The sequence below is a fragment of the Oncorhynchus gorbuscha genome, linkage group LG25 (assembly GCF_021184085.1).
Source record: "Oncorhynchus gorbuscha isolate QuinsamMale2020 ecotype Even-year linkage group LG25, OgorEven_v1.0, whole genome shotgun sequence".
Taxonomy (NCBI): domain Eukaryota; kingdom Metazoa; phylum Chordata; class Actinopteri; order Salmoniformes; family Salmonidae; genus Oncorhynchus; species Oncorhynchus gorbuscha.
Window position 1 is genome coordinate 16,732,352 of NC_060197.1, and position 71,840 is coordinate 16,804,191.

The 71,840-nt window shown below is 42.8% G+C and overlaps 3 protein-coding genes and 1 pseudogene across 7 annotated transcripts in view; 2 read left to right on the plus strand and 2 right to left on the minus strand.

Annotated features, from left to right (window-relative positions):
• Positions 1 to 16,479: 16,479 nt before the first annotated feature.
• On the plus strand, positions 16,480 to 27,247 carry LOC124013705 (interferon regulatory factor 5-like). Of its 3 annotated transcripts, XM_046328143.1 has the most exons (10): positions 16,480 to 16,811; positions 20,195 to 20,428; positions 23,903 to 24,089; positions 24,294 to 24,319; positions 24,439 to 24,466; positions 24,612 to 25,073; positions 25,612 to 25,667; positions 25,791 to 26,001; positions 26,388 to 26,509; positions 26,589 to 27,247. In XM_046328143.1, the coding sequence occupies exons 2-10, from the start codon at positions 20,252 to 20,254 to the stop codon at positions 26,757 to 26,759; spliced, it is 1,440 nt and encodes a 479-aa protein (XP_046184099.1). In that variant the 5' UTR covers positions 16,480 to 16,811; positions 20,195 to 20,251; the 3' UTR covers positions 26,760 to 27,247. The 3 variants fall into 3 exon arrangements, with proteins under 3 accessions (XP_046184099.1, XP_046184098.1, XP_046184100.1); XM_046328142.1 differs by having other exon boundaries at positions 25,612 to 26,001; XM_046328144.1 differs by lacking the exon at positions 26,589 to 27,247 and having other exon boundaries at positions 25,612 to 26,001; positions 26,405 to 26,509.
• Positions 27,248 to 29,657: 2,410 nt separating this feature from the next.
• On the minus strand, positions 29,658 to 49,035 carry LOC124013704 (transportin-3). The gene is made up of 23 exons (XM_046328141.1): positions 48,770 to 49,035; positions 45,482 to 45,682; positions 45,045 to 45,118; positions 44,669 to 44,825; positions 43,978 to 44,121; positions 43,543 to 43,718; positions 43,192 to 43,330; positions 42,954 to 43,100; positions 42,654 to 42,761; positions 42,457 to 42,548; positions 42,136 to 42,275; positions 41,672 to 41,863; positions 37,454 to 37,545; positions 37,243 to 37,319; positions 37,026 to 37,086; positions 36,619 to 36,759; positions 32,782 to 32,898; positions 32,574 to 32,668; positions 32,215 to 32,371; positions 31,780 to 31,947; positions 31,368 to 31,480; positions 30,673 to 30,764; positions 29,658 to 30,503 (listed from the first exon to the last, which is right to left on the minus strand). Exons 1-22 carry the CDS (start codon positions 48,881 to 48,883, stop codon positions 30,704 to 30,706), a joined length of 2,766 nt encoding a protein of 921 aa, XP_046184097.1. The 5' UTR covers positions 48,884 to 49,035; the 3' UTR covers positions 29,658 to 30,503; positions 30,673 to 30,703.
• Positions 49,036 to 59,255: 10,220 nt separating this feature from the next.
• Positions 59,256 to 60,986, plus strand: LOC124013820 (annotated as a pseudogene).
• A 279-nt stretch (positions 60,987 to 61,265) lies between these two features.
• LOC124013819 (calumenin-A-like) overlaps positions 61,266 to 71,840 on the minus strand; it is a 10,804-nt gene continuing 229 nt past the window's right edge. For 2 of the 3 annotated variants that reach the window (XM_046328372.1, XM_046328373.1), the window contains exons 2-7: positions 70,902 to 71,123; positions 64,121 to 64,314; positions 63,741 to 63,907; positions 63,560 to 63,620; positions 62,601 to 62,800; positions 61,266 to 62,477 (exon numbers count right to left, since the gene is read on the minus strand). In XM_046328372.1, coding sequence (XP_046184328.1) covers positions 62,373 to 62,477; positions 62,601 to 62,800; positions 63,560 to 63,620; positions 63,741 to 63,907; positions 64,121 to 64,314; positions 70,902 to 71,122 — 948 coding nt within the window. In that variant the 5' untranslated portion in view covers position 71,123 and the 3' untranslated portion in view covers positions 61,266 to 62,372. The remainder of the gene's footprint in view (positions 62,478 to 62,600; positions 62,801 to 63,559; positions 63,621 to 63,740; positions 63,908 to 64,120; positions 64,315 to 70,901; positions 71,124 to 71,840) is intronic. The other variant, XM_046328375.1, reaches the window with a different exon arrangement.

Below are 71,840 nucleotides of genomic sequence, written 5' to 3' on the forward strand. Positions count from 1 at the left end.
TCCACAGTTTCTTTCAAACATTCAGCAGGGGGTCTACTACCTTGAAGAATTCAAAGAGTTCTGCTCGGAGGCAGACACAAGGTCCTCTCTTCCCGTTTTGAGCCACTCCCCATGAAATGATGCCTAGATATGGGAAAAGTGTTAGAGAAAGAAATTAAAAACAGCATGCTGGTGAATTCAATGGAATTCACATTTAAATTATTTTACTCACCATAGTCAGAATTCGGTCAACTCTAGTACACTATGGTATCACAGACTTGCATTCACTTCATTTACTGATGTTTAGAGGACAGAAAGAGCCCGTGCAGGTTATTCCACATATCCCTTCCAAAGGTCATGGCTGAGATAAGACATATGGACATTAGTGAGAGATGACAACCAAGAACACATAGAAAACCATTTTAAAGTAGACGCATGGATCTATGCACATTTCCGCAATTGTTAGTTCACAATGGGCAGTTGCCATGGGGACAGAATATCAAAACATTCAAGGTGAAATCAAAAACGTCAGACCTGAAAAGATTTGGGGGTACATAATGTTTCCTGCTATAATTATATGTGTATGGAACCACTTGTTGAAGTGGACGGATGAATAATGGCTACAATACCTCCTATCGACTAGATCATCGACCATTACCGTTCTCCTTGCAGCAGGATAATATGGATAATAAGGATAACACATTCCCACCACTAAAGTGTCAATACTATCTCACAATTTCTACTTATTATAGACATTTGTAGATACCTAAGTAAACATTTCTAGAGAATGTCGAAACATTTACAGACACTAAGGCGAGGTTTAGCATGTCTTTGCAGGGAGACTGAATGTGTTGCTAGCATAATAGCCTATGGAAGCCCATTCCCCCATCACTTTATTTTTAATATCAATACTATCTTATAGCATTTGTTTCTTCATTTGTAACATTTTGTGATTACATTGGGGGGTTCAACCTGTCAACTATCAGCTAATCATGAGTCTTGTCAGATAATCATCAAGCCCTTGTTTGGGTGAATCAGGTGAACTAATTCAGGGCTAAAACAAAATTGTGAAACGTCTGGCTGTCCCCGAGGAGGTGTTTTAGAAGCACTGGGCTAACATAATCAGGTTCAACTCCAGACCCTAGTTGGAGGGTATGACATGAAATGGTTTTATATGGGCTATGATGAGACCATATTTTTTCTAATTAGGTCATATGGTAAATAATAATAATAGACAACTGCAATTGGACAATAGAACCAACAGGGGCATGTTTGCTTTATGCAGGGTTGCATCATGTAGGCATTTGCATCTGTAATACATTTAAAAAAAGGTTACTCACACAGTATGTCAACACTATTGTGTTAATTGATTCATTCCAGTCAATAATTGTGGATTGAAGGTCTAGGTAGCCTAGCCACCAGAAGTTTGTATATGAACCAAATTTGATCACATTCACATTTTCTCTTTACACAAATAAATAGGCCCATTTTAGGCTATAAATACACAGCTTAGGCTACAAATACATGACGTTACTGATTATTTTCCCCTGGCCAGAGGGGATTAGCGCTTAATAGGCTTCTCTGCCTGCAGCTGTAGTTGTTATCAGTAGGCTACCGTTGATCAGACTGAAGCAAAGATAAATTGTGCACGAGGTTGACAAATCATGATGCAAATCAGTCTAAACAACTTTACTTTGTCCCTATTTCTTTTCTTTTTTTTGAATTTTACCCCTTTTTCTCCCCAATTTCGTGGTATCCAATTGATTTTAGTAGCTACTATCTTGTCTCATCGCTACAACTCCCATACAGGAACGGGAGAGACGAAGGTTGAAAGTCATGCGTCCTCCGATCCACAACCCAACCGTGCTTCTTAACACAGCACGCAACCAACCCGGAAGCCAGCTGCACCAATGTGTCGGAGGAAACACCTTGCACCTGGCAACCCTGGTTAGCTTGCACTGCGCCCGGCCCGCCACAGGAGTCGCTGGTGCACGATGAGACAAGGATTTCCCTACCGGCCGAACCCTCCCTAACCCGTGCTACGCAAGGCCAATTGTGCGTCGCCCCACGGACCTCCCGTTCGCGGCCGGTTACAACAGAGCCTGGGCGCAATAAGTCCCTATTTTCAATGCATTCCGTGTCTATATTTTTTATCAAACCAAATCAAAAGTGTTGGAGCATATGCCAACTCGCCACACGTTTGCCAGCGGCCCTGCTGATCTCTGTAACATGGTTAGATTGAGATCGCCACATCATTTTGAGATAGCATCTCAAACGTTTTAGATAGTATTGACACTTCTTTTTTCTTATTTTATAAATATTTGAGATGGCTTGGGAAATCGAGAATTACTCGCAGTTAAGATGGCGTTATGGGATACTTATTGGCTTGTAGAGAGAACTTTTCTACCTCTCTCAGCTAAAGTGGGATGGGAAATACTCAGTAGGGTCTATACTAACCAAATATGGTTCGTTTTGGAGGGAGACTGCGTTGTACATACAGTACTTCATTCTCCAACCCTTCCGTAGACCCCAATGTAATACACTGTAATACATTTTTACATGGGATACATACTGTTTTGTAAAAATAACTTTTCTACTTGTCTCAGCTAAAGTGGAGTTGGAAATACTCTGAAGGGTCTCTACCAAACAAATATGTGTAGTTTCGTACATATCCAGCAACAGAGCTTTAAATGACCTGGTAGCCTACTATCCATGGTCCTGAAATCAATACACAAGCATCAACAACAAAAAATCATCGCAAAAGCTAAACTTTAATTACGTGAGACAACAAGGCTACAAGGCTAAGAGTACACATATAATCAATCTTTGAGAACAACAATGGAGAACATTATTTAGGCCTCTATGTTGATTTCCTATCAATGTTAGCAGTATACTGCTGTAAAGGCCTATTAACCAAGTTTTCAAAACCAATAACTGAGACAAGACTGGAAAATAATGCAGATAATACACAGATGTGTTGATTATGTATCACAGTCAGCAAAGGCATTTTCTGTAGAGTTTAAAATGTATCTTGGATAACTGATATAAAACATACTCTGGCATGCCATTGTGACAAAGCATATTCACATTGCCCTCTAATAAGATTGCTTCAGAGAATAAGCACACAAACGCCATAACTAATTTAAAAAACATTACTTTTGTTGAAGCACCTTTGGTAGCGATTACAGCCTCGAGTCTTCTTGGCTATTTCACCACCTAGATTACAAGGGTTGGATTTGCACCCAAAACATGCCATGTCAGCACAAGGCAAGTACAAAATCTGGTATAATTAGCCTCATATACATTGTCTATTGGTATCGTTTTTAAATCGAGAACATATAGCTGAACAATATGTAAACAGTGTATGAGTTAACCCTTGTGTTGTCTTAAGGGTCCCGCCACTATGTTCAACAGCAGAGAAAACCCCCTAAATTATATTTTTTTAACTTGAAATGTGATGACTTTTCCTAGAGTGACCCCAACATTAGGAAAGTGAAACATCGCCTTTGTTCATATTTCCATGAAAACTGTACACCACCAGGGTGGTGATACAAAGATTGTCTTAGGGTCATTTTTGACCCGACAGTCCTAAAACAATTTACACACCACAAAACCACAAAGACATACACACACACAATAAGAAATTGAGATTATGTGTGTGTCACGCCCTGTTTCACCTGTCCTTGAGATTGTCTCCACCCCCTTCCAGGTGTCGCCCATCTTCCCCATTATCCCCTGTGTATGTGTACCTGTGTTCTCTGTTGCCAGTTCGTCTTGTCTGTCAAGTCAACCGGCGTTTTTGTCTCAACTCCTGCTTTTCCCCAGTCTCCCTTTTTCTCGCCCTCCTGGTTTTGACCCTTGCCTGTCCTGTCTCTGAGCCCGCCTGCCTGACCACTCTGCCTTCCCTGACCCTGCCTGCCGTCCTGTACCTTTGCCCCACCTCTGGATTATCGACCTCTGCCTGACCTGACCCTGAGCCTGCCTGCTGTCCTGTACCTTTGCCCCACCTCTGGATTATCGACCTCTGCCTGACCTGACCCTGAGCCTGCCTGCTGTCCTGTACCTTTGCCCCACCTCTGGATTATCGACCTCTGCCTGACCTGACCCTGAGCCTGCCTGCTGTCCTGTACCTTTGTACCCACTACTCTGGATTCTCAACCCCTTCCTGGCTTGACCTGTCGTTTGCCTGCCCCTGTTGCTGTAATAAACATTGTTACTTCAATACAGTCTGCACTTGGTTCTTACCTGAAGTACGAACTGATAGTACAAACTGGCCATGACTGACCCAGCAGACTTGGACCATCTCCGCAACGCCATCTCCTCCCAAGGAGCCACCATTGGTAGGCACGAGGAGTTGCTTCGCGGTCTGATGGAAGGGTTCCAGGATGTGGCCGAATGTCATGGCCTAGCATTAGACGCATTGCGGGAGCAATTCCGTGGGGTGCCTACTAGGCAGCCGACCATGACGGTAACATCCCAGCCCCTCAGTAACCCTGCTGGTTGCAGTGCCATCATCCCGGTTTCCCTGGAACCCTGCTTACCTCCCCAGGAGCTCTACGATGGAGATTCCAGAATCTGCCAGACCTTTCTCTCCCAGTGCTCCCTTGTTTTCGAGCTGCATCTGTTTTCATTCCCCTCGGACCGCTCGAGGATAGCGCACATCATTAAGCTGACGTCCGGGGGGCACTCGCCTGAGCCACGGTGGTGTGGGAGCAACAATCCGCTGTCTGCCTCAGTCTGGAGGTATTCATTGTAGAGGTGAGAAAGGTTTGAGGCTCCGGTGTCAGGGAGAGAGGCTGCCCGGAGTTTACTCCAGCTTCGGCAGGACTCCCTCCGTGTGGCAGACTATGCGGTGGATTTCTACACGCTACCAGAGGAGGGTGCCTGGAACCCGGAAGCGCTGTTCGACACGTCCCTGCATGGATTATCGGAGGGAGTAAAGGACAAGCTTGCTGCCTGGGAACTTCCGATGGATCTCGACTCACTCATCGCTTTGACCATCCGGATCGATGGACGGCAACGGGAACGTAGGAGGGAGACGAGGTTTGATCCTAATCGCAATCGCTCACTCTAGGATCACAACTTGCATACCTGTACACAGACTTAACACCCAGCGTTGTCTGTATTGCAGTACTGCCAGTCATTGTGTGTCTACCTGTCCCTTCAAGAGACCTAGCTCATTTATAGGAATGAGTACTCTGGTGGGTCTTCAGGACAATGTAGCTTCTCCCCCTACTCACCCTCCTCTCCATGCCACCCTGTTGTGGGGTGACCAGTCCAAGTCTCTCCAGATACTCATCGACTCGGGTGCTGATATGAGTCTTATGGACATTACCCTGGCGTCCGAGCTGGGCATCCCCACTCAACCCCTCTCCATTCCCATGAATGTTAGAGCAGCAAGATGATCCAATTCCTGCTAATTGAGTCTCCGCAGGTTCTCTCTTTGCTGAAGCCATGAGTGCACATTTCAGTGGCCAACAGATTGTAGATCTGATTTATTTCAGATGTCCAGGAGGAACAAGAGAACAATGACTTTGAAGAGGAGGTATCTGAAGAAGAAGATGGGGAACAACCCAGAGCACGATCAACCCAGAGCACGATCCATCATCCTCAGATGAAGAAGAAAATCCCCAAGCTGAAAGAGAGACATTTTGTCAAAGAACAGCAAAACAACATAGTCCTTGTCACCACATGACACCCAGGGCAGGATGGCAGCACAACATGTCATAAGGATGACCCCAGGGACTACAAGACATGCAGTTGCCCATGTCCAGGTCATCGCCTCAACATTGTACATGTTCATCACACCAGCCATCAAAAAAATTCATCCTGGAGATGACAAATTTGGAGGGTTTCCGTAAATATGGAGACAACTGGAAAAGTATGGATGAGATTGACCTGCGTGCCTACATAGGGCTGCTAGACGAGGCTACATGGAGTCTTTTGGATGCAATTTTCCGTACCTCGATGCCACTGAAAGTCTTTCACACTTTCTCAAGAATGCTACGATTTGATAACAGTGAGTCAAGACTCTCTTATGGTCGCCAGTGAGAGACACTGGCGGCCATAAGAGAGGACTGGGAAAAGTGGGTGGAGCGTCTGCCATACCTCTACAACCCTGGGCCTGAAGTACTAGTGGATGAGCAACTGGTTCCATTCAGAGGTACATTTTTATTTTCATATCTGTAATGTAAGTGATTTTCACTGTTCATTTTATAATGTATTTCTGTAATATCATTGATTTATGTGATTGTTTTATGTGACACTGATACTAATTAGTGATAGTAATCTCTATTGTCAAAAGGTCTCTATCCTTTCCGGCAGTATATGCCCAGCAAGCCAGCAAAGTATGGCATCAAGATATGAGTGGCCTGTGACGCACAATCCAGCTACGCTTGGAAGATGCCAGTCTACACAGGGAAGCCGACCAGTGGTGGCCAGAGAAGAATCAGGGGTTGTGGGTTGTGCTTGATGTGAGGGGACACAATGATGTGAGGGGACACAATGTCATGTATGACAATTTCTTCACTTCTTATGAACTCAGTCAGCAGCTCCTGAAGAGGAAGATCAGCATGGTCGGCACAGTTAGAAAGAACAAGTCTGAGCTCCCCCCAGCACTCCTTGCAACAAGGGGGAGAAAAGCCTTCTCATCAAAGTTTGCCTTCACCCCCACCACAATTATAGTTACCTCCCTAAGAGGCAGGAAGCTTGGCCCCGGTGATGTACTGGGCCATACGCACTACCCTATGTAGTGCCTTGCGGTCGGAGGCCGAGCAGTTGCCATACCAGGCAGTGATGCAACCCGTCAGGATGCTCTCGATGGTGCAGCTGTAAAACCTTTTGAGGACCTGATGACCCATGCCAAAACTTTTCAGGGGAATAGGTTTTGTCATGCACTCTTCACAACTGTCTTGGTGTACTTGGACCATGTTAGTTTGTTGGTGATGTGGACACCAAGGAACTTGAAGCTCTCAACCTGCTCCACTACAGCCCCGACGATGAGAATGGGGGGGTGCTCTGTCCTCCTTTTCATGTAGCCCACAATATTGTCTAGATCACATTGAGGGAGAGGTTGTTGTTCTTGCACCACACAGTCAGGTCTCTGACTTCCTTCCTATAGGCTGTCTCGTTGTTGTCGGTGATCAGGCCTACCACTGTTGTGTCATCGGCAAACTTAATGATGGTGTTGGAGTTTTTTACATTTTTAATTTTACCTTTATTTAACCAGGCAAGTCAGTTAAGAACATATTCTTATTTTCAATGACGGCCTGGGAACAGTGGGAACAGTGGGTTGAACTGCCTTGTTCAGGGGCAGAACGACATAACGACCTTGTCAGCTCGGGGGTTTGAACTCGCAACCTTCCGGTTACTAGTCCAACGCTCTAACCACTAGGCTAAGCTGCCGCCCCTTGAGTTGTGCCTGCCTGTACAGTCATGAGTGAACAGGGGGTACAGGAGGGGACTGAGCACGTACCCCTGAGGGGCTCCCATGTTGAGGATCAGCGTGGCGGATGTGTTGTTACCACCTGGGGACAGCCCGTCAAGTGGTACCGCCCTGGGGGGAGTCCCTCATTTTAAGTTCAATCCTGTTCCATGAACTGAACTCTCATTTTAATATGGTGAAACTTATTTTTTTTTCAAAAGAAACATTGAACATACTCAAATCATAGTGTAAAAGCAGGTGAGCTGATTCTACTCTTTTTGGCCATATGCAGGTGTTTTGTGGTGGAAAACTGAGCGGATCGAGTATAACACGTCAGCCCTGTTACTCATAAAACATTTTATGTGTGAAGCTTGCATTCAATTGCCACTCTCAGTTGCTCACAAATAGCTTCCTTTCCCCATGTCACAAGGGAATCTATGGATGATGTAGTCAACTGGTCAACCATGTTACTTTATTTGGCACTACAGCGGATGGTTCTAATCCTGAATGGTAACTGTTTAAAACCGCATTCCAGCCAGAGTCTATTCCACAAGTTACAACCAGATAAATCTATGACGTTAAAATGCTATCTGTTCCATCAGACTGCACAATCCACTGTCTCATCAGCCCAGCTAGGCACTATATAAACTTGATCTCCACTATAAAGATCTAGACATTATTTCACATTTCTTTTAGACTAACATTTTGTTTTGAACGGAGGAGATTTGTATAAACCTTGCTGTCTGTCTCAACGACATTTGCAACATTGTTTCAATATTCAAATTAGACCTCCAGCTGTCCCATAGTAGTCTAGTGGGAGGCTTCTCTCGGGCCTAACACCCATGCTGATATATCCTCCAAACACGGGCTTTATCACTTAATTATAGGCACTTACTATAGTCTTTAAAAAATTGTACTTCTTGAGATGTGAAAGAGTATTTATTTTTTTTATTCAAAGATTTAAGTTTTGTTTTTCAGTCAACAAAGAAAACACAATACACATTCACAAATGTGGCAGACATAATAGAATAAAAAATCAAATTAAACAAACAAATTTGCAGCAGCACTATTAGCGATCATGTTAGGTATTGATTAATGATGAGAACATCATTAGTTTTATAGCCCCTTACACATCATGTATACAGACACATTTCCTTAAATCACCACATTCACTCTGTCCAGTTTGAAATATAGTTGAGTAGTGGAGACCGACCTTGGGTGGGTAGTCTCTTATTGAAGGTCATAATTGAGCTTTACAAGAGGAAGAAAGTCAACAATCTGGTCAATCCACATTTTAAACGTAGGAGAGGAATCAGAAGCCTGCATTAGAAGAATACATTTGAAATCATGTTTTTTTACAAAGTTGAACATGTGCTCTTTTATGACAGAATGTTAAAATTAGTTGAACCCCCCCCCCCCAATTGACCAAGTTACACTTCTCAAAAGCACAGAATTGGTAGAACAACCTGTTTGTATTTGAACGTGACTTGTCTGAATGAATGGGGGTGTTGATGAACACTTCTTAATTTGAACCTCTCTTTCTTAGGGATGGAGTGAGAGACCCTAACTTCAGTCAAATTCTCTTCAGAATGGAGGACAGCTTAACGGGGTGGGGCAGAAGAATGTTGTGTCTGTAAGTGGAGGGTGTGCGGCGCCATCACCTGGCCCAGTTCAGACATCACACACCCCCGGGAGAGACTGGAGACAGACCAATTACATCCTCAGGAAGTTCAACTCTGACAGGTGATTGGTCCGGACATGGAACTGTTTGTTTTGACCTTTATTCTTAATTCGTCAGGTCCTTATGGATCTTCGGTAGCCCAAGCCCAAATTCCCTATGGACTGACATGATTTGATAGGCATCTGCAATATGGTTAAACTTCCACCTAGCCTTTCAGTGAGCAAGTGGAGCTATTATAATATTGCTCACTTTTTTCAAATCCTCTCCGATCTCGACAAGTGCATAGGGTCTAGGGGTCCATTTGGGATTGGGATAACCTAACCCCTGACCTCGTCAGAGCTAAATTGATGTCAGACCTTGGCGGTGTAAGCATCACTTCTAACCACCTTGTTGTTGACGGCCTGATCAAGAGGTAAGACCAGAACTTTAACCCTGACTCTGTCTGACCCTAATGCTGCGTTCATAACGTCTCGTAAATTCTGAAATACCAGCATACGACTGGTAATTACTAGTGGGAAACTCGTCTATCATTTCTGAACTCTTGACTTCTCCTACATGTTTAAGTCTGAAGTCACATACTAAGTAAATTACCTCGATAACAGCATTTTCTGCAGTTAAATGCAACAAAACCTTGTGTTTTTTTAACACTAATTGGTTTGCCTGCATAATATCTGTCCTTTTAGTTTGTTTGTCTCAGCAGCCAATTGGTGTTCTCGACGAGTTCAAAGCACGTGAATGCACAGAACGCAGACAACTCGTTCCTCCCAGTTTACAAGTAATATTTTACGAGTTTTCCACTTACTGTGAACGCAGCATTACCCTAGCATTGTTTAAATTGGGGACACACAGGGGAATGCCTAGCACCCAACATCAGAGTACTTTTTTTATTTTCCACCATAATTTGCAAATAAATTCATAAAAAATCCTACAATGTGATTTTCTGGATTTTTTCTCTCATTTTGTCTGTCATAGTTGAAGTGTACCTATGATGAAAATTACAGGCCTCTCTCATCTTTTTAAGTCAGAGAACTTGCACAATTGGTGGCTGACTCTCCTTCCAGTTCTCTGCTGGCAATGACTGGAACGAACTACAGAAATCTCTGAAACTGGGTACACTTATCTCCCTCACCAGCTGTCAGAGCAGCTCACAGATTACTGCACCTGTACATAGCCCATGTATAATTTTGCCCAAACTACCTCTTCCCCTACTGTATATATTTATTTATTTTGCTCCTTTGCACCCCATTATTTCAATTTCTACTTTGCACATTCTTCCACTGCAAATCTACCATTCCAGTGTTTTACTTGCTATATTGTATTTACTTTGCCACCATGGCCTTTACCTCCCTTATCTCACCTCATTTGCTCACATCGTATATAGACTTGTTTCTACTGTATTATTGACTGTACGTTTGTTTTACTCCATGTGTAACTCTGTTGTATGTGTCGAACTGCTTTGCTTTATCTTGGCTAGGTGGCAATTGTAAATGCCTACCTGGTTAAATAAACTTGCCTACCGGGTTAAATAAAGGTGAAATAAATCAAATAATTGTATTTTTAAATGATATGGTAAAATGACGAGACAGAGAAACGTTCGTTTTCAGAACTAGTCATTCTCCATAATGACGCCATAATGTTAAATATCTCACTAACTCACTTCCTTGACGTCACAGCTCCCCTCGAGGCAGTAATTATAAACAGACATTAAATGCAAATACCTGGGAGGCAAAATAAACCAAATAAAACATAAAAAATTAGACCATACATATGTGTCACATACACATGGCATATGCTTGAGTACAACCTTGACGTCTCTGATCTGCTTGCCTCAATAAATGAATGCTAGAACACTGGTAGCCAGGAATAGCTATTTCAAATCAAATCAAACTTTGTCAGATGCGTTGAATAAAACAAGTGTAGACCTTACTGTGAAATGCTTACTTACATGCCCTTAACCAACAGTGCAGCTCAAGAAGAGTTAGAAAATATCTACCAAATAAACTAAAGTAAAAAATGTAATTAATATAAATAACACATAACAATAACTAGTCTATATACAGGGGGGTACTGGTACGGAGTCAGTGTGCAGGGGTACAGGTTAGTTGAGGTAATTTGTACATGTAGGTAGGGGTGAAGTGACTATGAATAGATAATAAACCGTGAGTAGCATTGTACAAAACAAATGGAAGGGGATCAATGTAGCAGCAGTAGATCTAGTCTCCTAATAATTGCATAACGGTGAAAGTTAGACACGTCATATTTTGTTTGCATGTTTTTTATTTATTGAACCTTTATTTAACTAGGCAAGTCAGCTAAGAACAAACTCTTATTTACAATGACGACCTACCCCGGCCAAACCCTAACCCGGACGACGCTGGGCCAATTGTGCGCTGCCCGATGGGACTCCCAATCATGGTCGGTTGTGATACAGCCTGGAAACGAACCAAGGTCTGTAGTGATGCCTCTAGCACTGAGATGCAGGGCCTTAGACCGCTGCGCCTCTCAGGAGTTCCAAGTATTTTTGTTGGTCTTGTATATGTTGAGTGATCACACGTCTTAGCACACATAGGTTACTTTGCCTGCTTGCAAACGTGTGCTAAAAGTGGGGATGTTTAATAGTATTTCTGATTAACTTACCACCACCAATTAATTTTTTTTTCCAGATATCCACGGAACCACGACTGCAATATAGGACTACACACATATAAAAAGCTGCTATCTACAAACTCACAGGATTCTTCCACTGTCCCCATAGAATAACCCTTTGTTTCCAGGTAGAACCCCTTCTGTGTCTAGTTAGAACCCTTTGGGGTTCCATTCCACAGAAGGTTCTACATGGAACCAAAAATACTTCTACCTGGAACCAAAAAGTTATCTCCTTTGGTGACAGCCAAAGAATCCTGTTGGAACCCCTTTCTCAAAGAGTGTACTCAACCAGTTTAGATTGTTAAGTTTACACCATTTGATTCTGTACTCAAACATCTGCCTGGTATTCAACATAATAAGCAACATAGCACTACCACCTTTGAAGGTTTTTGTCAACGTCTGCTCAGACTTAAATCACAGTGTTCCAAGAACCTCCACTAGGGGTGACTAGTATCCTCAAACAGACAAAAAGGAGACAAGAGGCACCCCACACTAATTTTAGATCCCAATGGGTCTTTATTTTCATACTGTATAATCTCACTCTCATCACTATCTCCTTTGCCATCTTATCAAGTCTTTACTTGGAACTCCATCCATACACACACACACATACTATAGCATCTTGCTTACATTTCTCACATTTTAGGCATTCAGCTGATGTCTTGTATGGATCATGTTACACAGATGGGCACAGGGATATATGTACAGTCATTTTTAGAGTGGTGGCAAAGTAGTTGAACAGGAGAAGAGGATGTGGTTACTTGTGGAGGGAGAACAGTGAGGGTGGTGGGTTGAGCAGCTGCAGTGAAGCTTGATTGGTTGCTCTGGCTCATCACATCTTGACTAAAAGAAAGACATTTAGAAATTATTTCGAAATTGCCATAGTTCAACAGCTGAAAAGCCGTCATTAACATACTCCCAGAGATAGCAATATATTCAGTATTCACTGAATGAAGTAGCCTACCCATCCTCATTTACAATTGTATTCATCAAAGAAAGAAATTATAATATAGCACATTCAATTACATTACTATAGACTATTCCTGTATCTACCTTGTACAATAACGGAATCATTGAATGAAATAGCGTACCCATCCACATGTACAATTTAATTGATCAATTAGATAAATAATACTAGCAAGCACATACAGTTAAATTGTTGAAGAATAGGCTACTGCTGTATCCGCACTATATTAGGATACCGTTGTGATATTGTCAGGCATGATTTTAGGTCTTCAATCGAGGTTGCATGTTGTACCTCGTTTCCCTTCAGTGAAAAATAGTTATTTAATTTACAATTTAATGAATCCATTAAATAAATAATACTAGCACATAAAATTACGTTATTGTACACTAGCATCAACACAGTAAATCTATCGACACAGTAGATAATATTGCCTACGTTCTTTCGACAATACGTTAAACAAAATATTATTTTCAAATAAACAACATTTGCCTTAATACGGTAGACGTAAAATTACGTTATTGTACACTAGCATCGACACAGTAAATCTATCGACACAGTAAATACTATTGCCTACGTTCTTTCGACAATACGTTAAACAAAATATTATTTTCAAATAAACCAAATTTGCCTTAATACTTAATATTTCCTAGCGATATCGCAACTTAAATATAGCCTACTTACTCCTCATTTGGATCAAGGACATCTTATTCATTGTTTTCATTGTCTCGAATAAGTAAACTATCTGGTGCAGACACTCGAAAGTCGCTTCTGCCGCTTGTAAAAAACAAATGAAGGTGGGAGCAATTATTAGGAAATGGAAGACATACAAGACCACTGATAATCTCCCTCGATCTGGGGCTCCACGCAAGATCTCACCCCGTGGGGTCAAAATGATCACAAGAACAGTGAGCAAAAATCACAGAACCACATGGGGGGACCTAGTGAATGACCTGCAGAGAGCTGGGACCAAAGTAACAAAGCCTACCATCAGCAAGGGCATTGAAGATGAAACGTGCCTGGGTCTTTCAGCATAACAATGATCCCAAACACACCACCCGGGCAACGAAGGAGTGGCTTCGTAAGAAGTGTTTCATGGTCCTGGAGTGGCCTAGCCAGTCTCAACCCCATAGAAAATCTTTGGAGGGAGTTGAAAGTCCGTGTTGCCCAGCAACAGCCCCAAAACATCACTGCTCTAGAGGAGATCTGCATGGAGGAATGGGCCAAAATACCAGCAACAGTATGTGAAAACCTTGTGAAGACTTACAGAAAACGTTTGACCTCTGTCATTGCCAACAAAGGGTATATAACAAAGTATTGAGATAAACTTTTGTTATTGACCAAATACTTATTTTCCACCATCATTTGCAAATAAATTCATTAAAAATCCTACAATGTGATTTTCTGGATTTTTTCTCTCTCATTTTGTCTGTCATAGTTTTAGTGTACCTATGATGAAAATTACTGGCCTCTCTCATCTTTTTAAGTGGGAGAACTTGCACAATTGGTGGCTGACAAAATACTTTTTTGCCCCACTGTATGTGTTATTAGACTAGGGGCCTGAGGGCACACCCTTAATATGTTGTGAAATCTGTTGTGAATGTATTGTAATGTTTTTTTCAATGTATAATTGCCTTCATTTTGCTAGGAAGAGTAGCTGCTACCTTGGCAGCAGCTAATGGGGATCCATAATAGATACAAATGCATACGTACACACGCACATTTGTGGAGGTTAAGATGTGTGTGTCCTGGTGAAAGGAGAGGAAAGTCATGTTTTTCTGAACGTTCTTCCTCAGAGGGAGCAGCATCAGAAGCAGCAGGATAGAGCCCTCGCACACTAACCCCTTCAGAGAGGAAAGAGGGTATGACACAGTCTGCCACCTCACTTCCTACATGCACACACACACACAGGTTAGAGCCTTCAGATACATACCCTCTAACAAAGCACATCAGGAAACACTCACTCCACCACACCACACAGACACAGGTGCACACACACACACACACACACACACACACACACACACACACACACACACACACACACACACACACACACACACACACACACACACACACACACACACACACACACACACACACACACACACACACACACACACACACACACACACACAAGATTCTCAGTGTAGACTAAGCCTTTCTATGTGAAAATGATTGCCATGTGTATGTCTGTATGTGCTCATCCATTCCTGTGTATGTGTTATCTGTAGGAAGTGGACTAGCTACTTTGCCTATGGATGTTTGTCTCTACTGAACATGTGTAGGATGTGAGGGATTGTAAGGGAGAATGAAGATTCTACACACAGCGAGTCAAATACAAAGTCAATTTAGTTAATCTCATATTACACAGTGTCCCTGTCCCTCTCAAAAAACTGAGGGAAATATGTCATACTCTAGTACAGGTGTATTCATCTCTTAACCTATGAGGTCTGGAGCCTGCTGGTTTTCTGTTCTTCCTGATAATTCATTGCACCCACCTGGTGTCCCAGGTCTAAATCAGTCCCTGATTAGAGGGGAACAATGAAAAAATGAGGTGGAACTGGCTTCAAGGTCCAGAGTGTAGTTTGAGGGCTCTAGTATATACAAAGCCCTACCATGCAAGGCAGGGGATGGCAGAAGTGTTGTACCTGCCTATATTTGTAGTGTCACTGTCAACACTGCCAGCTTCAATCTTACCCAGTGGTGCAGGTGTGGTGGTGGCCAGACGTGCACACCTAAAGTGCATTTGGAAAGTATTAAGGTCCCTTGACTTTTTCCACATTTTATTACAGCCTTATTCTAAAATGGATTAAATTGTTTGTTTTTACCCCTCATCATTCTACACACAATACCCCATAATGACAAAGCAAAAACAGGTTTTAGGACATTTTTGCAAATGTAAATAAAATACTGACACATTAAATTTACATAAGTATTCAGACCCTTTGCTCAGTACTTTGTTGAAGCACCTTTGGCAGTGATTACAGCCTCGAGTCTTCTTGGGGATGACAATTACAAGCCTGGCACACCTATATTTGGAGAGTTTCTCCCATTATTCCCTGCAGATCCTCTCAAGCTCTGTCAGGTTGGATGGGGAGCATCACTGCACAGCTGTTTTCAGATCTCTCCAGAGATGTAGGCATCAACATTGACAGTGGTGTAAAAAAATACTTTAAAGTACAACTTTTGTCCGTTTTGGGGGGTATTTGTACTTTACTTTATATTTTTGAAACTTTTACATTTACTTCACTACATTCCTAAAGAAATTAATGTACTTTTTACTCCAAACATTTTCCCTGAACCCCAAAAGTACAAATGTTCAATTCACACACTTATCAAGAGAACATCCCTGGTCATTCCTACTGCCTCTGATCTGGTGGACTCACTAAATAAACACATATGCATAATTTGTAAATGATGTGCTCCTGGCAATCTGTAAATACAAATAAATAAATAAATGCAATCTGGTTTGCCTACAATAAGGAATTTGAAATTATTTGTAATTTTACTTTTGATACATGAGATAATATTTTAGAAATTACATTTACTTTTGATACTTAAGTATATTAAAACCAAATACATTTAGACTTTTACTCAATAGTATTTTACTGGGTGACTTTCACTTTTACTTGGGTCGTTTTCTATAAGGTATCTTTACTTTTACTCAAGTATGACAATTGGGTACTTTTTACACCACTGAAAATAGATACATCTTACAACCACTAGGCTAGTGCTAGGAGCCTGTCGAAAATGAAACAATGTTTTTCATATACTTCTGTCTACTTTAGAGCGCTGTCTATCAACCGGCAGGGTGGCACCACGTTTGTTCATGTTTAACCTCAAATCATGTTTGGCCACTGTTTGTAGAAAGTTTTCTGAATAAGCCTTGGACTATCTGACTGTCATTTTCCCACACAGTCATTGAACTTATGACGGTGTTGGGCAAGGTTTTTGTCAGTTCGCCTACCTAGTAAAAAGCTTACCTGTGGCAGCGCGCATACTCTCTGCCTGGCCGGTTTCTGTTTGTGGAAGGAGGGATCTCTACAGTCAGCGTACTAGAACTCTTCGATACAAGGGAGCGAAATCATTTTGTGGAGAAGACCCATCGTTAAAAGGTGGGTGCCGCTTAAAGTTGTACTTATTTCCTAAAACAGCTATAGTAGCCGACTGAGCTTGTTTTCAGACCGATTAACTCATCTTTTGAAGATTGTGTACATACTCATGTCAGTGTCAGGCGGCCTATTTTTCAGTTTTTGTCGCTTTTTGTTCACTTTTTTTTCTCAACCTGCCTTCTGCACACCCTGAATGAAACTTAGTAAACCTATTCCTGTTTTAAAACACTTTTCATTTAAACATACTATCTATGGAGTCTAGACAATAGAATCCAGACTTGTGCAATTGTTAAGTTCTTGAAACTAATGGGAAGTCCCCTTTTTATCCCCACCATGTCTCCACCAACATTGTGGTTACTCAATACTAACCTAAATGACAGAGTGAAAAGAAGGAAGTTTGTACAAAATACAAAATAATACAAAATGTGCATCCTGTTTGCAATAAAGCACTAAAGTAAAACTGCACAAAAAAAATTATATCCTGAATACAAAGTGTTATGTTTGGGGCAAATACAACACATCCCTGAGTACCACTTTCAAGCATGGTGGTGGCTGGATTATGTTATGGGTATGCTTGTCATCGTCAAGGACTAGGCAGTTTTTTGGGGGGTTATAAAAAGACCTGGAATAAAGCTAAGTACAGGCAAAATTATAGAGGAAAACCTGCTTCAGTTTGCTCTCCAACAGACAGAGACAAATGCACCTTTCAGCAGCACAATAACCTAAAACACAAGGCCAAATATACACGAGTTGCTTATCAAGACAACATTGAATGTTCCTGGGAGACCTAGTTACAGTTTTGACTTATACCGGCTTTAAAATCTATGGCAAGACTTGAAAATTATTGTCTAGCAATGATCAACAACAACTTGACAGAGCTTGAAGAATGAAAATAAAAATGTATGCGCAAATATTGTACAATCCAGGTGTGCAAAGCTCTTAGAGACGTACCCAGAAAGACTCACAGCTGCAATCGCTGCCAAAAGTGACTCTAACATGTATTGACTCAGGGGTTGAATACTTATGTAATCATGAAATATTTGGGGGGTTTTCTTCACTTTTTAAAATTTTTGTTATTATTTCTTTTTACAAATGTTTGAGATTTTCTTCCACTTTGACATTACAGTATTTTTTGTAGATCGTTGAGGAAAAAAATACAATTAAATCCACAACAAAATGTGGAAAAATAAAAGGGATGTGAATCATTTCTGAAGGCACAGTATAATGTAAAGTGCTTTAAGCACCAGCAAAAAGTGCATAGGGGCCTACCGGTATAAAGTCAATTCATTATGTATTGCTGAAGTGCTTATAGTTGAATCCCATTGAGCTTTTACTCTGCCACCTGTTATTAACTCATTCCTTAAATTAAGTCAAACTCAATTTTCACCTCACCACCTCTGCTCACTGGGAGGGAGCCTATAGCATGACATGTTTTTCATTCACAATGTGTTGAATGAATAACTCAAAATAAATGTGTGGTTGTGTACTGCATCACAAGACATCTCAGTTCACCTAGCGAGGGGTGTCATGCACCCCAAAAATCTAAGGGGGCACAATGTATGCAAGGATGGCTGGGGTGTGCTCCAGAGGGGGCCTAATCCCCCCCTGGCTGCAAGTTGGAAAATGTATAATTTTTCAAACACCTAAAACAGTATTTTCCTGCAATCTATAGAGCCATAATCATTATTCTTAATTCTTAAATCATTATTCTTAATGATGCCTGTGTCCTCCTGACTGGTGTTTTTATTTATTTTAAGAAACTAAATATGCTTCTCTGGATTTCTGAAAAAATCTGGGCAGAAGATTAAAAGGAATGTGGTTCTTATTCAATCAAATCAAATCGATTTATTTAGCCCTTCGTACATCAGCTGATATCTCAAAGTGCTGTACAGAAACCCAGCCTAAAACCCCAAACAGGAAGCAATGCAGGTGTAGAAGCACGGTGGCTAGGAAAAACTCCCTAGAAAGGCCAAAACCTAGGAAGAAACCTAGAGAGGAACCAGGCTATGTGGGGTGGCCAGTCCTCTTCTGGCTGTGCCGGGTGGAGATTATAACAGAACATGGCCAAGATGTTGATAAGTGACCAGCATGGTCCAATAATAATAAGGCAGAACAGTTTAAACTGGAGCAGCAGCACGGCCAGGTGGACTGGGGACAGCAAGGAGTCATCATGTCAGGTAGTCCTGAGGCATTCAATACATTTTGTAATTGCTTTGCCTTTCTAAATTCTTAACAACCTTGCCAGCATGCATGCCAGCTAAGCTAGGTAGACAAGCTAGCTACTCTAATTTGATTGATAGCCTGAAATAACTTATTGGTAGCTAGTTATGAGGTTGGAAAATTGGAAACCCATCTGGACTATTTAAAGCCAAATATAAACGGGACAAATCTGAGGGGGCTGTGCACCCTATGGGCATGACTCCTCTGCACCCAGCTGTTGTTCTGTGTTACAAACTCCTTAAAGTTACATTGCCTTTTTCTGTGTGTGTGTGTGTGTGTGTGTGTGTGTGTGTGTGTGTGTGTGTGTGTGTGTGTGTGTGTGTGTGTGTGTGTGTGTGTGTGTGTGTGTGTGTGTGTGTGTGTGTGTGTGTGTGTGTGTGTGTGTGTGTGTTGGTTCAAGGGTTCAGAAGGACATGTGTGGGAGCCTTGGGAAGAGGACATATTCTATCCAGAAGCATTAGTTTGTCTGTCTCAGCACGTCCAGAGGAAGATGCCTTGTATTTGCCTCTGATGTGCTGTTTGAGATGGAAGTTGGTCTTTGGCTGTAAAGGAGTTACCTGCATTACTCTGTGTTCATATGATCCTCTGTGATCTTATACAATACACTTGTTTGACAGTGGACCCTGCATCTGTGCCCGGAGGGCCTAGGCTTGTTGTCATAGTATCAAATCCAACATTTTAGGATGACAAAAGCAAATGTGGTACTGTCATGGAATGGCGTAAAGGATTAAGGAATAGTCTACAACTGTTACATGATGTGTATGTTAATTCACCAAACTCTATAATGTTGTTTTTTATTGCCTTGGAAGGGTTTTTGTTCTGTATCCGTCAGCCACAGAGCACTTTTTTTTGTTTTTCAGCAGATCATTTCATAAACAGGCCTGTTGCCATCATAAATAAAAACGGACTTGTTTACTACTCTCTCCACCCTCATACCTCTCTTTTCCCCACCCATCCCCTCTCTCCATTTTCCCCAGCCCTCTTACTGCAAATGGTAGGGAGTATCTTCTTTCAACCCTCCCCACATTACCCCCATTGCCTCATCACCCATCTGAACCATTACTCTTGTATCACACTTAAAGACACTCCCTCAGTGCCCACTCTCTCCCCTACCCCCAGTGCCCCATCGCCCATCTGAACCATTACTTTTCCCTTGACCTTTCCAGCCTCTTCATTCACCCCATCTGAAGCCCATTTCTCCTCCCTGTGTGGTGCTCTGCCCCATGATGAGTGCGCAGCCTCGGAGGATCCGCCTAAAGCCCTGGCTGTTAGCCCAGGTGAACAGCGGGAGGTACCCAGGCCTGCAGTGGCTCAGCCCGGACCACCGGATCTTCCAGATCCCCTGGAGACACGCCACAAGACACCTGCCCACCTCTGAGGAAGAGAACACCATCTTCAAGGTGAGAGGGGGGTCCATGCTGAGAATGGCATGACAGATCTGAATACTTAGACTCTGTATGCTGTCAAGTTTTGTCTTAGATCTACTTTTTCTTTGATCACTACTAGCAAATCGAGGAACAGACATTTGTCAAAAGCTAAACCATTTTCAGAAGTGTTTAATCAAAACAGCACAGACATTATTCCCTTCAAGTAGCACGTTTCAAAAAAGTATTTCTAGGGAACTCTGCTACTAAACTCAGCAAAAAAAGAAACGTCCTCTCAGTGTCAACTGCGTTTATTTTCAGCGAACTTAACATGTGTAAAGATTTGTATGAACATAAGATTCAACAACTGCGACATAAACTGAACAAGTTCCACAGACATGTGACTAACAGAAATGGAATAATGTGTCCCTGAACAAAGGGGGGTGTCAAAATCAAACGTAACAGTCAGTATCTGGTGTGACCACCAGCTGCATTAAGTACTGCAGTGCATCTCATCCTCATGGACTGCACCAGATTTGTCAGTTCTTTCTGTGAGATATTACCCCACTCTTCCACCAAGGCACCTGCAAGTTCCCGGACATTTCTGAGGGGAATGGCCCTAGCCCTCACCCTCCGATCCAACAGATCCCAGACGTGCTCAATGGGATTGAGATCCGGGCTCTTCGCTGGCCATGGCAGATCACTGACATTCCTGTCTTGCAGGAAATCACACACAGAACAAGCAGTATGGCTGGTGGCATTGTCATGCTGGATGAGCCTGCAGGAAGGGTACCACATGAGGGAGGAGGATGTCTTCCCTGTAACGCACAGCGTTGAGATTGCCTGCAATAACATCAAGCTCAGTCCGATGATGCTGTGACACACCGCCCCAGACCATAACGGACCCTCCACCTCCAAATCGATCCTGCTCCAGAGTACAGGCCTCGGTGTAACGCTCATTCCTTCGACGTTAAACGCGGACCTGCCTTACAACAGGCCTACAAGCCCTCAGTCCAGCCTTTCTCAGCCTATTGTGGAAAGTCTGAGCACTCCTGGAGGGGTTGTGTGTTCCTGGTGTAACTCGGGCAGTTGTTGCCATCCTGTATGTGTCCCACAGGTGTGATGTTCGGATGTACCGATCCTGTGCAGGTGTTGTTACACGTGGTCTGCCACTGCGAGGATGATCAGCTGTCCGTCCTGTCTCCCTGTAGCGCTGTCTTATGCGTCTCACAGTATGGCCAGTATTGCCCCCAGTATTGCCCCCATCTGCAGTCCACATGCCTCCTTGCAGCATGCCTAAGGCACGTTCGCGCAGATGAGCAGGTACCCTGGGCATCTTTCTTTTGGTGTTTTTCAGAGTCAGTAGAAAGGCCTCTTTAGTGTCTTAAGTTTTCATAACTGTGACCTTAATTGCCTACCGTCTGTAAGCTGTTAGTGTCTTAACGACCGTTCCACAGGTGCATGTTCATTAATTGTTTATGGTTCATTGAACAAGCATGGGAAACGGTGTTTAAACCCTGTGAAGGTCTGTGAAGTTATTTGGATTTTTACGAATTATCTTTGAAAAACAGGGCCCTGGAAAAGGGATCTTTCTTTTTTTGTTTGTCATCCACACACTTCCTTATCCCATTCAGCGATAAATGCATCAACTGTTTTAGTGAACTGAAAGAGCCTTGGTTTCATTTCCACTGATTCTCTAGTGTCAAACCTCTCTGGGTGTTCCTGACCTCGTGTATAAGGATGTCCACATGATATCCACTGCACCAACAGCAGTAATTGCCTACTCCCTGCCTGCTTTTGGCTGGAATCATTTCCTCATTAGCCATTACCCTGTTCTCCATTTACAGTGCATTCGGAATGCATTCAGACCCCTTTTTGCACATTTTATTACGTTACAGCTTTATTCTAAAATGTATTGAATACGTTTTTCCCTTATCAGTCTACACCAATACCCTATAATGACAAAGCAAACCGTTTTTTGACATTTTTGCAAATGTAGAAAAAAAAACACACAGAAGTACCTTATTTACGTAAGTATTCAGACCTTTTGCTCTGAGACTCCGGTGTATCCTGGGAAGTGTACCAAAAAAATTATGCAGCATTGAAGGTGCACAAGAACACAGTGGCCATCATTCTTAAGTGGAAGAAGTTTGGAACCACCAAGACTCTAGGAAGATCTGCCCGCCCGGCAAAACCGAGCAATCGGGGGAGAATGGCCTTAGTTCGAGGTGTGACCAAGAACCTGATGATCACTCTGACAGAGGCCTAGAGAGTTCCTTTGTGGAAATACGAGAACCTTCCAAAATGACAACCATCACTGCAGCACTCCACCAATCTGGCCTTTACGGTAGAGTGGCCAGACAGAAGCCACTCCTCAGTAAAAGGCACATGATAGCCCGCTTGGAGTTTGCCAAAAGACACCTGAAGGACTCAGACCATGAGAAACAAGATTATCTGGCCTGAATGCCAAGCGTCACATCAGGAGGAAACCTGGCACTATTCCTGTGGTGAAGCATGGTGATGGCAGCATCATGCTGTGGGGATGTTTTTCGGCGGCATGGACTGGGAGACTAGTCGGGATCGAGGGAAAGCAGAACAGAGCAAAGTACAGACAGATCCTTGATGAACCTGCTCCAGAGCAATCATCACCTCAGACTGGAGTGACGGTTCAACTTCCAACAGGACAACGACCCTAAAGCACACAGCCAAGACAACGCAGGAGTGGTTTCGGGACAAGTCTCTGAATGTCCTTGAGTGGCCCATCCAGAGCCCGGACTTGAACCCGATCGAACATCTCTGGAGAGACATGAAAGTGGCTGTGCAGCGACGCTCCCCATCCAACCTGACAGAGCTTGAGTGGATCTGCAGAGAAAAATAGGAGAAACTCCCCCAAATACAGGTGTGCCAAGCTTGTAGCGTCATACCCAAGGAGACTTGAGGCTTTAATCTCCGCCAAAGGTGCTTCAAAAAAGTACTGAGTAAAGGGTCTGAATACTTATGTAAATGTGATATTTCTCCTACAATTTATAAACACCTTTTTTTCGGTTGTCATTATTTGGTATTGTGTGTAGATTGATTTGGGGGGGGGACTATTTAGCCCATTTTAGAATAAGGCTGTAATGTAACAAAGTGTGGAAAAAGTCAAGGCGTCTGAATACTTTCTGAATGCACCTGAGTTGTGACTAATGTGGTTGGTTAATGGCAGTGCAGTAACCCACCCATGACCCCTGTAAGCTTATGAAACAACAAGTTAAATACTCGGCAGTGGCCAACTTTTTACAGGCACATAATGCCGAAATTAAATTGTTTTATTCATCATTTGTTCCAGGGCACTTCAATTAGCACTGCTACCCTTAATAATTGCCCCTTGGGGATGAATTTGATGGGGATGAATTTGATTTGAATTTAATTTAACCCTCACCCATTTGATTCCATCCAGATGTGACCCCTTCTCCCATTCATTAAAATGTAACCTCATTCTCCTCCTTGCCTACCCCTCTCTTCCCCCAGGCCTGGGCTCTGGAGACGGGGAAGTACCAGGAGGGTCTGGATGAGCCTGACCCAGCCAAGTGGAAGGCCAACCTGCGCTGTGCCCTCAACAAGAGCCGGGAGTTCAAACTGAAATACGACGGCACCAAGGAGACACCCGTCCAGCCCTACAAGATCTACGAGGTCTGTGACCAGCCCTGCAATGGAGGTAAGAGTGTGTGTAAGCATGCAGGCTCATTGGCAGCTTTGCAAGTCTTATCTGATTATCTTATCTGTCTGTCTTCAAATTTAAATGAGTTATTTTAGAATAACTTTGTTGAACTTGTCTAACCTCCAGATATGAATGTTTTGTGAAACTAATTAGATTTTCTCCCCCATGTTGATGGCATATTCCTTTTTGATTTGGTTTCAGACACAGTTGATGAAGATGAGGAGGAGGTAAGGTGTAGACAATCACTTTTCCATTATTTCAGAACAATGTGTTATCTCAAAACAATCTGAGAACAATACCCATATATCAGCTTTTTTACACAAACATTAAATCTTGTCTTTTTCAGATGCCGAATATTGTTGGACTCTCCATTGGTAAGTGTATACTGTCAATACACCTTTGCTACTGAGCCATGGGTCAATTGGGCAGAAATCGCTTGAAAGGTTAACCGTTTGAAATGTGCCACTATTGACATTATGCGACGTCTTAAGTGTGTGTGTGTCCTCCTGTCTCTCCCAGACCCCAGAATTAGTGACCCACACAGTTTTCAGACATTCCCTACTGCACATAGGATAGACTTTCCCTTCAGCTCCGCTCTCAATGACAGATATGGCACCCCCCATCACACCCCTATGTACTCCAATCCCAACGGGAGCATTACCATGGCAGCGCATCTCCCTCAGCCAACCATGGCTCCCCCAGAGTTTTCTGCCGACGTTCCATTGGTGGTGAAGTTGGAACATGGGGACTTTGTGCACCCTGGACCCGTAGGACCCTCCAACAGCCTGGGGATGGGTGGAGGGAGCATGCAGCCTCCTGTGGTCACCGAGATATCCCCCATGGTTCCTTCTGCTGCATCTGTGGCTCCGGTTGACCCTAACCCAGGTGCCGACCCCATGGAGGCCATGTCAGGAGTCCAGAACCAGGATGAAGGGCAGGCGGTGCCACCCTACAAATATGACCTGCTGAACAGCCTGCCATGTGAGTGGAATAGAACCAATAGGTCCATGCTGTGTTGAGAAGAATACTGCTTTATGTACAATGGCTTTACTTTTGCAGTCAGGGACTTCTGCAATAGTTCCTTGCATGTTATCCAAAAAAATAATTCATTGCAATTCCCCTACCATAAAAACAGGGTGTTCAACTTTATTTGGTATTACAATTCATTCACTCAAATTTACTCATTCGATGGATTATCGGGCATTATCGGGCACTATCGGGCATTAGTGTAGCAGTCTGGAATACCTGCCAGTCACACCCATCAAATGGAACACACCGGCAGCTGTCTGAAAGTGTGGGGGATGGTAAGACAGGTTCTGTCATGAATTGGAAAATCGAGTTTTGCCCTTTTTAATAGCTAAAGCGATTGTGTTATTCATTGATTCTAACCCCTATTCAGTCTTATGACAACTTGGTATCAGAATACTATTGGGCATGATTAGAAAGAGCTTTATTCAATGTTGACTTTTTAAAGTGCCCACAATTATTCTAACACTACATTATTTGACTCTGGTTTCAGTGACTGACCTAGACATGAATTTCCAGTACCGGGGTCGCAAGATGGGTTCCTTGACGGTGAGTAACCACCAAGGCTGCCGGCTGTACTACGGCCACCTGGAGCCCACCCCAGAGCAGGTGGACCTGTTCGGCCCTGTCAACCTCAACCAAGTTCTCTTCCCTGGCTCGGCCGACATCCAGAACGAGAAGCAGCGGTTCTACACAGAGCACCTGCTGGATGTGATGGACCGAGGCCTGATCCTGGAGATCTGGGAGCAGGATATATACGCTATCAGGTTGTGTCAGTGCAAGGTGTATTGGTCTGGGCCGGGCGTTGACGAGCAGGGGCCTCCCAACCCTATGGAGAGGGAGAGGAAGTACAAAGTGTTCAGCCTCAATAACTTCCTGCACGGTGAGTCGGTCAATCCATTTTATTGCTGGGTATTTTAGTCATCTTCGGCACAAGTTTCATAGTGTTTGAATCCCCATCTGATCCCTCAAAACACCCTATTTTTCAATTGAGATTCAATAATCACATAACACCAAATTATCCTGTCAGATGACAATGCTGGACTCCATTGCCATGATTTTTCAGTTAACTTGAGGCTGTCTGAGTTTCAATTGATCCCTGAATATTTCAGTCACATGCCCTTTCTGTGAGTAAGCTCTTGAATAGTACTTATTGCTTGTACTGCTATTGTTGCACAGACCAGGCATCCAAATGAATTAGTTATAGAACAGATATTACAGGAGATAACCTTTATTCCTCCCTCTCATGCACACACATACCAACAACAGGGCTCATCTTGTTCCAGAAAGGTGAAACTCCCACCCCACCACCGTTTGAGCTCTACTTTTGCTTTGGGGAGGACTGGCCAGATCAACGGAAACCCAAGGAGAAGAAGCTCATCGTTGTGCAGGTGAGCCGAACGAATTGACCCCATACCCTTGACAGATCCAGTACACACACATGACATAACAGGGACCCTCCATGTCTAGGTGGTCCCTGTGGTGGCGCGGATCCTAACAGAGATGTTTTCCGGAGACCTGTCCTGGTCCACAGACAGCATCCGGCTGCAGATCTCCAACCCAGACCTGAAGGATCAGACGGTGGAACAGTTCAAGGAACTCCAGAGGCTTCTCCAGAGTCAGCATGGCCTGGGACCCTGAATCAGGGGCCTCTTTCTGGGTCTTAAACAGGGCCTGTCCTGGATAAATAACCTTATTCAACTGCCATTAATGTTTTGTGTGTTGGAATATTAGCCTTCTTTCAACTCTGAGCCTCCCTCAATATAATCTTCATCCATACCATCCAGCCTAGAGACCTGTGTCTTAACTGGATCTTGGGCAGAACTACTTCTACATCATCAAAACCCAGACTGCTGTATCCTCAATGTGTTTAGTAAGTCGCTCTGGATAAGAGCGTCTGCTAAATGACTTAAATGTAAATGTTTAGTCTCTTAAATTATTTTTTTGTATTACAATTACCACGGCAGTATTTTTTTTTAAATATATAGTTGTGGCAGATGACTTAACTGTCACTATCCATTTTCCTTTTGCAACACTGGCTCTCTCTGATGCTATGAGGCCAAAAATGTGACACACACAATGTGAAAAGTATTGTAATGTTCTTTTTTATGAATACATTAATCAGCAAAGTGGTAATTTATTTCTTGACCAAAACAGACCATTTTGTACTCGAGTCAACTGTCAGAGGGTGTTTAAGTCAAGGCAAGGATGCAGTATCCACTGGTACTGTCGCTTCACACAGGCTCATCACCCTCAGATTCCATAGGCAATTCTAGAACATTGAGAAACGCTTACCTTCATTCAGTTAACAGCTGGAAGGGAACCTGTTTGACTTGAACACAGAGACCGGGTCGTACATTGTAGGCGTGATCCAAACATGTACTTGGCAGTGAGGGTGAACCGGTCAGCAAATTACCCTCAGCTGTCACTCACCACCCTTCTATGGAGTTCTACACACATTCACTGGAAATTTGATGTGTGAATGGGCTCAAGGAAAAGTAGGGGCTGTTGTGTGGAAGTGTCTCTGGATATATTTCCACCGAGTTGCAGCTACACAGTAAGCTACTTAATGTCCAGACAAATGCATGTCGGCATCTAAGTAGAAAACACATAGCACTCGATGCATAATATCAGTGTGTGTGTGTGTTGTCAGAGACTAGTGGCTCTGCAACAAAGAACACCTTGTCTAGAGGTCGACCGATTATGATTAACGCCGATACCAATGATTTTATTTGTAATAGACAATTACAACAATACTGAATATAATGCCTCAAATAATGCAAAGTGTTGAGGAAAGTAGAAGTGCAATATGTGCCATGTAAAAAAAACTAACGTTTAAGTTCCTTGCAACATGAGACTTCAATATTCCAAGGTAAGAGGTTTTAGGTTGTAGTTAATGTAGTATTTATAGGACTATTTCCCTCTATACCATTTGTATTTCATATACCTTTGACTATTGGATGTTCTTATAGGCACTTTAGTATTGCCAGTATAGCTTCCGTCCCTCTCCTCGCCCCTACCTGGGCTCGACCCAGGAACACAGACATCCACCCCCGAAGCATTGCTCTGCAAGGGGAACAACAACTACTCAGTCTGAGCAAGTGACTTTTGAAAAGCTATTAGCGCGCACCCTGCTAACTAGCTAGCCATTTCACATCCGTTACACCAGCCTAATCTCAGGAGTTGATAGGCTTGAAGCACAGTGAAGAGCTGCTGGCAAATGCACGAAAGTGCTGTTTGAATGAATGCTTACGAGCCTGCTGCTGCCTAACACCGCTCAGTTAGACTACTCTATCAAATCATAGACTTAATAACACAAATACGAGCCTTTGGTCATTATGGTTGAATCCGGAAACTATCATTTTGAAAATGTTTATTTCAGTGAAATACGGAACCGTTCCGTATTTTATCAAACGGGTGGCATCCCTAAGTCTAAATATTGCTGTTACATTGTACAACCTTCAATGTTATGTCATAATTACGTAATATTCTGGCAAATTAGTTCGCAACGAGCCAAGCAGCCCAAACTGTTGCATATACCCTGACTCTGCATGCAATGAACGCAAGAGAAGTGACAATTTCACCTGGTTATTAATATTGCCTGCTAACCTGGATTTTTTTTTGCTAAATATGCAAGTTTAAAAATATATACTTCTGTGTATTGATTTTTAAAAAGGTATTGATGTTTAGGTACAGTCGTGCAACGATTGTGCTTTTTTCGCAAATGCGCTTTTGTTAAATCATCCCCGTTTGGCGAAGTTGGCTGTCTTTGTTACGAATAAAGCCTTTCACACAGTTCGCAACGAGCCAGGCGGCCCAAACTGCTGCATATACCCTGACTCTGTTGCAAGATAAGTGACAATTTACCAAATTAAAATAAATTCATGTTAGCAGGCAATATTAACTAAATATGCAGGTTTAAAAATATACTTATTGATTTTAAGAAAACATTGATGTTTATGGTTAGGTACACATTGGAGCAACGACAGTCCTTTTTCGATTATATGCAACGCAGGACACGCTAGATAAACTTGTAATATCAACCATGTGTAGTTAACTAGTGGTTATGATTGATTTTTAAAATATTTTTAGAAGATACGTTTAATGCTAGCTAGCAACTTACGTGAATGCAGTAAGAAGCCAAGGTAACAGGCAGGCTCCTCGTGGAGTGCAATGAGAGGCAGGTGGTTAGAGCGTTGGACGATTGAATCAGTGAGCTGACAAAGTAAAAAAATCTGTCGTTCTGCCCCTGAACAAGGCAGTTAACCCACCGTTCCTAGGCAGTCATTGAAAATAAAAATGTGTCCTTACCGGACTTTCCTAGTTAAATAAAGGTGTTTAAAAAAAATCAAATTCGGCTAAATCGGTGTCCAAATAAAACGATTTCCGATTGTTATAAACTTGAACGGCCCTAATTAAATCGGCCATTCCGATTAATCGGTCGACCTCTAACCTTGACCAACTTGTTATTTTTAGGGGGTGAGGGATCTGGTATGAACAAACATCTAAACTCTAAAACATGATACAGACAACGGCAAATTTGTTCCTCACGGTTGTTTTATTGTTGTTCACAACATGGCTACAACGCCGACGGTGGCGTCTACCTCCAAGAATGGACGATGCCAGAGGTGGAAGAACAAAAAAAATATATATACTATTTGCCAGAGTCCCACTCGACCTGTCACAACTCTCCTTCCCTGGTAATAGAGAACAGTAAAACTCCAGCCAACATGTTTAAAAAGGTCAAAGGTGACGCCAAATCTCCCAGCATTCCCTTCAACCATTTCCTAAATGCCTCCACAAAGCAGTGGTGACCATTTTGTGAAGGGCCTCGTGGGTTTGCTATTTATTTTTCTATATGGCACCGACAGCAAGACCATGTTAAAGTTCTAAAGACACATCCATGAAAATAAATCATTTCTCAATTTAAAAACGTACAAGTCTTTTTTTGATGCATTATGATTAGCAACCAGGCACATCCTTTGTTCCCCCCCCCTTCCCTTCACTTGTTCTTTTTGAAGATGGATCCTGTAGAAATCCAACTGACGCAGAACTAATCCCATTTCTTTGAGTCGGTGAATTCTCCCTCCTCGGACATGCCCCCCTGCCCCGCCCCCTTTCAACCCTCGTGCCACCTGTTACTGTGGTGACAGTGAGGCAGGGGAGCAAGAGGGATCGGAAGGGGGGGCGTCTTCTCACACAGCCAAAGGCGCATTTCATTTGCGGGTTCACCCTGTCACTCCATTCCTTGCGATGCGTCTTGATTGGCTTTCCACAGTGCCAAGTCCCGCCCATCTGTCCAGTAGGAGATCCCTTTAGATTCTCGTCTGCTGCGGTCTTCAGCCTCTTTGCCGTCACCTCTGAATGTTCGCCAAAATATTTAACCTGAGGAAGAAAAACATTTAAATGACAAGAAATCAATGGAGATGTTACTGACACTTGCCAACCTAAATACCATCAGATGTTTTTTTGGAACCATCTAAAAGACATGGGGTGAGATGAGTCTGCAGATCCCAGTGCGGGGGCTGTTTAGAGGTCTGTGTTGATGCCTAACCTGGTGTTCTGGCAGAGCTCTTTGGGCGTGGCTATCGGAACAATCTGGTGAACTCCCGGATAGCCCAGCACACCTGCTTACACTCCTCCGCACTGGAGAAAGAGGGGAAGAGCGAGAAAAGGGCAACGTTATTAATGTGGTGCATTTACCTGGTGAAGGTTATTTCAAATGAAATAGGTAATTCAACACATTTAAGCTCGCCATTTATTCAAGGTCACTTTAAATGAATCTGAAATGAACCCACGTCGAGCATGCAGGGTCTCTCACAAGACTCCAACTGTGAACTCAAGGTGCTCCCTGAGAATTACTATCTAGCGGTCATCTTTCTGAAGCTCCCATTCCCTCAGAGAGACCGCATGTGAGGGAGGGTAGAGCGCTGGAAAACTGGGGAAGGGATGCTTCTAGGCGAGCCTGAATGTGTGGCAGGGAATCCATGAGGTTTCCCTACTCCGGTTTTCCAGCGTTCCACTGCTGCAGGAGCAGCTTGTTTGAGCATGCCTAGTGACACATGCGCTCTTCCCAGAGTCAGAACATAAACAGCTAGCTGTTTTCCAGTGGGAAAATGGAAAGTTTCACCTGACATAACTCCTGAACCTATAAGAACACGTGGCTATAGTTAGATCATTTCTGGCAGAAAAGAATGCACCAGATTCCACTTGAGAAGCATGGAAGGGGCGTGGCTGTGATATGCTCACCTGGTGACCTGCTTGTGGAAGTCTGTGAGCTGTTTGTGTGTGACGGTCACCGCCCCGCCTGACGTCTCCTTAGGAAGCCCCTTCAGCGCGTTCTCCAGCCAGCGGCAGAACGTCTAGAAAACATATCTGCAACGTTAAACATCAAACACACATCAGGAGGCAATGCAATGGTAGTACTACAACACTTTCTCACAAGGGAAAGTGCTGTCATGCCCATGTCATTGGAAGTGTGTGTAAATATGAATTGTGGTCCCTGTTGAAAGATGTTCTCTTAGCGCCATCTTGTGGTATGACAGCGAGCACCTGTCGAAGACTGTGTATGTGTACATCTACTTTCAACTGCATATGTATTATACAAGTACTGTCAGGAGTGGTAGAGCTAAGAGCGTGTGTCAATATACATGTGACTCACCGGCCTGTCGAACACCATGATCTCCCAGAGCACCTCAGCCACATCGGGGAGTGTGTAAGGTGGCAGGCAGAAGCAGCATGTGTGCATGAGCTGGGTGACCAACTGCTGCCCGTGCTGCCCCATGGCCTGGCCTATTAGCTGCTTCCGCAGCTCAAAGTCATCCTCGTGCTGCAACGAAAAAAAAGAAAAAAAAACACGTGACAATCTGACTGACATGTTATTCAGAGGAGACTTTTGGTTGATCGTCAGACAGTGAATCCCCATGTTTGAGGGGGTCAGTTTGAGCAAGGCGAGGCACAGATTTGCTCATCTTGATGACAAAGAATAATTTGGGATATAAATGTATTTGTAGATCAGTGATTCTGTGCAGTCTGCAACAGAGACAAACAAACATTGACTGTTGAAATAGATTTGACTTTGTTGGGGCTGACTCACGTCGTTGCTGACGCCCGTGTGTATGAGGTCTCTGACGAACTTCATGACACTGCAGTTGGCGTCCCGGTGGTCCAGTGTGGTGGCCGCGATAGCACACTGGATGATGTGTACAATGATGCCACTGCTGAGCAGGGTGACAGGACTACGCTGGACAAACCTGCAGAGAGAAGAAGCAAGAGAGAATCGTCTTTATAACCTAAATGCTGCTGTAAAACAAGTATGCCTGTGTCAGGTCCCCAGCAATGGTTATTTTTCATTCTTGCCCCTCAGACAAAGCCCATTGAGTTTAAATTTAAAAGTGAACTTATTATTTCAAGGGAAAGGAGCAACTGCTTGAACTGTGTTCCAGTTGATCATACCTAGTGGCGAGTCTGAAGAGGTCATCTACTGTGTCTGGGTGGTTACGGAGACCATTGGGCTGCTCCAACAGCTGGAAGGTGGGCATACACAGAGCCTACGGGGAGCGAGAAGGGACAAAGTCAGTTTCCAAACCAATAGAACAAACCAGAGTTCCACTGCCACTCCAGTGAACTACAAGTACCTATGAAAGTGGTGTGTTTGTCCTACCTGTAGCATGTCTAGTAGACCTTGTCTGCAGCCTTCCTCCATGCCGTACTCATCCACCAGGATGCTGCCCAGATAAAGGAAGCAGGAGTGGGGATACACCTGATACACACTGACCATCTGAAACACCACACATTTAACATCTTTACACCTAGTGCACTGACCATCAGAAACACCACACATTTAAAATCTTCACACCTGGTACACACACTGACAAGGGCCTGACATTATCTTTTGGGACTGAATTTTTACATTTACATTACATTTACATTTAAGTCATTTAGCAGACGCTCTTATCCAGAGCGACTTACAAATTGGTGCATTCACCTTATGACATCCAGTGGAACAACCACTTTACAATAGTGCATCTAAATATTTTAAGGGGATAAATATTTACCTGTCCGAAAGCTCAAGTCTGAAAATTGGTGACTGAAAATTGTTGTGTGATGCAAGGAACCATTTTACCAATAACATTCATTATTATCACTGGTATTGACAATGGAATGCTGCTGGTCTCTGATCCCATGTATTCTATCTCCTGTCATTGTGCCTTGAGTAAGGCACTCCTCCCCCTCCCGCCTAAGTAAAATACTGCACAGATAGTCTACTGTATATAAAACACCTGGTCGGTCAACCCTCCATCTGGAGAACTACTGGGAGTACAGGCTTTTTAGCCAACCCTGCTCAAGCAACAGTCAGCTGAGCAAGGTGGTGTGTTAGAGCAAAATCCTGCACACCCAGTAGCTCAGCTGGACGAGGGTTGGCCACCCTGCAACATTACAACTAGGGATGCACGATATAAAACAAAAATACATTTTTTTTTTTACAATCGGTGAACAGAAGATATTAGCTAAAAATACCAACATTGGTATCAGCCCGATGTTTAGTAACGTCGATGTGCAAAACCGATGTCAAAACTGACGTACTTACATTATATAGGTATGCACATGACGTAATGCAACGTAAAATTTTGCGCTACACGTGCAACACTGTAATCCTAATCTAGCCCACAATGTCTGCTGTTTGGATTGAACAGTCAACAAGTCAAGCAATCATTTGAAAGAGTAAGACAATTTCAGCGAGACAACTCAAATGCAAAATCAATTAACGGCAAGATAATAGAATTCATTGCCCTTGACAATCAACCGTTCTCTGTCGTGGGTGATGGCTTTCGAGTAACGGTACACATCGCCATACCGGAGTTACACAGTAATCGTGTCACTGCTATTAGCTTCACGACATACGCCGTTTGAGTCTTTGCATGCCAAAAAAGATACACTATTTGACCCGTAAAATACGCTTTTAATTTGACACGTCAAATAACAGTTCTATTATAGAATGCTGCGTGTTCCGAATTTGCACATGCAAGCCAAGTGCCACCACTACTATCAGTAGCGCTGTCAAAGCTGTACAAAAAAAGTCTGCAAACACCGGGCACGAACGATGCGTTTACAATACCGCATTAGTAATAAAGCATTATTTGTTCGACCGCAACTTCTGGGGTAGCTAGCTTTAGCTTGGTACCTAGCTAGCACCAAAACAACCAGCCTGAAAACAATGACGAGTAGAAACCAGTCATTTTCATTATTCTTAGTAATGATTTAGGAATCCTTGTAAGTATTAGCTAGGTTGCCACTTGTTCACCTATTGAAATTGAACTTCAGTTCATGAAAATAAATAGCTAGCCAGCTCCTTAACCCCGTTGCCCAAAGCTAACATAAGCAGCCAGCTAGCTTCATCTGGCTAGCGAGGCTCGACCGGACCGGGTTGTGAAGCTAGCCACAATAGTGGAATTTGCGGTTTGCCTTTTAATAAAAGTACCCATTTGAAAGTAATGCAAAATGTTACAATTGGTGGAATCCTGCCATATTTAGACTAGATATTGCTAAACAAGGTTGGAATGTGAAATCAGTCTACTCAATACCCAAGATAAGTTTCCCCCAACGTCTTCCTCAGAGTTATCAGACTCCAAAACATCCACACAGTATTGTTTTTCCTCTGGAATAGTTTTCAATACACATAGGTTGACAATAAATGTGGCTCAATTCACAGTAGTTTGAGTCCCACAATAAGAGCTACGACGCTAATGTTCTCTGGGTGTCAATTAGTAGACTGATACCTATGGATTGTGGATCAAATTACATGGGATAAGGCTGTACAGGGAAATAAGTATGCCTCCAATGCAATTCTAAAGTCTAATGCATCCAGTGCGATTTCAGATTTGTCAAATTAACAAATTGTATTTTGTTGATTTTATATAACATTCCAACCTCGTTTCGCATGATCTATTCAATAATGGCATAATTCTACTATTCATTTGCATCACTGTCAATGTCATACCTTTATTTTGAAGGCTAACTGCAAAGTCCACTATTGTGGCTAGCTTCAAAGATGGGTCCGACCCCCATTAATCAAATAACAACGGTCTTATAAATTAGGGTTATTTTAGATGACACCTAGTTAGATAGTTAGCTAACTAACGCTACTGAAACAGATGTCGTTTTGCTATGTTTGCATCCATCAGCTAGCTAGCACTGTAGGTAAGTTACGAATCGATGAATCGTTGTGACATATGAAATAAGAGAGTGGTAGAGTAATCAATGTGTAATAACTACGTTTTTAAAAAGTATGAATGTGTTAAATGTGATGCAGTCATATTCAGGTCCTGACTGGTCAAAAGTGTTATTTGACACGTATTATATTTATCTTTTATGACACGCAAAGACCCAAAATGGGTTCCATAGAAATCCTGGTTGAGAATTAAACTGAACGAAACAGCACAGCAAGTAGGTGAGAGAAATAGGTTTTGATTATGTTTTACTGTAAATGCCGACAATATAACTTTTTTGGTCCGTATGGTGTGTGACCTTTAACTAGGCAAGTCAGTTAAGAACAAATTCTTATTTACAATGATGGCCAAACCCGGACAACACTGGGACAATTTTGCGCCGCCATGAGACTCCCAATTACAGCCTCTCGCACTGAGATGCAGTTCCTTAGACCGCTGTGTCAAAGTGTGTGTGCGAACTATTTAACTGTACTAGAATGCATAAAAGGCACCTAAAAATCTCTTTTGGGCAAGGAAAATATCGTAATCTGCCAAAAATGTAATTTTGGTGTATGACTAATTACAACCAAATACTTATGTCTTTATAAAATAATTTCACTCATTTAATGAACTAGGGATTAAAATGATTAAGGTGGGCGAGGTAGCCTAACAAAAAGTTTCTATTTGTAAGGTTAAAATATTCAGTGTTCAGGGGAGATCATTACAGCAAAGGAGTTCCTTGTCAATTGGGCTATTCTAAGAATATTTGTTAACGTTGTCAGAATTACATGGCCAGTATTGAATAGAGGGGAATCCTAGCCAATTGAGTGCTGTAGAGATGGTTTTACAACCGGAGTATGAAGTATCAGTTTCATCAACTGCGCACCCATATCAAAATGTGTGTTGACAATTTGCGGCAATACACAAGTTCCTGTGGAAAGTTATTTTAGTTGGTCGGACATGACATTTAATGCATACTTACAGTTAACTAGCGAGATTGAAATTCAAAGCAGTGTAGTTTGGCTGGTTATCTAGTTAGTCTTTTGCATATCATTATTTTGCAAATGTACTTCAGTCTCGCTCTCCCTCCCTCTGGAAACTGGCACACAGCTGATGCACAGGATTCTTATTGTTGACTAACTTTGTCATAAGTCACCAGCTGCCTGCCCTGGGCTCAACAAGCACCCAGTGGCGATGGACATTGAATACACAAATAACAGACACGCCAACAAAGATTAACCCATCTGCATATGGGGCGGGGCGTATTGTGACCCAAACACAGGAACACGCACCTGTGTGACGAGTGGCTGTAGTAGAGAGGCAGAGCCCTTGCCCACGCAGCGCACAGCGAACCGCAGGCAGCGACAGCAGCGTTCCACAATGCGGTTATCAGCCTGGTGTGTGTTTAGAGTCTGTGACAGGACCGGCCAGATCTACAGAGAACCAAGGAAACACCAAATATAGGTGTAGCATGAGAAACTGTGGGAATGTCTGTACGCAATCATGGCCTCAAATTGAAATTACAATCTGAAAAGGAGAAAAGCACCAAGGTAGTTGAGCACCAAAATAGTTCCATTAAAACAACTTAGTCCAATTAATGTGTTGAACGCAGGTTGTATGCAAATGGTAGCTTCGTCCAAATACAACAACAAACAGCTCAAATGTAGAGGGTGAAGAAAAAAACTGCCAGTTGCTTTACCTCCTGGATGACTTTCTGACATGGGTGTGTTTGTCCATTCTCTACAATGGGGTTTGTGTGTCTGGGGGGGGGGGGGAAAAAACATTAAGCCAAACATTTCTGCTTAAAATATTAATCGGCCCAAATCATATCAGTATAGCTACATTAGACAGTTCGTGGCCTGTGCAACCAGGATATGTATATATAGCACAATGCGTTATAAATTAGTTGAGTGTACCTGAAGATTACTGCTAGTCTGTCCAGCCAGACAGTGGGGTCAGCGGCTTTCCCATTGCTGGGGTCCTGAGAGAGAAGCTGAAGATAGGAGACAAATAAGCAAACCTGTTGGTATCACACAAATACCCAATCCACAAAACTACTACTATTGTAGTGGGTTACACACAACCTACAACCAAACTTGCACATAAACAAATGGCAGAAAAACACACCTTTTTGAGGGCCATGACCTGCACAGCACACAGGTCACTCAAACACTCAGCAATCTTCTCCAGGGGCAGACGAGCCAGGACCAGGGCTGTACCTGTATTGCAAAGCAACCAGCATTACCATGGTGACAGAGCAACACCACTCGATGTCATAAGGTGAATGCACCAATTTGTAAGTCGCTCTGGATAAGAGCGTGTGCTAAATGACTTAAATGTAAATGTAATGTTAAATGTTTAATACAAATCAAACTCGTTAGGTAATCAAATAAAAACTGGACCCACAGTCCAGAGAGAACAAGTTGCTGAAAGAAATGGAGCGGCATGGTATAAATGCCTGGACTACATTCATTTTGGAGAATCTCTTATACAAATGGGTTAAAGTTATGTATAATAGTAAATAATGGCCACTTCTCAGAAAGTATTAAAATTGTCATTAGAGGTCGGCCGATTAATTGGAATGGCCAATTAATTAGGGCCGATTTCAAGTTCATAACAATCGGAAATCGGTATTTTTTGGGCGCTAATTTAAAAAATATATATACACACACACACCTTTATTTAACTAGGCAAGTCAGTTAAAAACACATTCTTAATTTCAATGACGGCCTAGGGACGGTGGGTTAACTGCCTTGTTCAGGGGCAGAACGACAGATTTTCACCTTGTCAGCTCGGGGGATCCATCTTGCAACCTTACAGTTAACTGGTCCAAAGCAATAACGACCTGCCTGCCTCTCGTTGCACTCCACAAGGAGACTGCCTGTTACACGAATGCAGTAAGCCAAGGTAAGTTGCTAGCTAGCATTAAACTTATCTTGTAAAAAAACAATCACAATCACTAATTATGGTTGATGATATTACTAGATATTATCTAGCGTGTCATGCGTTGCATATAATCTGACTGAGCATACAAGTATCTAAGTATCTGACTGAGCATGGTAGGCAGAAGCAGGCACGTAAACATTCATTCAAACAGCACTTTCGTGCGTTTTGCCAGCAGCTCTTCGTTGTGCGTCAAAAGCATTGCGCGGTTTATGACTTCAAGCCTATCAACTCCCGAGATGAGGCTGGTGTAACTGAAGTGAAATGGCTAGCTAGTTAGCGCGCGCTAATAGTGTTTCAAACGTCACTCGCTCTGAGCCTTCTAGTAGTTGTTCCCCTTGCTCTGCATGGGTAACGCTGCTTCGATGGTGGCTGTTGTCGTTGTGTTGCTGGTTCGAGCCCAGGGAGGAGCGAGGAGAGGGACGGAAGCTACTGTTCTACTGGCAATACTAAAGTGCCTATAAAAACATCCAATAGTCAAAGGTTAATGAAATACAAATGGTAGAGAGGGAAATAGTCCTATAATAACTACAACCTAAATAATAACTACAACCTACTTATGGCCCTGCCTACACTTTCTAACAATATTTTATTCTACTTTATTTGGAATGGGCCTATACATATAATGATTATGAATTCAGAGGGCAGAAATGACTAAATATTAAAGCATTAGACCTCTCACTTAAATGCTTCAAATCAAACAAAAACTATACATATATCCAAACTGGTTCTTTAGCAGATTAGTAAGAATGGCTCACCTAGTATTCAAGGATGGCCTTTTTCTCTTCATTCAGATTACAACCTCTAACTTTTGGTTATTTTTAACACAAGACATAGAAAACTGTTGGCAATTTCAGTTTAATCCACCAGAAGAGACAGAACAATTATTATCATTAAACTCCAATACACTAATTGATTAAAAAAGTGTTTGAGAAAAATCATTTAAAATGTATAATCTTCTAAATTATATAAATATGACTGGTGGAGTTCACACTGGCAGTTAAAAAACATATGGAAATGTCTGCTCTAACCAAAATCACAACCAACGGATTGCAGCATTACTGCACAAATGGAGGAGTCAAGTGGAAGAAGATAAGGAACTTGTCTTTTGTCCCTACATGAAGACCAAAATCATTTACAGCTGCGCCATACAAGTTGACAAAGTAGTCAGGAGATGTGCGATGTACCGATTCCCTGGCACATGGTTAGTGAACTGATAGACAAAACGACACCAGATTAAAAACATAGAATTTCAATTATATAAAATTATTGCGATAGTGCGCACACACACACAGTACCAGTCAAAAGTTTACACCTATTTATTCCAGGGTTATTTTTACTATTTTCTACACAGTGTAGAATAATAGTGAAGACAACATATGGATTCATGTTTTAACCAAGAAAGTGTGAAACCAAAATATATTTTATATTTGAGAATCTTCAAAGTAGCCAAACTTTGCCTTGATGACAGCTTTGCACACTTGGAATTCTCTTAACCAGCTTCATGAAGTAGTCACCTGGAATGCATTTCAATTAACAGGTGTGCCTTCTTAAAAGTGAATGTGGAATTGATTTCCTTCTTAATGCGTTTGAGCCCATCAGTTGTGTTGTGACCAGGTAGGGCTGGTATACAGAAGATAAACCTATTTGGCAAAAGACCAAGTCCATATTATGGCAAGAACAGTGCAAATAATCAAAGAGAAATAGTCCATCATTACTTTAAGACACGAAGGTCAGTCAATCCAGAAAATTATGAACTTTTAAATGTTTCTTCAAGTGCAGTCGCAAAAACCATCAAGCACTATAATGAAACTTGCTCTCGTGAGAACCACCACAGGAAAGGAAGACCCAGAGTTACCTGTACTGCAGAGGATAAGTTCATTAGAGTTACCAGCATCAGAAATTGCAGCCCATATAAATGCTTCAGGTCTGAAAAGACTGCATGAATCAGGCCTTCACGGTCAAATTGCTGCAAAGAAACCACTACTAAAGGACACCAAAAATAAGAGACTTGCTTGGGCCAAAATACACAAGCAACGGATTAGACTGGTGGAAAACTGTCCTTTGGTCTGATGAGACAAGATGATCTCTGCATGTGTAGTTCCCACCGTAAAGCATGGAGGTGTGATGGTGCTTTGCTGGTGACACTGTCAGTGATTTATTAAGAATTCAAGGCACACAACCAGCATGGCTACCAAAGCATTTTGCAGCGATAAGCCATCCCATCTGGTTTGCGCTTAGTGGGACTATCATTTGTCTTTCCACAGGACAATGACCCAAAACACCTCCAGGTTGTGTAAGGGCTATTTGACCAAGACGGAGAGTGATGGAGTGCTGCATCAGATGACCTGGCCCCCACAATCACCCAACCTCAACCCAATTGAGATGGTTTGGGATGAGTTGGACCACAGAGTGAAGGGAAAGCTGCCAACAAGTGCTCAGTATGTGGGAACTCCTTCAAGACTGTTGGAAATGCCTTCCAGGTGAAGCTGGTTGAGAGAATGCCAAGAGTGTGCAAAACTGCCAAGGCAAAGGGTGGCTGGCTCCTTTGAAGAATCTTAAATATAAAATATATTTTGATTTGTTTAACACTTTTGGTTACTACACGATTCCATGTGTTACTTCATAGTTTTTATATTTTCACTATTATTCTACAACATAGAAAAAAGTACAAATAAAGAAAAATGCTTGAATAAATAGTTGTGTCCAAACTTTGACTGGTACTCTGTGTTAAATAAATATATATAAAAAAAATAAAAAACACACGAGATACAACCATCCCAGCTCTGCAGACTCGACTGTAAAGAACCAATCATTAGATCACTTGTTTTGGTACTGCCCATATGTACTGTTGCTTGTTTTTGGTCGCGGGTTCAGGAATGGCTGAAAGCTCCAGGTAAATGTTGGAATCTATAACTCCACAAATTTTATAAGTCAGTCAAATAATACTCTTAGCAAAGGTTTTTTAACTTTAAATTTACAATCTGTAGAAATTACAAGAATAGAAAGTTTCAAAACATTTGTGAAACACCAGTAGAAAAATATATGGCATCTAGAAATCAAAACTAGATGGTCTTCAGAGATAGATGGGAGGGGTTGAGAGTAGTTGAAGGATGGGACTAAAATAAACAAAAGATAAGTCATGTAAATTATAATTGTGTCTGTAAAACGTGTATATATATAGTATTTATGAGCTGGAAGTGGAAGCATAAATATTTTGGTCCATTAGTTTAGTCCAATTTAGGGGAGGGGTAGTAGGTTTAGGAGGAAAATAATAAATATCAAAATAAAATAAAAAGTGGGATTGAAAATGCAGACGACACTGATAGAAGCCACAATCTGCCATATTAAAACTGATCTACCCCATAAAAAGTGTCAAAAATAAGGGTGGCATAACATTACCTTTGAGGAGGCCTACGGCGGCGTCGGTGGTCAGGGCAAAGGAGTCAAGGGCACGGGCGATGTCCAGCAGGCCCTGGAAGTGCTGGGCCATGTGGTCCCGGCACACAGAGCAGATGTTATGGATCGCCTTGGCCGCCACGGAAGCCAGGGTCTTCTCCCTCAGGCCCTTCATCAGGTAGTTCAGCACGGGGTCTGTGTCAGAGCGGGGCGAAGGTCATACACACATCCAGAGTATACAACCAAGAGGGGCACAGGCAGAGGTGTAACAAAACAGAGTGACACAGGCATTTGACACAGGACGGAAAAAGGAATGGAAAACAGTGAAAAATTACAAGGAAACAGACGTGCTCAAAACTAGAGTTATACACAATAACACACAGATGAAGATGAACCTCCAAATTGATTAACTCAATCACTCAGGTCCCGAGCTAAGCAATTGACTGTACCGTGAACACTGAACCTACCTAGGAACCGCGGGTTGCGGTCAACAACCTCACTCATCTCCCCCACCAGCTCAATGCTGGTGTAGCGCACGGCGATATGGACAGTCTCTGGCAGCAGCACCACCTGCTCTAACACCTCTGTCAGGGTGGGGTTGTTCTCACTGACAAGGAGAAAGCATTAACAAGTTATACATTACGCACAAATTAAAGATTGAAACGTTACACAAACACCCTGGGGGGAATATACAAATCTACAGCAGTTGTACACATTCTACACAGTGGGGAAGGGATTTAGTCATAATTCATTCTATTAATGAGGAATGACGTGCAGAGGACACTCACGGGTCTACACTCTTGGCGATGGCGGCCATGATGAAGAGAACAGCCTCGGTCACCTCCCAGGGAGGGTTGCCTTCTTTTAGAGTGGAGTACAACTGAGAGAGTGAGAGGGAGAAAGAGGAAAAACAGGAGAAGACAGTCGGTATAGCTTGTCATCTAAATGACATCATTTGAACTTGCAATTTCCAAAAGGTTGCTACCTGGGAGAAACATTCCATGGAGCCCACAAGGAAAATGACATCCTTCACAAGATCAGACACCCTCATCCTGAACTCCCCAAAGTCATCTGTATCTTCTGGGATGCCCTCCTGTGGATCAACACAAAAGTGGAGACCATGAGTGAAGGATACTCTACTACCAAAGCCAAATGATGTACTGAAGTACTTGGTAATACGTGCACATGGTTAAGGGATTCTACAATCAGATACGACATAAGCAGAGTATGGTTGGCATCACTGGAATTGGTTAAGGACTCCTTGTCATGTGTTGGTGGTCCTTACATGGTCGGGGTCTAGTTGGCAGTGGCGGGCCAGGCCGTGCAGCAGTCTCTGGATATAGGGTCTGAAGATGCCGTGGAGGGCAGGGTCGTTGGTCTTATACAGGTTCTCTCCCAGACGATACCAGAAGTTAAAGGAAATCTCCACAACCTGAGATTCACCAGAAGAGAACACACACACTTGAAATTCACCCAAAACAGAGTGTGTGTGTGTGTGTGTGTGCATATCTTGTGTTGTGTACCTCATATTGGGGGTGTCCTGCACAGATGAGCAGCAGCTCAAGCGTTCGCAGGTCTCCCATGCCCTGGCCTGGACTCTTGACTGTGGTCTCCAGAAATGTCTCACACAACTCAGTGAAGATCCTACAGTAATTCAACACTCTGACAGAACAAGGGAGAAGGGGAGAGAGTTAAGGAAGGAGAGAGTTGTGGATAAAAGTTATTATTTTCTTCCACAGAGGACAGTGGGGAAGAGTCAGACGAGTTCAACATCAAGAGCAATGGAGGAAGGATAGGTTTGGGGCAGGAAGAAGTGTGGTGATTGGATAGGTGATCTTGGTGTATGTATGTAAAGGGGAGTAGTGTGTTCATACTTGTCGAGGTCCTCCCGTGCCACAGCCATATGGTAGGCCGTCTCCAGCGTGAGGACGCCCTGAAAAAGCTGCAGGGCCAAGGGCATGTGTGTGTCCACGTTCTCGATGGCGTACAGCGCTGAACACACACAGTCGGACGCAGCCTCGTGCAGGTTAGTGGACGTCTCGTCTCTTTGCTGCCAAACAGACAAAAAAATAACAGTATGCCAAAAAGATGTTCGGTGGCTGAAACCCATGCATTATGCATACAAGCGATTAGCATTCTAAAACCGGCATAAATTATTGCCCCGCCCCCTATGGATGTTGCACAAATAAGGGTTTGGAATGAATGCTGCTCTAATATTTCGAGAGAATTTGGGAGTGTTTGTCACTAGCACTGATCATTTGTGCTTCCAAAATGCCATGAGAGAGAGACAGAGAGAGAAAGAGACATACCAGCACTTGGAAAAGGACCATCAGGAGCTGGTTGTTGGCCATAAAGTTGCTGTCCAGGACTCCCAGGTTGAACCAGCTTCCCAGACAGCGGAACACCTTGATCAGCATCTTCTCATTGCTGCCAGACTTCTCCACACATGTCATCTAGAGACAACACACTTGCGCTAACAACACTGATCCTTATCAAAACCACAACGCTGTGTCTGAAGCCAAACGCACAAGGAAATTCAACCAAGGAAACAGAAGTCACGACAGGTATTATTGACTCAAGGAAAATTGTTGATTGTAGGTTGAGGTAACCCCCAACACAAGCAGTATAGTTCTGTCTCTTTTCTGTTGGTTTTGGGAGGACAACTCATACATCCTTACACTTAATCCTCAAAAACATCTACAGTCAAACTTGGACATTCTGCAGAGAAAATTATACTACAAAGTGAGTGGTTCAGTTTGTCCCTCTAAGGTAGTGGTAGTAGCTGAAAAGCTTTGTGATAATGAGGCTGTACATCACAGGGTTTTATAATGAGAGGATGAACCCATGGGGGGGGTCTGCTTAACCAGTAAGGAGGAGTGGTGACAGGTGCTCTAGTTTAGACCAGCTGAAATCAGGTGGGTAAAATAGGCTAGTATGTGAGTATTGGCGAGAGAAAGATGAATGGATAGTGTGCGTGTCGGCCAGAGAGAGAACTCTCACCAGTAGGGTGACCACAGTACTGGAGTAATAGGCCAGGTCCTCGATGATCTCTGTCCTGCGATTGGCTCCAATGCGTAGGGAGCGGCTGTGGACCTCCTCGGGGAGCACTGTAAGGATCTCTATCAGAAACGTCATGGAGCTGACATCATTGCTATACCTGAGAGGCAAGGAGAGTGGAGCAGAGACGGCAGCAGTCAGTAATGAGAAAATTAGCATGAAGGAGATGTATTTGAAGCTTAACGTCACCTCAAAAATAACAACTATTTACAATGGCGTTTGACTTTATAGAACCACCCAGTCTAACATCCTGTAACTCTGGCATTCTGTTACCCACAGGTGTGATCTGAGATGAGTGGTTGAACGGCAGGGGTCTTACTTTTCAATGAGGGTGTGGACACAGCCCTTCCAGGAGGCCATCTGTAGGGCGAGGTCTGCAATGGCCAGAGCAAGCTGAGAGAGGGAGGAGAGAAATTAGACAAGAAATCAGGAAAAACTTGTATGGATTAGAGTATCTTAATGCCACGTAATACTGTACTTGTTAAATTGTACCACAGCTACACCCCTGTGGTGATACATTGGGGTAAATGCTAGAGTTCTATTGCTACTGTGCCATGTGTATTGCTAAGCCTTTGGGACATTTCGATGGTCAGTGGGACATTCCTCGAGAGCATTCTAAGAGCATAAAGGCTAAGACAGAAATCCAAGTCATCCGAGAGTGTCAGTGGTCACTGACAGAGGGAGATACCGGATGGACAATAATTGGATGGAAGGAGCGTTACCCTAGGTTACATCAATGTGCGAGGAGGCCATTACCTGAGTGACGATGATGGGGGAGAGGTCTTTGAGGCTCTGTATGTGTGAAAGCAGGGAGTCTCGGAGGGCGATGTGGGTCTCTGGGGGGAGCTCAAAGAACGAAGTCTGGATCTTCATCTTCATGGTCTGGGCGGCAAAGTAACAAGACTCCACGTCCTGTTTCAGCTGGAGGAGCTGGTCTGCCATCTCCCACGCGTACATCTGTGGGGAGGGGATACGGGGAGAACAGTTAGCGCCACCTTTAACTTTATTCAGACAGGAAGGTTACGGAAACAAGTCAAAAACAGGGATACTGGTGCGGAACCGCCCTGAATTAGAGATGTGCCCCTGCTACAGCGGTAAATATGAAAATCAAAGCCCATTCCGAATGAAGCAAATAAACCCACATCCATTTCATTGTTTAAACCATTTTCCCATGTGGCTGCACTTGTCATCCCAGGACAGTGCCGTATTTCAGGCCCTTTTCAAGTGTCACGTCATTTCTTTCTACAAAAAAGGACCTTTTGTCAGCGAGACGCATCAATTAATTCAGGCTACAAGAATGTAGACCTCATGACAATCACCGACTGTTATTACACCTTTTGGTGTTTTTTAACATACGTCTCTTTCCATTTATCAAATGGGTGCACAGTGCACGATTTTAGATTTATTTCTAAAAATCTAGTACCTTTTCATGTGATTTGGTTGACAATCAGAAGAAATCATGACTGGTTGTGTTCATGCCACATTAAATGGTAATACATTATTGGCATTAAAATGGCATGTCTTATCTATTAGGCCCCTAAAAATAGTCAGACGTTACGCCGATTGTCAAAAAAAAAATCGCTACAAAAAGTAGGCTACCTGTCCATGTTCGTCCACTCCATTAGCCTAGGCTATAACCCCCTAAACAGACTGGATCCACACTGAAAATACAATCAGTAGTTTGATAAAAGACCTACTCACAAAAGAGATGGAATTGTTAATACATTTAGAAAATTCCAAAGAAAAGGCAGAATAAACTAAATTGAACATCTTTATATCAAAAAGACAGATTTTGGTCTATAATCCGGGGGGGGGGGGGGAGATGTCTTTCAATGAAGCAAATAGAGCCCCGTTTCAAATGATCACTGGGGATAACTGTTGCAGACTTCAGATGCGCATCACATCGCACCAGCAACTTTTTTAAAAATTCTGTTATATTCATGTTTTTTGTTGTTGTCTTTTTTAAATAATAAAAATAAGTGTCTTGACTGTGATAAGGGCTCAGGGGAAAAAGTGTTGTGTCTGCTAAATTAACAATGCAAGCCTATGCAATTGCACAGCCATAGGCTTCTACAAGTAAGCGCCACTGCTGAGGTTACTACCTTTTTGAAGATTGTGTTCCACAATATAATCAGTTGACATTAAGGTTACAATAATTTCACTTGCTTTTAAATTAGGAATTGTTATCTGTAATGGTTATGATAAATTAGGCATTGTTGGCATAGTCCTACAGAAAAATGTAAACAATTTTAAAGATATTTTGTTCTCAAATGGGGAAAAAAATAAGGTGAGAACTCGAACAGTCACAAAAAAAGCACCTCCCAGTAAATGGATTACTTTGCTTACATTCTCAGGGTTGGGTTCCAACCTAATCAAATTATTTCAAAACCACACTAATCACACAAACACCCAAAGGGAGTAGGCCCATTTAAAAAATGCAGTAGGCCAAATCTGATATCCTTCCTATGCAACACTATCAGGTGTCTGTTGCTAGCTGCCTTCATAGAGATTGTTGCCTTAACCAACAGTTGGTCAGCTATTAGATATTCTGGATTATGGTATAAAGTAAAACGTGGTAAAAATGTGTATGAGAATTTATATTGCAAAGTGAAACAGCCAAGCCCCTTCCCCATTTGTCCATCAGTGCCCAGTATGTCCTGGCAGCCAGGGTGAAAAAGCTGCTGACAGCACAGAGCACACACACAGTGCTCATCACTCAGATGGCTCCTACTCTCCCAATTTAGACTGTTCAGATCCAAGTGCCAGCAAACTCAGGAAGTTGCTTGTCACAGTCTAAAGTGTTTTAAAACATGTTATGCGACATTTCATTTTTTCTTAGGGAATCAATACATGGCTTTGTGAGGACTTTCTGTGGGAACTGCATGACAGTGGGGAGAAATAGCTGTTTTGGATCCAGTTATCCTGAGGCTGTGTCTCTCAATGCAACCTGTAGGAAGGCCATCTATTATAGAAGTTATCACAATAATACGTTAAAGTTGGTAGGAATACGTAGCGGCAACATGAAGTGGGCCGTATTTCAGATAATTGATTGTCCGATGACAGACAATGATTACATGTCCTGCAGTAGTTAAGGCAGTAACCAATGAATATGCGGAAACCAGACCGACGCAGCACCAATGGAGGAAAAAAAACAAAAAACAAATGCGGAAATAAAACGGCTAACGTTAACCAACAGCAAACAACTTTAAGTGGCACGCCATTTACCCAACATAATCAACACAAATGGAAGTTGTTCGTGTAGCTAGCCAGGTTAACGTTCGCTGACTAACTCAAAGCAAAAGCCCCCCTAGCAATATCGTTAGCCCGCTAGCTAACTTTAGCTAGCGAGGCAACACGCCCCTCTACTAAGCAATTTAGCCTTATGTGGCTAAAACGGCAAGTTTGCTAGCAAGTAATGGACGCTAGCATGGTGGCCACCCTTGCCTCGCGCTCTTCCTGTGCTATGGCCGGCTAACGTAACTGTCATTAGCGCGAGCTACTGATTATGTCAAGATTGTAGTTTAGTTAACCCGAGGCAACTACATAAGCTAACTAGCAATACATGGATGTTAAACTAGTTACTGTATCTGCTGTGTGGCTAACTAGCTAGCATGGTCAAACGCCATGGATTGTTTAAGGACTAACGTTACACGCGAGAGAAAGCTAGCTTGTGTTAGCTTTATTATCTTCGTTGCACATAGGAATCCCCATAGATCTATACCCGTTTCCATTAACAGTTACTAGCAGGCTAGTAGTGGAAAGAGCAACTGTGCGGCTAATGCTAAGTAGTTAGTTTGCTAGCTATCTACCAAACTAGCTTAACTCAGCTAACTAGATAATGCTATGCAGTTTGTTGCTAGCTAGCGTGTGAATCTATGCTCATTCATTCGTAGTTGGGTTAGCATATACAAATACATGTTTTTTTATCACCATGGTATTACGCATTCTGATGCAATGTTTTGTTTTCGGCCTCACACGACCTGCCTAGCCATGTCTTGTTCTAGGCCCATTCCAAGTCCCCCCCCATCTCTCGAGTTTACTTACCGATCTCTGTAGCTCCCCCAGCCACACCGAAGCTCGCTCTTTACCGGCGGGGTCCGGATCATGATAAAGAGCCTGCACAGCTTGATACACAAGTGCGACTGTCGGTTTCTCCATAGCGCTATGCTACGTTACAGTTTAGTGTAAATGTGAAGGCGCTACAGGTTCCACAGATTATGTTTAGACGGGGTAATATTTATTCGTTCCTTGTGCTCGCTGTTCCGACCGCCATCTCAATCGAACACAGGCTCCCCGTGTGTCGCCGACAAACGCCCCCGTCTAGAAATATAGATACAGGAACTGAAAGCTGTACACACTAAAAGCTTCACATATTCGAGAGACACAATGGGCGGGTCTCTTTTACTGTTACTGTAAAAACAAGAAACACCATATCAATTTAATTTAATGAATGGTTACAATGTATAACTATGTTGCTATGCGGTATGTACAAAAAAATTGTAAGAGAACCCCAATATACACTGAAAGACCGTTAGATGTCAGCAAAGCGCATGATTTACAACAGTTGTTCTCAAACTGCTGTACTAGTACCAAAAATGCCTATTAATCTGTGCTAGGAGTACCCCTGAGGGCATTAATATGGAGATGGTCCTCCCTTTGTTCCTACAACAGCCTCAACTGCGGGGTCTTACTTCCATTCAGCCACAAGAGCATTAGTGAGGTCGGGCACTCAGCGTTCCAATTCATCCTGAAGGTGTTCGATGAGGTTGAGGTCAGGGCTCTGTGCAGGCCAGCTAAGTTCTCCACAAACCATTTCTGTATGGACCTCGCTTTGTGCATGGGGTAATTGTCATACTGAAACAGGAAATGGTTTTCCCCAAACTGTTGTCACAAAGTTGAAAGTACAGAATTGTCTAAAATATCATAGAATACTCTAGCGTTAGGATTTCCATTCACTGGAACTAATGGGCCTAGTGTGAACCATGAAAAACAGCCCCAGACCATTATTCCTCCTGCACCAAACTTTACAGTTGGCACTATGCATTCAGGCAGGTAGCGTTCTCCTGGCATCAGCCAACCCAGATCGTCCGTCGGACTGCCAGATGGTGAAGCATGATTCATCACCCCAGAGAATGCGTTTCCACTGCTCCAGACGCTTGGCATTATGCATGGTGATCTACCACTTCGCGGCTGCTCCTAGACGTTTCCACTTCACAATAACCACACTTACAGTTGACCGGGGCAGATCTAGCAGGGCAGAAATTTGGCGAACTGTCTTGTTGGAAAGGTGGCGTCCTATGACGGTGCCAAGTTGAAAGTCACTGAGCTCGTCAGTAAGGCCATTCTACTGACAATGTTTGTCTATGGAGATTGCATAGCTGTGTGCTCAATTTTATACACCTGTCAGCAACGAGTGTGGCTGAAATAGCTGAATCGTCTCATTTGAAGGGGTGTCAACATACTTTTGTATATATAGAGTATCTCAAGTTTGATAATTACATTTATATTTAAGTCATTTAGCAGACGCTCTTATCCAGAGCGACTTACAAATTGGTGCATTCACCTTATGACATCCAGTGGAACAGTCACTTATATAGTCACTTCAATAGTGCATCTAAATCTTAAAGGTTAATTAAAATAATTGTTGCTTGCTTAATAAGGAGTGTTGTTTTACATTTACTATGGATGTTTAGAAGCCTGTGTGTGAAAGATTTGATTAAAGCATCACTATATTTTACATTACATTTACATTTACATTTAAGTCATTTAGCAGACGCTCTTATCCAGAGCGACTTACAAATTGGTGCATTCACCTTATGACATCCAGTGGGACAGTCACTTAACAATAGTGCATCTAAAACTTAGGGGGGGTGGGGTGAGAGGGATTACTTAACCTATCCTAGGTATTCCTTAAAGAGGTGGGGTTTCAGGTGTCTCCGGAAGGTGGTGATTGACTCCGCTGTCCTGGCGTCGTGAGGGAGTTTGTTCCACCATTGGGGGGCCAGGGCAGCGAACAGTTTTGACTGGGCTGAGCGGGAGCTGTACTTCCTCAGTGGTAGGGAGGCGAGCAGGCCAGAGGTGGATGAAAGTGCCCTTGTTTGGGTGTAGGGCCTGATCAGAGCCTGGAGGTACTGAGGTGCCGTTCCCCTCACAGCTCCGTAGGCAAGCACCATGGTCTTGTAGCGGATGCGATTCAACTGGAAGCCAGTGGAAGAACGGAGGAGCGGGGTGAATCCTTGGGAAGGTTGAACACCAGACGGGCTGCGGCGTTCTGGATGAGTTGAAGGGTTTAATGGCACAGGCAGGGAGCCCAGCCAACAGCGAGTTGCAGTAATCCAGACGGGAGATGACAAGTGCCTGGATTAGGACCTGCGCCGCTTCCTGTGTGAGGCAGGGTTTACTCTGCGGATGTTGTAGAGCATGAACCTACAGGAACGGGCCACCGCCTTGATGTTAGTTGAGAACGACAGGGTGTTGTCCAGGATCACACCAAGGTTCTTGGCGCTCTGGGAGGAACACAGTGGAGTTGTCACCGTGATGTCATGGAACTCCTTCCCGGGAGGAAGAGCAGCTCCGTCTTGCCGAGGTTCAGCTCCGTCATCCACACTGATATGTCTGCCAGACATGCAGAGATGCGATTCGCCACCTGGTCATCAGAAGGGGGAAAGGAGAAGATTAATTGTGTGTCGTCTGCATAGCAATGATAAGAGAGACCATGTGAGGTTATGACAGAGCCAAGTGACTTGGTGTATAGCGAGAATAGGAGAGGGCCAAGAACAGAGCCCTGGGGGACACCAGTGGTGAGAGCGCGTGGTGAGGAGACAGATTCTCGCCACGCCACCTGGTATGTCAGGTAGGACGCAATCCAAGCGTGGGCCGCGCCGGAGATGCCCAACTCGGAGAGGGTGGAGAGGAGGATCTGATGGTTCACAGTATCGAAGGCAGCCGATAGATCTAGAAGGATGAGAGCAGAGGAGAGAGAGTTAGCTTTAGCAGTGCGGAGCGCCTCCGTGATACAGAGGAGAGCAGTCTCAGTTGAATGACTAGTCTTGAAACCTGACTGATTTGGATCAAGAAGGTCATTCAGAGAGAGATAGCAGAGCTGGCCAAGGACGGCACGTTCAAGAGTTTTGGAGAGAAAAGAAAGAAGGGATACTGGTCTGTAATTGTTGACATCGGAGGGATCGAGTGTAGGTTTTTCAGAAGGGGTGCAACTCTCGCTCTCTTGAAGACGGAAGGGACGTAGCCAACGGTCAGGGATGAGTTGATGAGCGAGGTGAGGTAAGGGAGAAGGTCTCCGGAAATGGTCTGGAGAAGAGAGGAGGGGATAGGGTCAAGCGGGCAGGTTGTTGGGCGGCCGGCCGTCACAAGAGGAGCGAGATTTCATCTGGAGAGAGGGAGAAAGAGGTCAGAGCATAGGGTAGGGCAGTGTGAGCAGAACCAGCGGTGTCGTTTGACTTAGCAAACGAGGATCGGATGTCGTCGACCTTCTTTTCAAAATGGTTGACGAAGTCATCTGCAGAGAGGGAGGAGGGGGGAGGGGGCGGAGGATTCAGGAGGGAGGAGAAGGTGGCAAAGAGCTTCCTAGGGTTAGAGGCAGAAGCTTGGAATTTAGCGTGGTAGAAAGTGGCTTTAGCAGCAGAGACAGAGGAGGAAAATGTAGAGAGGAGGGAGTGAAAGGATGCCAGGTCCGCAGGGAGGCGGTTTTCCTCCATTTCCGCTCGGCTGCCCGGAGCCCTGTTCTGTGAGCTCGCAATGAGTCATCGAGCCACGGAGCGGGAGGGGAGGACCGAGCCGGCCTGGAGGATAGGGGACATAGAGAGTCAAGGGATGCAGAGAGGGAGGAGAGGAGGGTTGAGGAGGCAGAATCAGGAGATAGGTGGGAGAAGGTTTGAGCGGAGGGAAGAGATGATAGGATGGAAGAGGAGAGAGTAGCGGGGGAGAGAGAGCGAAGGTTGGGACGGCGCGATACCATCCGAGTAGGGGCAGTGTGGGAGGTGTTGGATGAGAGCGAGAGGGAAAAGGATACAAGGCAGTGGTCGGAGACTTGGAGGGGAGTTGCAATGAGGTTAGTGGAAGAACAGCATCTAGTAAAGATGAGGTCGAGCGTATTGCCTGCCTTGTGAGTAGGGGGGAAGGTGAGAGGGTGAGGTCAAAAGAGGAGAGGAGTGGAAAGAAGGAGGCAGAGAGGAAAGAGTCAAAGGTAGACGTGGGGAGGTTAAAGTCGCCCAGAACTGTGAGAGGTGAGCCGTCCTCAGGAAAGGAGCTTATCAAGGCATCAAGCTCATTGATGAACTCTCCGAGGGAACCTGGAGGGCGATAAATGATAAGGATATTAAGCTTGAAAGGGCTAGTGACTGTGACAGCATGGAATTCAAAGGAGGCGATAGACAGATGGGTAAGGGGAGAAAGAGAGAATGACCACTTGGGAGAGATGAGGATCCCGGTGCCACCACCCCGCTGACCAGACGCTCTCGGGGTGTGCGAGAACACGTGGGCGGACGAAGAGAGAGCAGTAGGAGTAGCAGTGTTGTCTGTGGTGATCCATGTTTCCGTCAGGGCCAAGAAGTCGAGGGACTGGAGGGAGGCATGGGCTGAGATGAACTCTGCCTTGTTGACCGCAGATTGGCAGTTCCAGAGGCTACCGGAGACCTGGAACTCCACGTGGGTCGTGCGCGCTGGGACCACCAGAGTAGGGATAAACCGACACATAGTTGACAGGCTACAGAAGAGGCTACGCTGATGCAAAGGAGATTGGAATGACAAGTGGACTACACGTCTCGAATGTTCAGAAAGTTAAGCTACGTAGCAAGAATCTTATTGACTAAAATGATTAAAATGATACAGTACTGCTGAAGTAGGCCAGCTGGCAGTGGGTGCGTTGTTGACACTACACTAATCAAGTCGTTCCGTTGAGTGTAATAGTTTCTGCAGTGTTGCTATTCGGGGGCTAGCAGGCTAGCTAGCAGTGTTGTTTACGTTACGTTGCGTTAAAAGAACGACAATAGATGGCTAGCGAACCTAGAAAATCGCTCTAGACTACACAATTATCTTTGATACAAAGACGGCTATGTAGCTAGCTAAGTAGCTAGCTACGATCAAACAAATCAAACCGTTGTACTGTAATGAAAATGAAGTGAAAATGTGATACAACCTGTGAATGCTTCCGGGTCTATACAGAAGACGTTGGCTAGCGTTGGCTAGCTGTTTGGCTAGCTAGCAGAGTCACCTACGTTAACAAATAGCTGGCTAGCTAACCTCGGTAAATTAAGATAATCACTCTAAGACTACACACTCTAAACCTAAACAACACAATTATCTTGGATACGATGATAAGATGATACGAAGACAGCAAAGACAGCTATGTAGCTAGCTGACACTAAACTAATCAAGTCGTTCAGTTGAGTGTAACAGTTTCTCCAGTGCAGCTAATCAGTGGACGTTAGCTAGCTGGCTAGTGAAGACTAGTGAAGACTACGTTAGGACGGCGAAATACGATAATTACGCAATTATCTTTTGATACAAAGACGGCTATGTAGCTAGCTGAGAAGAAATTGCTAAGATAAGACAAATCAAACCGTTGTGATATAATGAAATATAATGAAAAAGTTATACTACCCGTTGGAGCGACGTGCAGAGCAACTCTTAGGTGCACTTGACTTAGCTTGCCTGGCACATCAAGAGGCTGTGGTTTACCCCTTTAGGATCATTATGCTGTTACTCCACCCTCACAAGATTACATTTATTTCATAAATCCCTTTTTAAATCAGCAGTTGTCAAAAAGGGCTTTACAGATATCCAGGCTAAAACCCAAAAGAGCAAGCAATGCGGAGGCAGAAGCACAGTGGCTCTGAAAAACTCCCTAGAAAGCAGGAACCTATAAAGAAACCTAGAGAGGAACCAGGCTCAGAGGGGTGGCCAGTCCTCTTCTGGCTGTACCAGGTAGATCCCACTGGTGTCACCAACCCCCACAACTGCTAATCTAAGGGTTTTCAAATGGATTCTTTTCTATTGGCCATGATCTCACAAGAGCAGATTGGACCGAAGTACAAGGTTCGTTCTATTCAGTTTATTTTGTGGATCACTTTTTGGAGGATACTTTTGTCACAAAACACAAAATGCAAAAGTCAAGAGTGTAATTTTAAGAAATTTTACAGCTGTTAAAACAATTCATTTTGGGCTGCTATTACATTCTTATCTTGGCAAAATGGAAAGGAAAAGTAAAAGGGAAGAAAATACATGCAAAATACTCTGTTTGAAGGCAGCAGCAGACCACCGCCAAACCCAGGTCGTATCATACCCATACGTCTAACCCATACAGCTTGGTTATGATACAACCCTGAGTCTGGGGATGATATTTATCTCGCACCCGTTCTTTCCCTCGCTCTCCATCTTTTCTTCATCATGTATCTTGAAGGACTGTAGTGGTCCTTCATCTTCACCTAGTTTGAGGAAAGAATCTTCAATATGAGGTTCATCGCAATGCATGCACTTCGGTTTGCTGTGCAGTACAAACACAGTTTTGTTGTCATTAGTGTCAAACTATATCAAATCCTTTTTAATGCTAAAAGTTATACATTTTTCCAAAGATCCAATCTCAGTCAAATAAGCATTGTCAACTGAGATTTCTCCTTAAAGCTCAAAATCTGAAATTGATCTATATACCTCAAATTAAACAACCGACCCAAATGCTAAGGTGAAATATAGTCTGTTAAACAAGCCTACTTACACATACAAAAATTCTGGAAATTAAAATAGCATACCTTTATTGCTGATGGTAAATTGGGAGAAGCTCTGGTTTTCAAGCAAAAACTAGATCAAAACCCTACTGCCATTAAATTTAACTAGAGTAGCACTGATCTGAAAAGACACGAGAGACAGAGAGAGGAGGACAGAGGAGAAGGATGGAAGAGGAAACGGTTCCTTGGAGAGGTTCCAAGGGAAAGAGGATTGGCTGACTGTGTGCAGGTGTATAAAAAGGAGGACGGGGGCACGGTGAGGAGGAGGAGGGACATTTACCATTAACCCACCCCTGATCCTTCCTCAAATTAGTCATTTTGACCCCACAATCTGTGGCTAAAGGGATAATCTTGTAGTTTGATCCTTATCCCATGTTACATCCCTGCAGTTTGCAGAGATTGGAAGGATTGGCCAGGTACATCTCAGGTAAATCTTGTTTCCAGATTAAGGCTCATCCCTATATTGTGGCATTTTAAGACACCAATGTCAAGCGATCTAGTATACATGGCAGACAACAGGCAGCAGGTGGATGGTAGAAAGGTTTCACGTGATGAAGCTCAGGGAAAGGGCCGTTGACAACACAACTAAGCATCTTATGTAGCTAACATTAGCTGTACCTGTTAGCCATGAACATGTATGAGTTTAAAAAATAACTCCAACTACTATAGCATACAGTTTATTAAGTAAATCAATAAGATGGGGAAAACTTTTCCATGTTTACATAGTGGGGTGGTGTCATGAGAGTATGTTTTCCTATTGGTGTTTCTGCATGAGTTATTGGTAAAAAAACAGTAACTGAAAAAAGTAGCTGAGACACTTTTCAGATCCAAAGTCAGTGGCTGCCATCCCTGACAATACATGCAACAGTATTGTGAAGAGGAAAAATAGACAAGACATTCTGAATATCCATGTCCTGCACAGAGAATAATTATTTGTTAGTGAGGTATGTTGATCAGAATTCACCTGATTTCAACTCTCAGAAACGTAGACACCCTTTCCAGGGCGGGAGTGAGGGAGGGAGGAATGGACAAAGAGGTGGGGTGTATTGGGGGCTGATTGTGCTCTAATTGGCTTGCTGCCCGGATAGTCGTAAGCATTCTGTTTTCACCCAATCAAGGTTATCTATAACTCTAAACCGTAATCTCTATCCCACATCAAATGTCATCATTGAAATAGTGTAATGCAAGGAGCAGTTTAAGGGTCAAATGCCTTGCTCAAGGGCCAGAGTTCTTGGTACGAATTGGGGATTCAAACTGGCAACCCTCAAGTTGCTGGCCCACCTCTCTAACCTACCTGCCGTTCATTATATGGCACTCATTCTTTGTTCCATTCAAGCTACATCTTGATTCCAGTAGATTAATAATTTAAACCTGAATGTGCACTGTTAAAATAAGTGCTTTGTAATGAGCTGAGCTGCCACCAACTTGAAGGAGACAAAACATCTGCCTTAAGAGCCTTAAGATTGCTTGCTGTTTGGGGTTTTAGGCTGGGTTTCTGGACAGCACTCTGTGACATCGACTGATGTAAAAAGGGGTTTATAAATACATTTGATTTGATTGAAAACTTGAACTTTGCTGGATTATTTAAACACATCATCCTAAACTGTTATGAAACATTACATGGTGTATTGTAACATCACTTAATCAAGAGGAGTGCAACACCTTGCGAGGGACTGAGAACCCTACCGAAAGAAAGTTGAAAGCATAATGTTGGTGTTTTGAGTCCTGTTCAGTGCAGAATTAGATACCTTCTCTTTTGGTGCCATTTCCTCTCTCTAAAGCTTCTAAACACGACTATGGTGTTTCAATCCTGTCTAGTGCAGAATTAGATCACTTCATCTGGAGAATTGTAATGGTTAACATTGTTTCATGTATTTAATCGTTTGCCATTTTGGCAGGCATTGTCATGCACAGTGTTCAAATCACCATCAGTGACTGGAGGTTGAACTGCGTGAATTGAGAATTCTGCACTTGCCTCTTCCATTAACAATTATGAGTTTGGGAATGGGTGATCTGCTCAATGAACGTCAATTTGTCTGACTGTTATGATATCCATTCATCAGGATCCATTACACCTCATGACACAACAAGGTTAATACTAGTGTAAAACACATACTTTTCTTTCTTCAAACATGTATACAACATTGTGTGAAATAATTATGAAGTCTAAAAATGTTGAATTACCCACAATCAGAGTCAAGCGGCAAGATAGAAAAAGCAAGCTGATTTAAACCACTTCCAATGAGTTCAATCACTAAATGTTATCTCTCTTTGGTTATCCTCATGAAAGATGACATTGGAAGTACATTTTGAGTATTGGACATTGGAAGTACATACATTGGAAGTACATACACTCTGACATTTTGAGCAACACATTAAGTTGTATTCAATCTTACATTTTTTGGTCAAATTAAATTAACAAATCATTTAAACAACTTGCATAATTAAAAAATATATATATATTTGGGGTATTTTCACACTTTATTGAAATGACAGAGGGGATACAGATAGGTGTGAGAAACAGATTAAAGGGTTGGAGCGGGGGAATTTATCCCAGTCTTTGGTGGGGAGAGGGGTGTTTTAGTGTGTTACCGCTAGACCACAGGCACTGCATGACTTGCATTCATTTTTTTATTAAGTGTTTTTTGTTTGTTGTCAATATCAATGAAACCAGAATCATTTCTTATAGTCTGGCTGTGTTGTTGAGTGGGTAAAATTCAAACAAAATGTATCATTTTACTGCCCCCCCTGTTTCTAATCTGTCTAAGTAAAGCATTGAAAAAATAATATCAATATATAATCTATAAACCATGTCCATTTCTAACCCACTTATTGTATGAGAAACACAGTTTTTGTGTTTTGATGATGCCTTTTACATGCACTGAAAAATAAAACTATTTTGACAACACTCATAAAAACACCAATATTCAGGTTGAAGAACCACTTTAGGTGTCTCAGAGTACTTCATTTCTGTTTTAAACACACTGTGAACTACAACACGTACATTGGGTTAACATTCAAACACCCTCTAAACACCAGATCTCAGTTTAGGTGCACTACTTTTCATGGTTTCACTAAACAATCATGGTGTTTTTACATTGTGACTTGTATCTTTCACAGTGGTCCGTGTGCTAGAGCTTCCCTGTGCTAGAGCTTCCCTGTAGAAAGGTAGACAACAAGAGCAAGGCTCTCTATGCTAGCTTAGAATCGGCAATCAATTAATTCATTTGTTAATGGGTTAGCACTTAACAATAATGAATTGTTAAAGTGGAGTTTCCAAACATTGTTGATGTGATTGCCACTGCCCAGTCTTTTCTTTTTACCCCTGTTCACCACATCCCCATCCCCCTCCCCTTAGGTTACGTTCGTGGAAGGATAATGTCTATCAAAGATTAGTCCCTCAGAGATGAATGGGAACTGGATAAGGCAGTTACCACCTCATTAGAACAGCCTACACAGCTTAGCTTGATTCAGTGATATACATTACAAACTCCAAAAGTATGGCAATTCTTCTTCTAAATTGTATTCTTTCACACTGGCTCTTTAAAATGGATTACTGCGCCCAACAAAGTAAGGTCTCTTCTTACGGGTCATGGTCATGGGGGCAGCTTAATCCTAAAGTTTATTCTTCCACCTACAAGATCAGGAAGATCTGCAGGAGAAGCTTGTTCCTGACATAATGTAAAGAGGTTTATAAGTGGTTTGTGGTCATATAAACGGGAGCGTTTCAGCGTCACAGTGCACATCTACGGGACGGACGGGTACGGGTACTGAGTCAGAGAGGAGCCAGGATGGGAAAGAACTTCCATCTGTACGAGAACATCTCTAAGGTCAGCCCATTTGAGGGGCCACAGTATCACCTGGCCCCAATATGGGCTTTCTACCTACAGGCTGCTTTCATGGGCTTTGTGTTCTTTGCTGGAACACCCCTAAACTTTATTATTCTCGTGGTGACAGTGAAGTACAAGAAGTTGAGACAACCGCTGAACTACATCCTGGTCAACGTCTCGTTAGCAGGTTTTATCTTTGTCACTTTCTCTGTGAGTCAAGTGTTCGTTTCTAGTGCGAGAGGATACTACTTCCCGGGTTACACCTTGTGTGCAATGGAAGCTTGCATGGGTTCAATAGCAGGTAAAACTCATCGTAGCAACAAAAACAGCAACAACTTGTTGCGATTCATTTTACTCCTCTGATTATTTACATGCAAACTAGTTTTTGTGTTCGATGTCTTTGATATCTCCTATCCTATTGATAGCTTCTCTCTTACTCAGGGTTGGTGTCAGCTTGGTCTCTGGCTGTCCTTGCCTTTGAGAGATGTGGTCATCTGCAAACCCTTCGGCACCTTCAAATTTGACAACAACCAGGCTCTGGCGGCTGTTGCCTTCACCTGGGTCATGGGGATCGGCTGTGCAACCCCACCATTCTTCGGCTGGAGCAGGTATTCATCCCCAGCCTCTCACAAACACTTTGATCTTGTCTGGATTAATAAATACTCTTTGTATTTGGCTGCTATTAGGTTATTTGGTTCATATTGCACACACAGGGGATGGGGGAAATGGCAAATATCCTAAAATGAGTTCAAATGTGTTGCCGTACATGTAAGGTTCTGAGCAGCAATTTACGTCACTAATTGGCTACAATGTTTGCATCGCTCGCTGCTTTTCAAGTTAGATAGGTCGCTGATTTATATAGGCATGGAGGAAACCCTGCAGAGAGACAATGTGTGGGGCCTGAGTTACAGTAACCTGGGTTTGTTTTACAGGTATATCCCTGAGGGTCTGGGCTGCTCCTGTGGATCTGAATGGTACACAAACAACGAGGAGTACCACTGTGCCAGCTACACCAAATTCCTCATTGTTACTTGTTTCCTCATGCCCATGTCCATTATCTTTTTCTCCTACTCCCAACTACTGGGAGCACTACGGGCTGTGAATACAATGCTTTCTGGGTTAAAAAAACAAAACAAAGTACAGTATAGTCAATTTTTGGAACCCAGATGTGACCAATTTGTCCTGTCTGTCTGTGTGTGTGTAGGTGGCAGCTGCACAGGCTGAGTCAGCTTCCACCCAGAAGGCAGAAAAGTATCCAGGATGGTGATTGTGATGGTGTGCTCCTTCATTCTGTGTTACGGCCCCTACGCCTTGGCAGGCTTGTACTTCGCCTATACAACACGCGAGAACAAAGACTACCGCCTGGTCACCATCCCTGCTTTCTTCTCTAAAAGCTCCTGTGTATACAACACTCTCATTTACACCTTCATGAACAAACAGGTGATTCTAAGCCCCAAATACATATAAATACACTGACAGTGGCACACATACTCATTCACATACTCAGAAATTAAGCACATGAATTAAGACACGAGTCTGAACAAGACACACAACCTTATCATGTTCATTCTCTGTCTTATAAATATCCGTCTCCCTCCTCAGTTCAACGCCTGCATCATGGAGACAGTGTTTGGAAAGCAGATTGAGGAGACTTCAGTTTCAGCCTCCAAGACGGAGGTCTCCACAGCCTAATCTTTGACTCTGGTCTCAGTCCATCAGGAGCCCATCCCCAACAGCCAACAGTCTTGGGGTTGATTCAATAAACCATCTAAGGTTCCCTAACACTTGATTGAAATTGTGAGTAGGGTTATAGGGTTTATGAAATACTCATGTCAAATTATTGTAAGATAAGGTAAATAAAGATTTATATTGTATTACGATGCACTTTCAAATATATCTTAACTAAATCATTAACAAAACACAACCAGACATACAAAATAAGATGTGCACTGAGGCTCAAACTTGAACAAATAAGTTTACTCAATTCATTTTTTTTTATTGAGAAAATGGGCCGTGGAATCCAAAGTACAGTGTTTAATCCAAAAGATGAATGTCCATACATTCTATGTATAAACTCTGAAAATAAAACACTTGCCAAGTATGTAAATACTTCAATATAATCTTAATTTAGGGCAAGCAGAATTCAGTAACAACGCTGCAATGCACCAACCTTTCAGTTCAGCATGCCCCATAGGAAGGAAGTACAACCGCTTTTATTTCTAACCAATAGAACAGATGCTCTCACATGTGTGCTGGTTCTCAATAGTCTAAAATAGTTTCCTTTTTTGTTTCACATTGGTCATCCAACATGTTTCTTTCATGTATCATTTGTTTCTAGATCAGTGCAGATGGAGGCAAGGAGAGGAAGCCACTGCAGACTATTGAGAGGCAGTGATTGACAGGAGAAAAGGCTACAGAAGCAGTGATGAACTTGGCAACATTGTAATAACAACCCTAGTCATGACAGACAAATACAGTACATATGAAGAAGAGGGGGGTCAGAGTGAGCGTTTATGGAGAAACAGAGCAGGGTGAGGGATGATTTCACTGTAGTGGACTCACGTTCCCATGACCCTCTGATATTTAGTGTCGGTTTCATTGGTTGAGCTCCCAAAAGACTACTCAGAAGGCACACACTGGGTAAAAGGATACGTATGAGGCTAACTTTGGGTAGCATCTCTTATCTTCTAACTATACTAAGAAATTATGGGCTATCATTACAATCAGGGTCATTCAAAACATGACTGTAAAAAACACCAAATAATTCCCACATATGAAGGGTTTGTTGGAAGAATTATAAATTAAATTAAACTCCAAATGGAATATTCAGTGCTTGTGAGTATAGCATCATATTTTAAACAAAGGCAAAAATAATGACCAAACTAAACTACCTATGTTTGTAACGGAACAATAAAATGGTAGTCAGTAAATATAACACCCACACAACTATTGAGTGCTATCAACCACAAACTAATTGGAGACAATGTAGTGTATGAATAGGTTTCGTACAAAGTACATTTGATCATTTATGAAATCAAGTTGTTTTCAAACTGTTTTATCTAACTAGAACCAAATGACCTAAAACTCATCATGCCGTACTAGCGCCTCACCAAAGTCAGTTGCTTGACTTCCTACAAACAGGTCGTACTTGTTCAGGATTTCTTCCTTGCTGAGCTTTCCATCCTGAAATCAAAACAAAAAGGATATTTAGTCAAAAGAATGCTTAAAACAGACACAGCCGTGTGAGTGAAAGCGAGAGAGAATGAAAACCAATAGAGACAAGTAAAGAGAGCGCGATTGTCTCACCTTGTTCAAGTCAGACTCATAGACGAGGTGTTTGGACTCGGCCTCTGCATGGTCGTAATCTGAAGGAAGGATCCAGTCCAAAGTCTCCTCCCGATCCATCTTCCCGTCTTTGTTCTTGTCTCGGAACTCTGAGAACTGCTCACGCTCCGTAGCAACCCAGTCTGGCTCCTCCATCTCATCTTCATGGTTGTACATGTCACCTAGGAAACGAGGGGGATGAAAGTGTGTCTGAGGGTAGAAACATCAATATAGTAAATCTATTGAATGGGGACCTCAGAATAAAGTGACTACACCGTGTATACCAAACATTAGGAACACCTTCTGCAGTGCTTCCCACGGTTGTGTCAAGTTGGCTGGATGTCCTTTGGGTGGTAGACTATTCTTGAAACACACGGGAAACTGCTGTGTGGAAAACACAGCAGCGTTGCAGTTCTTGAAACAAACCGGTGCGCTTGGCACCTACTACCATAACTGTTCAAAGGCACATAAATCTTTTGTCTTACCCAGTCACCATCAACATGGCACACATACACAATCCATATTTCAGTTGTCTCAAGGCTTAAAAATCCTTCTTTAACCAGTCTCCTCTGCTTCATCTACACTGATTGAAGTGGATTTAACAAGTGACATAAATAAGGCCTAGTCACTTTACCCTGCCTTCATGTACATATCTATCTCAAGTTCCCTGTACTAGTACTCCCTGTATCTGGCTCGATTCTTGTGCATTTTATTCCTCGTGTTACTCCCCCCCCATTCATTTTTGAAACTTTGCATCGTTGGGAAAGGTTCGTAAGCAAGCATTTCACTGTAAAGTCTACACCAGTTGTATTCAGGGCATGTGACAAATAAAATGTGATTTCATTTAAGGGATCATAGCTTCACCTGTTCAGTCTGTCATGGAAAGAGCAGGTGTTCATAATGTTTTGTATACTCGAGAGTATGTCCACTTCAGTCCTTACCTATGTATTCATTCAGGTCAATGAAACCATCACCATTCTTATCAATGTCCTCCATGGTTTCCTGCGGGGTAAACATGGAGAAAGGAGGATGGTCAGAGAGCCGACCGGTGAACACTGGTCCCATGTTTCATTCTTTCCAAATACCTTTAAATCTAATGAACACAGAATGAAACACACATACCAGCACCACTATGTCCTTCATGTGGTCGTACTCCTCTGGGTGTAGGAAGGCTGTGAACTCCTCTTTGTTGGCGATTTGGTCTCCGTTCTGGTCGGCCATTTTGAAACGCCTCTCGTCCCTCGCCATCATGTGCTGGTAGTTGTAACCATCATCTGGTTCCGGGTCATCTGTGGGGTCAAAGGGAAGCGGCTATGATCTCTAGTTGATCACACATGATACACCGACCTGAATTGATACGGTAAATCAACCAATCAGTGAAACTAATACTAAAGGCCCTGCAACTATCGAATCAGTCGAATTAGTCATAACCAACACCAACATTTGTTTTGGACATATTGCATGTCTCGGGCTCATGCATGCGCATGTCATGCCCTTCTTACCCAGATAGGTACCATAAGTTACATTCCTGTATTCCTCCCAAGAGATCGTGCCGTCATTGTTGACATCAAAGTCCTTCCATTGGCGGTCCACGTTCTCATAGACGTACTTCTTCTGAGCCTTCTTAATCCACGCTTTCAGCTCCACCTCAGTGACAAAACCATCACTGTCCCCATCAATCTTTTCTACAATCACACTGTATCAGAAAGGGGAAGAGCGAGAAAGAGAGAGACCGAACTAAAAATGTAGTTCAAAAGAGGTCAAACTATATTTACTACAATAACAATGTAATAACAGTCAACACCTAGATCTAGTAGAGTACGTGAAAGTGATCGCCTGTTCTTTGAATCCGATGATGGGAAAGGGGGAATTCTACCTCTCCATTTACTGGTGATGGGTTCAGATTTCAAAACTTTAAATGTTGTTAATCATCAGTTATACTAGAGACATAAGGGGTGCCATAGTCTAGGGTTTACACCAGAAGTTAGTGGTTATCTGTAGGAGGAATGTATATGGTGGAAGCAATTAAGCTTGGAATGTACTGAGTGCAGGGAAGACGATCATGTTGGCAGGCACTGATAAGGGTGGAGAGCTGTGGATTAGTGAGGAAGGGGGTCGAGGTCAGGTCACATTAGGAGAGAAGGAACAGTTTATTGCCCGTATCACTTAAGTTCCTGCCTAGAAATAAAGATGTAATGTTTATTGAGAAGGAGACTCCACCCAAATTGGGGTGGGTATATACAGTCGTGGCCAAACGTTTTGAGAATGAAAATTAACATTTGTGTCAAAGTCTGCTGCCTCAGTTTGTATGATGTCAATTTGCATATACTCCAGAATGTTATGAAGAGTGATCAGATGAATTGCAATTAATTGCAAAGTCCCATGCAAGTGAACTGAATTCCAAAAAACCATGTCCACTGCATTTTAGCCCTTCCACAAAAGGACCAGCTGACATCATGTCAGTGATTCTCTCATTAACACAGGTGTGAGTGTTGATGAGGACAAGGCTGGAGATCAATCTGTCATGCTGATTGAGTTTGAATAACAGACTGGAAGCTTCAAAAGGAGGGTGGCGCTTGGAATCATTGTTCTTCCTCTGTCAACCATGGTTACCTGCAAGGAAACGTGTGCCGTCATCATTGCTTTACACAAAAAGGGCTTCACAGGCAAGGATATTGCTGCCAGTAAGATTGCACCTAAATCAACCATTTATTGGATCATCAAGAACTTCAAGGAGAGCGGTTCAATTGTTGTGAATGCGGCTTCAGGGCACCCAAGAAAGTCCAGCAAGCTCCAGGACCATCTCCTAAAGTTGATTCAGCTGTGGGATCGGGGCACCACCAGTACAGAGCTTGCTCAGGAATGGCAGCAGGCAGGTGTGAGTGCATCTCTGCACGCACAGTGAGGCGAAGACTTCTGGAGGATGGCCTGGTGTCAAGAAGGGCAGCAAAGAAGCCACTTCTCTCCAGGAAAAACATCAGGGATAGACTGATATTCTGCAAAAGGTACAGGGATTGGACTGCTGAGGACTGGGGTAAAGTCATTTTCTCTGAATCCCCTTTCCAATTGTTTGGGGCATCTGGAAAAAAGCTTCCCCGGAGAAGACAAGGTGAGCGCTACCATGAGTCCTGTGTCATGCCAACAGTAAAGCATCCTGTGACCATTCATGTGTGGGGGTTGCTTCTCAGCCAAGGGAGTGGGCTCACTCACAATTTTGCCTAAGAACACGGCCATGAATAAAGAATGGTACCAACACATCCTCCGAGAGCAACTTCGCCCAACCATCCAGGAACAGTTTGGTGATGAACAATGCCTTTTCCAGCATGATGAAGCACCTTGCCGTAAGGCAAAAGTGACAACTAAGTGGCTCTGGGAACAAAACATCAATATTTTGGGTCCATGGCCAGGAAACTCCCCAGACCTTAATTTAGAACACAACTCAAGCAAACAAGTCTATACGTTGATTAACTTTTACTGAAAACAGGACATACTTCCTCATATGTTTTACATTGCAATGTGTACTCTCCCATGTATATTACTCCGCCACGTTATCATACAGGTAACTTGTTGGTAGCGAACTACATGAACAGTCTCTGACTAGCTCCTCAACTAGGGCTGTGACAGTCTTAGAATTTGAGGTAACGGTAATTGGCAAGGCCAATGTACACGGTCACCGACATAACCGTTCAAGGGATAGGGGTCAAAAAGAGGGAGGTCACAACTGTACAGTTGCTTACATGGATATGCTTCTTAATAAAAGCCTACTTGAAACAAGACCATTACACTTTGTTGTTATTATCATGGCATTTCATTACTATTATTCAGGTCATTACTTATAAATATTAAATCAACAAATTAAGAAACTAATGATTGTCTCTTCTGCTACGAAAAGATAGAGTCGTTCGATCACTTATTTTGGTATTGCCCCAATATAGCTTGTTTCTTGTCACCGGTTCAAGAATGTCTGAAAAATCACAACATTGATCTAAAATTAACCCTACAAATAGCACTGGTTGGGACATTTGGAAAGCCAGTCAAACAATCAACAAAATATTTTTACTTAAAGTATTATCTTCAACTTACAATCTGTAGATGCTATGCGATTAGAAAGGTTCAGAATTTATGTGAAACATCACAGCTGAAAAATATTTGGCACATGGAAATCATAAGAGGGCGGTTTACAGAGATATGTGGGATGGACTGAGAGAAGCTGAGGGGTGGGGTTAAGGTGATAGGTGGGATGGACTGAGAGTAGCTGAGGGGTGGGGTTAATGTGATAGGTGGGATGGACTGAGAGTAGCTGAGGGGGTGGTTTAAATTCGATTGTTCTATTATAATTATGACTGAACAAGATGTATAATGTACAGTGTATAAATACTATCCATTGTAAAATGTGTATAGAATGAACAGTACCAGTCAAGTTCGCACATACCTACTCATTCAAGGGTTCTTCATTTTTACTATTTTCTACTTTGTAGAATAATAGTGAAGACATCAAAACTATCAAATCATGTAGTGACCAAAAAAAGTAAAACAAATCTAAATATATTTGAGATTCGTTAAAGTAGCCACCCTTAGCCTTGATGCCAACTCTTGGCATTCTCTCAACCAGTATCAGCTGGAATGATTTGCCAACAGTCATGAAGGAGTTTCCACATATGCTGAGCACTTATTGGCTGCCTTTTCTTCACTGCGGTCCAACTCATCTCAAACCATCTCAATTGGGTTGAGGTCGGGTGACTGGAAACCAGGTCATCTGATGTAGCTCTCATTCTTGGTCAAAAAGCACTTAGAGCTTGGAAGTGTGTTGGGTCATTGTCCTGTTGAAAAACAAATGAAAGTCCCACTAAGCCCAACCAGATGGGATGGCGTATCACTGCAGAATGCTGTGGTAGCCATGCTGGTTAAGCGTGCCTTGAATTCCAAATAAATCACAGACAGTGTCACCAGCAAAGCACCCCCACACCATCTCCATGCTTCATGTTGGGAACCACACATGCGGAGATCATCCGTTCATCTACTCTGCGTCTCACAAAGACAAGGCGGTTGGAAGCAAAAATGTCAAATTCAGACTCAGACCAAAGGACAGATGTCCACCAGTCTAAATGTCCATTGCTCATATTTCTTGGCCCACGCAAGTCTTTTCTTCTCATTGGTGCCCTTTTGTAGTGGTTTCTTTGTAGCAATTAGACTATGAAGGCCGGATTCACACAGTTTCTGCGACTTTTTATCGTAAATGGCAAACCTCATGTAGCCTAGCCCATAAGCTTATACAGTTTTAGTCAGAAGTTTACATACACCTTAGGCAAATACATTTAAACTCAGTTTCTCACAATTCCTGACATTTAATCATAGTAAAAAGGCCCTTATTAGGTCAGTTAGGATCACCACTTTATTTTAAGAATGTGAAATGTTATAATAGAGAGAATTAATTATTTCAGCTTTTATTAATTTCATCACATTCCCAGTGTGTCAGAAGTTTACATGCACTCAATTAGTATTTGGTAGCATTGCCTTTAAATTGTTTTGGGTAGCCTTCCACAAGCTTCCCACAATAAGTTGGGTGAATTTTTGGTGTAACTGAGTCAGGTTTGTAGGCCTCCTTGCTCGCACACACCTTTTCAGTTCTGCCCACAAATTTCTATAGGATTGAGGTCAGGGCTTTGTGATGGCTACTCCAATACCTTGACTTTGTTGTCCTTAAGCCAGTTTGCCACAACTTTGGAAGTATGCTTGGTGTCATTGTCCATTTGGAAGACCCATTTATGACCAAGCTTGAACTTCCTTACTGATGGCGCTTCAATATATCCAAATACATTTCCTTCCTCATGATGTCATCTATTTTGTGAAGTGCCCCAGTCCCCCCTGCAGCAAAGCATCCCCACAACATACTGCCACCCCTGTACTTCACGGTTGGGATGGTGTTCTTAAGCTTGCAAGCATCCCCCTTTTTCCTCCAAACATAACGATGGTCATTATGGCCAAACAATTATATTTTTGTTTCATCAGACCAGAGAACATTTCTCCAAAAAGTACGATCTTTGTCGCCATGTCGCCATGTGCAGTTGCAAACCGTAGTCTGGCTTTTTTAACGGCGGTTTTGGGCTGAGTGGCCTTTCAGGTTATGTCAACACAGGACTCGTTTTACTGTGGAGATAGATACTTTTGTACCGGTTTCCTCCAGCATCTTCACAAGGTCCTTTGCTGTTGTTCTAGGATTGATTTGCACTTTTCGCAACAAAGTACGTTCATCTCTAGGAGACAGAATGAATCTGCATCCTGGTCCCATGGTGTTTATACTTGCGTACTATTGTTTGTACAGATGAACGTGGTACCTTCAGGCGTTTGGAAATTGCTCCCAATGAGGAACCAGACTTAGATGTCTCCAATATTTTTTCCTGAGGTCTTGGCTGATTTCCCCATTATGTCAAGCAAAGAGGCACTGAGTTTAAAGGTAGGCCTTGAAATACATCCACAAGTACACCTTCAATTGACTCAAACAATGTCAATTAGCCTATCAGAAGCCAAGACAAATTTCTGGAATTTTCCAAGCTGTTGAAAGGCACAGTCTACTTACTGTATGTAAACTTCTGACCCACTGGAATTGTGATACAGTGAATTATACATGAAATAATCTGTCTGTAAACAAAATGTTGGAAAAACTACTTGTGTCATGCACAAAGTAGATGTCCTAACCGACTTGACAAAACTATAGTTTTTTTAACAAGAAATTTGTGGAGTGGTTGAAAATTAGTTTTAATGACTCCAACCTAAGTGTATGTACATTTCTTACTTCAACTGTATGTTTTAATAATGTTTGTATCACAAGTAAAGTGGCCAAACTACTTCAAATTAAGCCGCTTTCAAGGAGTGTAGAGCCTAACTTGCATGTGTGAGTTTCAAATTTGGGGAAGATCATTTTCACCATAAAAATGCACCTTTACAATGAAAACATTACATGCATAATTGCATTTGCAGTCACTTTTGATTACGATGTTTTCCGCTAATGGAAAATTTGCGCTTTTAGCCTACTAGCATGTGCACATTGTTGCGCTGAAAATGTGACAAAATAGCCTTAGCGTTTATCAACATTTTAAGCTAAACATTCTGATCCGTTCAGTCAGCCACATTCAATAAAAAAAGTTTATTTAATGCTAGTGTTTGTTGTGTCACAGATGTGTCTTCACTTGTAGCCTGTGAAAAAGACAGCTACAAAGGGGATGCCGTCGTGAAATCCTAGGGATTATTAAATGCTTGTCAAATTGTGAATGAGTGACTGAAGTAGTGTACAGCCTGCGCAAAAAAAAAAATGCATTTCAAGCAACTTTTTTCAAATCATCAAGAGAGTCACATCATGCATCCTTACAATATATTAAAAATCAAAACATAGTCAACATTGTTTGTATTACAATGAAAGATATATTGATAAAAACTCTAAATTAAGCATATAGGAATACCCATTTCTTTGTTAACCTCAACACAGAATAGCCAAATGTGCGCACTACCTCAAATCGTTTGGAAAAATCTTCATATTTTATTCAGCTTTGTTCAAAATGTATTCTTCATATTATAAAATGCCACAAAATCTTGTCTGCTAAATTAACTAGTGTAGCCCACAGCCATTTGGCATGGCCAGATCAGGAAAAGTCAGAGTATACTATTCTGTTCTTCTGAAATAGACTACATTTTCTTCACATCATGCTTCTTTAGACCGGTCTAAAATAAATAATTTATTGTGAAGGTGTAGGCTATTTTACATGGATTTATTAGACTTTTTAAAATATAGATGTTCCAAAGGTCTGCATCAATGGCTTGTATGCGTTGTGTGGAAGCCAGGAGATGCTAAATGTGTTTATGTTAATTAAACGGTCAATTACCATGAGACTGACAGCTATTTGCGTGACCATCACTGGCTAACAAAATTGTGACCGTCACAGCCCTAGTCGAGACAGGCTACTTTTGTTCACTTTCTGAGTGGACATTTAGGCCTATAGGGAGAAGTTTAATAGACCAACTAGGTTAACATTTCCAAACACTCCCGCTATTAGGTACATTTTATCTACATGAAAATAATTATTTTTTAAATCCTAAAATGAATGTAGGCCTATTTAAACAGTTTTATTTTCATGATGCTCTTCATCTGTAATCATCAGTTACACAGTTATTAAATTACCGTCACAGCTCAACCCTCAACTTGATACTATTGATGCACAGCCAACCCGAGGAAAGGTGGCCACATTGGACTATTGAGATGCAACGAGACCGACACTTGAGTCTACTCACCCTAGCCTGCGCTTGCTCTCCTCTGGGCTGAGGTCGTCAAAAGACTTGGCCTCCTTTTGTCCTAGGAAGGCATCGTGGTCGTAGTCAAAGCCCTGAGCATCGTCATGCTCACGGCTGCTGAGAGGTGCATCGTGGTGAATGCGTTCCTTTTTCTCTGTGGGTTTACTGGTGGCATAGACCACGCAGAGGGCAAAGCACATGAGCAACGGCCTGATCTCCATCCTATGAGAGAGAGAGAGAGAGAAGAGAGATATTAAAAACATTCTGGAAGAGGTGTCAACATCAAAGCCTGTGAATAGCTCACAGGCAGCATCTGCATTTACTGCTCATTAGGGCTGTTCCAAGTCTTACAGAATTTAAACATTTCTAGCTCTGCTTCTTTGACAGGCTCTTTGACATTAAGGTGTTACAGGACTTGTTGTTTCACATGATCAACTGTTGGTTGTTTATAAAACTGCTGTTGGCAGCATGTCAGCATAGACTTGTGATAGGACATTTAAAAACGGAAGAAAATAGATATACGACATATGAGTCAGGTAGGAATGCCAAATATCATGAGTGCACTGCCATGCAGACATGTGTGGTATTTGTAACATTGACGTTTTTAAATAGTTTACAGTAATTTAATACAGATCATGGGAATGCAATAACAAAATTGATCACTATAACGGTAAAGTGGAAAGAATGTAGCATTTGGCTGTTACTTGAACACAAATAAAAGGCACAGATTGAATGGTGTATATGTTGCTAAATTGTTACACACGGACTACACTGTTTATGTAAAATGTTCCATTTCGCTACATTACAAAATGTGGGACAACAAACCAGAAATCAGTTGTTGACAGTAATGTAAGATATGTTGTATTCAGTCTCTTCATCGTAAAATCGGCTGCTAGCCGCTAGCTCTCGTCAGACTATTGGAATGCGTCTGAATTGCAA

Coding starts and splice junctions, on each gene's coding strand:
- LOC124013705 (XM_046328142.1), top strand. CDS start 20,252: ATGATGAGTGCGCAGCCTCGGAGGATCCGCCTAAAGCCCTGGCTGTTA. Junction 24,467..24,611: donor TATTGTTGGACTCTCCATTG/GTAAGTGTATAC, acceptor TGTCTCTCCCAG/ACCCCAGAATTAGTGACCCA. Junction 25,074..25,611: donor CCTGCTGAACAGCCTGCCAT/GTGAGTGGAATA, acceptor CTCTGGTTTCAG/TGACTGACCTAGACATGAAT.
- LOC124013704 (XM_046328141.1), bottom strand. CDS start 48,883: ATGGAGAAACCGACAGTCGCACTTGTGTATCAAGCTGTGCAGGCTCTT. Junction 41,864..42,135: donor CCGCAACCCGCGGTTCCTAG/GTAGGTTCAGTG, acceptor GCTCTGACACAG/ACCCCGTGCTGAACTACCTG. Junction 30,765..31,367: donor TTCCACAAGCAGGTCACCAG/GTGAGCATATCA, acceptor CTCTTTCTCCAG/TGCGGAGGAGTGTAAGCAGG.